Source organism: Acinonyx jubatus, chromosome C1, assembly GCF_027475565.1.
Source record: "Acinonyx jubatus isolate Ajub_Pintada_27869175 chromosome C1, VMU_Ajub_asm_v1.0, whole genome shotgun sequence".
Lineage (NCBI taxonomy): Eukaryota > Metazoa > Chordata > Mammalia > Carnivora > Felidae > Acinonyx > Acinonyx jubatus.
The window spans coordinates 20517688-20589776 of record NC_069381.1 but is presented as its reverse complement, the minus strand read 5'-3'; the positions used below and the strand labels follow the sequence as shown (position 1 = coordinate 20589776).

The window sequence follows — 72089 nt, the reverse complement described above, 5'->3', positions numbered from 1 at the left end:
TTGTGCTACAACTTATTGTCTGAATGTCCCCTCTCCCCTGCTGTCCTCCACCACCTGCTCAGCTCAGTGCTAATGCAATCTTTTTGTGGGAAAGAAGGGCTTACTTTTGGCATACCCATCCCTAAAAGCATATAGCCTTTTAGGGTCCAGTTTAATTGGAGTAGTACCTTCTTTTAGATTCCCCACCTTGTGTGTACTCTGGGTTTTGACTTTTGTTCCCCCTCATGCCATAAAAACATCAAAATTGAAGTTCAAGTTTGTTGTCCATAAATGTACTCCATGCAAAAGCAGTTTCAGTGCTCAGCTTACCTCTCTCTATGGATTCTCACCCTCTCTTAGATTTTGACCTTAATATTTTCGTGACTCTTTTATACTTCTGATAAAATTTAGTATTAGTTCATTTCAAAGAGAGGTCTAGTCCAAAAAACCTTGCCTGCTATATTCTAGAAAATAGATTCATGTTTTTCTTTTTTTAAGTCTTTAAGACAAATATAATAGCAAAGAAATTACATGCAATTCTACCTGTCACTTTTTCAAAACTTTGGGCATATTCCTTTCTGGTCTTTGACCATATGCATACATATTTTATTTTAGTTTTTATTTTAAGTAGGCTCTTCACCCAACGTGGGGCTTGAACTTATGACCCTGAGATTGAGAGTCACATGCTCTACTGACTGAGCCAGCCAGGCACCCTGCATACATATTTTTTATATAGGTTGTACCAATCTGGCATTTTCATAGCAGCTAATGTCTCTGTTTATTATCATTGAGGTGTGTGTGGGGGGGGATGGGGATAATAAACAAAAGCTAATGGTCAAAATGGTCAGAGTCAGGAGGAAAAAAAACACCCAACAACATGGAAAAGAACATCACGAAATTGCAGAGGTCTTCTTTTGGGAATAAACTTACCGAGAGACGAGATCCAGCTCTTGCTCTGGCAATACTCTCCTTTTCTTTTTCAGATACCCTTCTCTGCACAGCCTGGAAATTATTTAAGGCTGCAGAGAAGTCATTCATGAGGCGTTCTTTCTGAAGTTTCTGCTGGCGCTAAGGAAATAAATAAGGACTTGAAATTTCACATTAACCCTGAATAATTTGGTTTTAATTCCCATTAAAAGCAAAACTAGTCCCCCTCAAGATTTCTAACCAAAAAAATTACTATAAAATAAGGTCTTCCTTAAATGAATACATTTGTTCTTTGCTAATTTAAATCCCTCATTAATACCATAGGCCAAGTTTGAATTTTCCTTCTTTCCTCTGACAAACCTGGAAACTGTGTGTCATTTACCTTGTAAGGTAATTTCAGAGAGAATTGCAATTGAGAATTTTGGTTCCCTGGAGAATCTAAAAGCGGAATAAATAACTTTAGGCCCAGAATGAACCCCAAAGAGATTGTTTTATGTTAAAACTATTCATCTATATGGAGTACATAGCTTCCCCCCCAACTATGATAATCATTTTCCCTTATACTGTAATGAGGCTTAAAATCTTTGAGAACCTGAAAACTACTTTATTACAGGCTCTCTTTGCTAAGCTTACTGATTCTATGTCTCAAAAAACACATACTGAAAGGACTTGCTATGTGCTGAGAACACAGAAGTAAAAACTCATCCCTGACCTCAAACGGTTACCATCTACTTACAGAAAAGGATACAGACATACAAGTCACAACTCATTATAAATAACTGCTATAATCAATTAATACTATAGGAGTTCAGAGGCAGGTATAATCAGTAAGAACTCAAGTGGTCAAAGATAAATGCCAAGCTAATGAGTTTGGGATTCAACTTCTGAAGAACACAGAGCAACAAAAATGTCTGAGCAAGAAACGTGATGGGTACAAAATGATAATTTAGAAGAAAAAGTAGTCTGCCACAGTGTACAAGATGGGATGGAAAAAAGAAACAAGTCAAAAAGAGTATTGCAATATTCTAGGTTAAAGGTTAGGAGGACATTGTATCAGTAATGGGAACGCAAAGACATGAGTTTAATAAATTTTATGAGTTAGTGAATGGCTGTGCAGCAAGCGGTTAAAGTCAAGAATGACTCAAATATCACACCTGGGAGACTTATGGTAATACTGAAAGCAAATTTAGATGAAGAAAGTTTCTCCTTTTCTGGGATTTTTTATTTTCACATAAACATTATAACAATAAGTGGGAAAAGCCATAATTCCCTAATCTCACTATCCAAAACAAATTTTTTTTCTTTTTTGAGTAGGCTCCATGCCCAACGTGGCACCTGAATTCACAACCCTGAGATCACGAGGTACATGCTCCACCGACTGAGCCAGCCAAGGTGCCCCATAAAAATACTATCTTTAAGTATATCATAAACATTTTCCATGTTATCATACTCTTCATAATTATGGTCTTCATTATATAATATTCTACCAGGTTGATCTAGTAAATTTTATGTAAACATTCCTTCTAGATTGTTCCCAGTTTTTAACTATTATAAATAAAGTTAATGTGAGCCCCGCTGTAAGTGCTAATATTAATACAGTGTTTACAATATATCAGTATGGTTATAAGTACTTTACATAATAACTCACTTAACTCATACAACAACCTATAAATTAGGTACTATATATATTTTACAGATCAGAAAACCAAGGCACAGAGAAGTTAACAATTTGCCTAGGATCACACAGTCAGTAAGTGGAAGGGGTAGACTGCAAATCCAAAAACTCCGTCTCCAGACTATAGTTTTTTTTTCTTCAAACTTTTTTCCTTAGGATAAATTTGCAAGAATGGGAATATTAGGTGAAAAGGCACAAACTTCTTTATGACAATAAGTATTATCAATCAGCTTAGTTAAGGGGTTTGGGTCAAATGGGAGGAATTCAGTATAAGACAACACATAATTTTTGATGAAAGCAGATTAAAGTGGGATATTAGAACAGGAATTGGCAATATGGAACTAGTCCTTAGAGGTTAGGGGCTAGGGCTGGGAAAAGATCTGGGGGTCAAGTTCATAAAGGTCACAGAGAGCTCATAAAAGTAGATAAGCCTCTTGAAGGAGAAAGCAGAGGCTAAGAAAATTAGAGGGTCAATGGCAGAGCCTTGGGACATGCCCACTTCTAGGAAGACCGAGAGTCAGAGAAGGAGGCTGAGACTCCATCTAGGGAAAGAGAAAAGAAGCCAGCAAGGGATACCAGAGTTGGGGGACAGACTGAAAGGGGATCATGGAAAGAAGAAGAAAGTTTCAGTATAGGGAAGATGGGCTGTTTCAAATGAAACAGAAGAGTGACTAAACACTCCAAAAAAAGCGGGGGGGGGGGGGGGGGGCGGGGGGTGGTGCCTGGGTGGCTCAATCGGTTAAGCGTCCAACTTCGGCTCAGATGATGATCTCTCGGTTTGCAAGTTCAAGCCCCACATTGGGCTCTGTGCCGACAGCTCAGAGCCTGGAGCTTGCTTCACAGTCTGTGTTTCCCCCTCTCTCTGTCCCTCCATGCTCATGCTCTGTCTCTCTCTTTCTCTCAATAATTAATAAACATTAAAACAAAAATAAAAGAAAAAAGGGGGTAGGCACCTGGGTGGCTCAGTTGGTTGAGCGTCCGACTCTTGATTTCAGCTCAGGTCATGATCCCAGGGTCGTGGGATCGAGCTCCGTTATCAGGCTCCATGCTGAGCACAGAGCCTGTTTAAGATATTCTCTCTCTCTCTCTCTCTCTCTCCCCCTGCCCCTCTCCCCTGCTCGTCTCCCTCTTCTCTCTCTAAAATTAAAAAAAAAAAAACCAAAACTCAAAAAAGGCCACTATATTTGGCAAATAGAAGATCACTGCTGATAGCACATGAGGGTGAAAAAAGACCGAAAGCAGGATATATGGTCTGATACACAGAACTGCAGCAAAAAGATGGTGGTAAGGCTAAGATTGATGAGATGAAAAAAGAATCGAAAGGGAAAAGGGTATTCAGCACAACAGGGGAAGGGAATCAAGGAATTACAATTGTAGATCTATTTTGTGTTCCTAATGATCCAAGATAATGGAAGGGAACAACAGCATGCATGATCCAAAAATAACTTCTTTTTGATTTTGAAATACACTTAATTCTTTTTTTTTTTGTAGCGGATTTAACTATTTTTGTTTAGGCTACTATTTAACTCTTCAGTACTTTCAACACTCAGCTTTCATCAAACCCTTAGACTACTTTTTCATTACTACTAAAACCATCCACAAGTGTGTTTTCCATAAGTACCAGCTGGGAAGAGGAAAGGGGTAATTTGGGAACAATATGGGGATATTGGACGGCAAGGGGAACTGGTCCTAAGTGAAATATCAGTATGAGTAACAACTGAGCAGCACACACAAGGATAACCAAAGCTGATTACATTAAGATCACTTTTTATCGTAGCTACTTTGTAGCACGACAAAGCATCTAGTCTTGGCTCCTCTCTTGTGCAAGGGGGCGCCAAAACTCCAAAGACTAAACTTAGGCTTCAGGTATGGGTTAAACTAACATTTTCAAACTTTTTGATGGAGACATGCAGTAAGAATGAGACATCTTGGGGGGGCACCTGGGTGGCTCAGTTAGTTGAACATCTGACTCTTGATTTCCGCTCAGGTTCTGATCTCATGGTTCATGAGTTCAAACCCCCTATCTTGGCTCTGCAAGGACAATGCAGAGCCTGCTTGGGATTCTCGCCTCTGTCCCTCCCCAGCTCATGCATGCACCCCACCCCCCACTACCACCTCTCTCTCTCAAAAATAAATAAACATAAGAAAAAAAAAGAAGAATGTGAATGAAATGGAAGCTTTCTGTAATATATATTTCCCTTTATTACATGGCACACATATGTTTTTTCAAGTTTTAAGTAATTAATTAATTTATTTTTAAATGTTTATTTTTGAGAGAGGGAGCACGGGGGAGGAGCAGATAGAGAGGGAGACACAGAATCTGAAGCAGGCTCTGCGTTGACAGCAGAGAGCCCAACGCAGGGCTTGAACTCACAAACCATGTGATCATGACCTGAGCTGAAGTCAGACACTTAAGCAACCAAGCCACCCAGGTGCTCCTATTTTTGAGAGAGAGAGAGAAAGAGCATGCATACATGTGCTCTAGTTGAGGAGGGGTAGAGAGTGAGGGGGACAGAGGATCTGAAGCAGGCCCTGTGCTGACAGCAGAGAGCCTGATGCAGGGCTTGAACTCACGAACCGTGAAGTCATGACCTAAGCCACAGTCGGATGCTTAACCAATTGAGCCACCCAGGTACCCCTACATGGTATACATTCTGATATTTCTACTCTATTTCATTTTTAAAAACATTTTTAATGTTTATTTGCTTTTGAGAGAGAAAGAGAGAGACAGAGGCGCGAGTCAAGGAGGGGCAGAGAGAGAGGGAGACACAGAATCTGAAGCAGACTCCAGGCTCTGAGCTCTCAGCACAGAGCCTGATGTGGGGCTCAAACTCACAAACTGAGAGATCATGACCTGAGCCAAAGTCAGACGCTCAACTGACTGAGCCACCCAGGTGCCTCTATTTCATTTTTTCAAATGATCACAGCACACTACAATTATTTCATGTTCCACCTAGCTACAACTCACAAGATGAAAAACAATCCAGAATAGGGAAGTTGTAGGCCTTGTCTTTAGAGCCATCAGAGATAAATCATAAAAAAATTCAATAATAAAAAGCCAAATGAAGTCACAGTAAGCTAAGGTAGATGGAGAAGGTTTTTTTCTAGGAGGAGAGGATTTGAGGTAGACCATGAATGATAGGGAATAACAGGTCAAACCACAATAAAGAAGGAGGCACGCTGACTTCAGGAACGTGTGAAGAAAAGGCCTGGCACATCAAGGGAACAATGAACTCCAGTAAAAAGTGTGTGTTTTTAAAGGATTTCAATGACCACTGAATAAAATAACTTGAAAAGAGACATCTTTTCCCCTGAGCATTTCTTCAACCTGAGGCCTATCAGTGACTCATGATGGGACATGAAAGTAACTGCAAAATAGAAAGGAAAAACATCTGATTGAAATTATTTACAGAGACTGCATGCAAAACAAAGCAGGACCAAACATAAAGCTGCTAGCCAAACTCCAGAGATGCAAATGCTGAGATTCCTTTCCAGTTAAGCTCATTTTATTAATATACTCAACGTTATTATTAAAAATAGCCGCAGATATTGAGTAGCTACTAATTGCCAGGCACTCTGCAAGATCTGGTGCAAACATTCTTCCTATCGTCACAACAGTCACATAACCCCATTTTACAGATAAGGAAACTGAGGGTCAGAGAAGGTCTACCTAGCACCAAAGGCCAAGTCACTTTAGTTTCACACACTGCCTTCCCATTAAAACGAAGTCCTTTCCTATTTTTTTAAATTATTTTTAAATTTACATCCAAGTTAGTTAGCATATAGTGCAACAGTGATTTCAGGAGTAGACTCCTTAATGCTCCTTCCCCATTTAGCCCATCCCCCCTGCCACAACTCTTCCAGTAAGCCTCTGTTCGTTCCCCATACTTATGAGTCTCTTCTGTTTTGTCCCCCTCCCTGTTTTTATATTATTTTTGTTTCCCTTCCCTTATGTTCATCTGTTTTGTCTCTTAAAGTCCTCATATGAGTGAAGTCATATGATTTTTGTCTCTCTCTGACTAATTTCACTTAGCATAATAGCCTCCAGTTCCATCCATGTAGTTGCAAATGGCAAGATTTCATTCTTTTTGACTGCCGAGTAATACTCCATTGTATATATATCCCACATCTTCTTTATCCATTCATCCATCGATGGACATTTGGGCTCTTTCCATGCTTTGGCTATTGCTGATAGTGCTGCTATAAACATGGGAGTGCATGTGTCCCTTCGAAACAGCACACCTGTATCCTGTGGATAAATGCCTAGTAGTGCAATTGCTAGGTCATAGGGTAGTTCTATTTTTAGCTTTTTGAGGAACCTCCATACTGTTTTCCAGAGTGGCTGCACCAGCTTGCATTGCCACCAACAATGCAAAAGAGATCCTCTTTCTCTGCATCCTCGCCAACATCTGTTGTTGCCTGAGTTGTTCATGTTAGCCATTCTGACAGGTGTAAGGTGGTATCTCATTGTGGTTTTGATTTGTATTTCCCTGATGATGAGTGACGTTGAGCATTTTTTCATGTGTCGGTTGGCCATCTGGATGTCTTCCTTGGAGAAGTGTCTATTCATGTCTTTTGCCCATTTCTTCACTGGATTATTTGGCTTTTGGGTGTTAAGTTTGATAAGTTCTTTATAGACTTTGGAAACTAACCCTTTATCTGATATGTCATTTGCAAATATCTTCTCCCATTCTGTCGGCTGCCTTTTAGTTTTGCTGATTGTTTCCTTCACTGTGCAGAAGCTTTTTATTTTGATGAGGTCCCAGTAGTTCATTTTTGCTTTTGTTTCCCTTGCCTCCGGAGACGTGTTGAGTAAGAAGTTGCTGTGGGCAAGATCAAAGAAGTTTTTGCCTGCTTTCTCCTTGAGGATTTTGATGGCTTCCTGTCTTAAATTGAGGTCTCTTATCCATTTTGAGTTTATTTTTGTGTATGGTGTAAGAAAGTGGGTCCAGGTTCATTCTTCTGCATGTCGCTGTCCAGTTTTCCCAGCACCACTTGCTGAAGAGACTGTCTTTATTCCACTGGATATTCTTTCCTGCTTTGTCAAAGTTGGCCATACGTTTGTGGGTCCATTTCTGGGTTCTCTATTCTGTTCCATTGATCTGAGTGTGTCTGTTCTTGTGCCAGTACCATACTGTGTTGATGATTACAGCTTTGTAGTATAGCTTGAAGTCTGGGATTGTAATGCCTCCTGCTTTGGTTTTCTTTTTCAAGATTGCTTTGGCTATCCGGGGTCTTTTCTGGTTCCATACAAATTTTAGGATTATTTGTTCTAGCTCTGTGAAGAATGCTGGTGTTACTTTGACAGGGATTGCATTGAATATGTAGACTGCTTTGAGTGGTATCGACATTTTAACAATATTTGTTCTTCCTATCCAGGAGCATGGAATCTTTTTCCATTTTTTTGTGTTTTCTTCAATTTCTTTCAGAAGCTTTCTATAGTTTTCAGTGTATAGATTTTTCACTTCTTTGGTTAGATTTATTCCTAGGTATTGTATGGTTTTTTGTGCAACTGTAAATGGGATCAATTCCTTGATTTCTCTGTCGCTTTATTGTTGGTGTATAGGAATGCAACCAATTTCTGTGCATTGATTTTATATCCTGCAACTTTGCTGAATTCATGAATCAATTCTAGCAGCTTTTTGGTGGAATCTTTTGGATTTTCCATATAGAGTATCATGTCATCTGTGAAGAGTAAAAGTTTGACCTCCTCCTGGCCGATTTGGATGCCTTTTATTTCTTTGTGTTGTCTGATTGCAGAGGCTAAGACTTCCAATACTATGTTGAATAACAGTGGCGAGAGTGGACATCCCTGTCTTGTTCCTAACCTTAGGGGGAAAGCTCTCAGTTTTTCCCCATTGAGGATGATATTAGTGTTGGGTCATTCATATATGGCTTTTATGATCTCGAGGTATGCTCCTTCTATCCCTACTTTCTTGAGGGTTTTTATCAAGAAAGGATGCTGTATTTTCTCAAATGCTTTCTCTGCATCTATTTGAGAGGATCATATGGTTCTTGTCCTTTCTTTTATTGATGTGATGAATCACATTAAGTGTTTTGTGGATACTGAACCAGCCCTGCATCCCAGGTATAAATCTCACTTGGTCACAGTGAATAACTTTTTTAATGTATTGTTGGATCCAGTTGGCTAATATCTTGTTGAGGATTTCTGCATCCATATTCATCAGGGAAATTGGTCTACAGATCTCCTTTTAGTGTGGTCTCTGTCTGGTTTTGGAATCAAGGTAATGCTAGCTTCATAGAAAGAGTTTGGAAGTTTTCCTTCCATTTCTATTTTTTGGAACAGTTTCAAGAGAATAGGTGTTAACTCTTTCTTAAATGTTTGGTAGAATTCCCCTGGAAAGCCATCTGGCCCTGGACTCTTGTTTTTTGGCAGGTTTTTGATTACTAATTTGATTTCCTTACTGGTTACGGGTCTGTTCAAATTTTCTATTTCTTCCTGTTTCAGTTTTGGTAGTGTATATGTTTCTAGGAATTTTTCTATTTCTTCCAGATTACCCATTTTATTGGCATATAATTGCTCACAATATTCTCTTATTATTGTTTTTATTTCTGTTGAGTTGGTTGTGATCTCTCCTCTTTCATTCTTGATTTTATTTATTTGGGTCCTTTCCTTTTTCTTCTTGATCAAACTGGCTAGGGGTTTATCAATTTTGTTAATTCTTTCAAAGAATTAGCTTCTGGTTTCATTGATTTGTTCTACTGTTTTTTTGGTTTCGATAGCATTAATTCCTGCTCTAATCTTTATCATTTCCTGTCTTCTGCTGGTTTTGGGTTTTATTTGCTGTTCTTTTTCCAGCTCCTTAAGGCGTAAGGTTAGGTTGTGTATCTGAGATCTTTCTTCCTTCTTTAGGAAGGCCTGGATTGCCATATACTTTCCTCTTATGACCACCTTTACTGCGTCCCAGAGGTTTTGGGTTGTGGTGTTATCATTTTCATTGACTTCCATATACTTTTTAATTTCCTCTATAACTGCTTGGTTAGCCCATTCATTCTTTAGTAGGAGGTTCTTCAGTCTCCAAGTATTTGTTACCTTTCCAAATTTTTTCTTGTGACTGATCTCAAGTTTCATAGCGTTGTGGTCTGAAAATATGCACAGTATGATCTTGACCTTTTTGTACTTGCTGAGGGCTGATTTGTGTCCCAGTATGTGGTCTATTCTGGAGAATGTTCCATGTGCACTGGAGAAGAATGTATATTCTGCTGCTTTATGATGAAATGTTCTGAATATATCTGTTAAGTCCATCTGATCCAGTGTGTCATTCAAAGCCATTGTTTCCTTGTTGATTTTTTGATTAGATGATCTGTCCATTGCTGTGAGTGGGGTAAAGTCTCCTACTATTATGGTATTACTATCGATGAGTTTCTTTATGTTTGTGATTAACTGATTTATATATTTGGGCGCTTCCACATTTGGCACATAAATGTTTACAATTGTTAGGTCTTCTTGGTCTGTAGACCCCTTGATTACGATATAAAGCCCTTCTGAATCTCTTGATACAGTCTTTATTTTAAAGTCTGGATTGTCTGATATAAGTATGGCTACTCTGGCTTTCTTTTGTTGACCATTAGCATGATAGATGGTTCTCCGTCCCCTTATTTTCAATCTGAAGGTGTCTTTAGGTCTAAAGTGGGTCTCTTGTAAACAGCATATAGACGGATCTTGTTTTCTTAGCCATTCTGTTACCCTATGTCTTTTGATTGGAGCATTGAGTCCATTGACGTTTAGAGTGAGTACTGAAAGATATGAATTTATTGCCATTATGATGCTTGTAGAGTTGGAGTTTCTGGTGGTGTTCTCTGGCCCTTTCTAATCTTTTGTTGCTTTTGGTATTTATATACATGTATATGTATTTTCATCTTTTCTCCCCTCAGAAAGTCTCCCTTAAAATTTCTTGCAGGGCTGGTTTAGTGGTCACAAACTCCTTTAATTTTTGTTTGTCTGGGAAACTTTTTGTCTCACGAAGTCCTTTCCTATTAAACAAACATACACACATATACACCCCAGAAAATACCTACCTGTTCCGAAGCAGATAAGGGAAGAGGCAAGGCCCCTAACTCCTTCAGTAACTCATTTGTTTCCTTGGCAAGCTGATTTGTGGAGTGCTGTAACTGCTGCCTGAGAGAGAAAAGACGTGATTCAGGGTATTCCCACCGCTCAAGAGCTGTCACACTTTGTGCCAGCTTGTGCCCACAGTGCCTTGCGATGCGGGGAATGAAACAGTACTTGAAGGAATGGGTTCCCGGAGGCCCAGGTTCCCCCCCACACAAAATTCCACAAATACGACTCAGTCAAAAACATGTTACTCAGTAGAAAGAACCTGCCTCAGTGAAACCTACGGATCAGGTATTTTAACTCCTCACGGAGACAAGAAAAGCCTATCAGCAGTTCTGATAGAAATTTAAGAGCAGCTGCCCCCACACCTAACTCGAATAGTTGGAACACACTGAGTTCTCACAAAACTCACGTTGAACTGCCCGGCAGTTCGGCACAGCTGCTGCCTGTCACAGGCCACTGACTGGAGACAAAATCCAGACACTGGGGGTTGGAGGAAATATGCACTAAAAGCACAGTTTCCACCCTAGGGAACAACCTCCAAAGATCTACACCCACGTTCTTGCTTAAAGCTGGTGCTTTTTCAGCTTTATACTTGGCTCCCTACTGTCCTTCATGCTTGACTTTCTGGCTCTCCCCTCCAAAACAAAGAAGCCCTGTACTGTGTAAAAACACATACGGAGTATAAGAGAAGGGAAATTAAAGAGGAAAGAATATGCATTATATTAAGTGGGATTGGAAAGTAGTGGAAACCCTAAAAGAGCTCCTTTTAGTCATGGTTTCCTCTACTCTCTCGCCATTTCTACAAAGGTTTTAAGGGAGGACAGAGAAACCACACTACTAATTGTTAGTGTTTTTTCACTGCAAAGGGGCCTCCAAGATTAAAAGACAAGGGAGTCAAAACAAGAGGCAGTCAATTAAGGGCCTGAACCTCCCAGACATGACTAACACATGACCAACACAAAGATTTTTCACATCTCCCTAGAAAAAGCTCAGAGTAGTAAGTCAGTCTCTCAATTCACACCATCAAGGACAGGAAACACAGAATATCCTTCAATATATCTTAAAGATGAAGAATAAAATTTCCAAAAGCAGAAATGGGGTCAAGGAGGATGTAATAAAAAGATTCATGAGTCCCTACTACCAGTCCATTCTCTTCTCCCTCAGACACCCCTCCGGTCATTCGGAATACATTTTTCTAGTGTTTATAGTTGGAAATCCCACTAGACTAGATGACCTCTGCAGATCATCAGGAGTCCTGTGCCAACAAGGAGGCTCATTTAGGCAGAATATAGTTTAACAGTGGTAGGAGTTCCCTTCTCTACTTCCTCAAATTCCTAAACTGCCCAAAGAAGAAAGAATCGGAGTTCAAGGATTTTGAAAGGCAATGGAGATCACAAACCATGAATATATTTTGGTGCCCCTCTTCTAGATCCAACTGTTACTTCATGTCCCACTGCCTGTCATTCTGACTCCATAGGCCTGAAACCTAAGTGAGCTGGCATGCAGCAAGGACAGTAAGTGCATCCTAGAGGGCCCTCACCAAACCCAACCTTGTTAGGAAGCTACTCACAGATTTTCCTGTAGTTTGCTTGAGTCCTGCTTAGTTCCTAGTTGGCTCATCAAATTCTTTATCTGAGCAGCTAGGGAAAGGGGGAAAAAGATTTATTTAAAAGAAAAATACATTCACCATGAGCACCCTACTTCTTAGATCGCTGGTCTCTCTCCACATCCTGAATAAGTTCATGCAACTAACAAAAAGCATGCTGTGATCAAAACTTTGGCATATACATTCCCTTCTAAAACTAACCGAGGTTCACCTTTCTCCTATAGAGTAACTATGTCACCAAGTAGGGGGTGGCAGTTTCGTTCATCATTCTCAAAGAACTTCCAAAATTTTCTAGACTTCCCATGGTGCTGGTTTAATATTTCAATACCTTTGGAAGGGGTCTTAATACCAAATATCAACTCCTAACAATGAAAATTTAAATTCATAATACAATAATTTTTCTATAGCAAACATTTTGGGAAAGACAATGTACATTTGTTATCAATAATAAATTACTATCAACTGAGCACCTCTATGTGCCAGGCACTATATCAGGAGCTTTGTAGGCGTTATTTTATTAATTTTCATAGCAACAATCCGAAGTAGATATATCTTCATTTTGCAGATGAGGAAATACATTTAGAAAAGTTATATCAGTTAAATTTACAGAAGTTAATTATGTCAAGATACACAATAAGTGTTAGGGCAAAAAATTCACTCACAGGTACATCAAACTCTAAGGCCTATGTTCTTTTACCTATGTTGTCTTATAGTCAAATATGTGTTTTTGTTCACATAACGTTCTCTATCTTTTCCTAGATATTTTGCTAACACTAGCTCATGTTTAAATTCTAGATATTTAGGCCTCTAACCCTGGACTAGGAAAGCAGAGGTCCAGAGGAAGTGATCATCTATCAGTAAGAAGAAAGACTCTAACACCAGCCTGCCTGGGAATGTGAATGGCCCCGTATACCTTACTGATTTGTGTAACAGAAGTAGAGCGCTGATTTCTTTTCTTTTTTTCTTATTCTAAGTATTTTTGGGTTTTGTGGGTTTTTTTGAAGTGTAGTTGACCCTTTGATTTCCTTTTTATCCTGCTCTCTGTTCTTTTGCTGGTTGGCAGGGAGGATAAAGAAAATAGATTCATTCATTCATTCACCTGAAGAGATTGGGATTTTGTTTTATTTATTTTCTGTTGTTTGCTTGCTTGTTGTTTTTTTCTTTTAATGTTTATTTTTGAGAGAGAGAGAGAGACACAGAGCACAAGTCGGGGGGAGAGGCAAGGAGAGAGGGAGACAGAATCTGAAGTAGGCTCCAGGCTCTGAGCTGTCAGCACAGAGCCCAACACTGGGCTCGAAACCACAAACTGTGAGATCATGACCTGAGCCGAAGTTGGACGCCTAACCGACTGAGCCACCCAGGCGCCACTTGCTTCCTTGCTTGCTTAAGAGCATTCATTATCTTCTATTCCAAGTTGCTGGGGTATAGAACATAATAACAGTGTATTCTTTTACCAGAGGAATCGTGGTTATATTCAAGTTTCACCAGAACTTTAAGAGATAATATAACACAATAGGTATATGACTCCTCCAACCAAAACACAGTTTCCTTTGTGAGGGGCTTTCCTATTCTCTCAGTATTAATGCCAAAGTTTCACTTGTGAGATATCAGACTGATAAATGACTGCTTAGTGGAAGATGAGGAGGAAGTATATTATATATATATTATGGGGGCAACGTATACAATGCTTCCATATCCAGTAAGAAAGAATCTTCACTTACTAGAACTTTGAATTTTAAAAATTAGTAGTTCCTGGGGCACCTGGTTGACTCAGTTGGTTAAATGTCCAACCTCAGCTCAGGTCATGATCTCATGGTTCGTTAAGTTCAAGCCCCACATTGGGCTCTCTGCTATCAGTGCAGAGCCCGCTTCAGATACTCTGCCTCCCTCTCTCTCTGCTCTTCACCCCCCCCCCCACTCTCTCTCTCAAAAATAAATAAACATACAAAAATAAAAAATAAAAATAAAAATTAGTAGTTCCTGGGATGCCTGCCTGGCTCAGATGGTTAAACATCTGACTCTTGATTCGTGGCATCCAGCCCCATGTTGCGCTCTGTGCTGACAGCACTGAGCCTACTTGGGATTCTCTCCCCTTCTCTCAAAACAAGTAAATAAACATTTAAAAAAGATTAGAAGACAGAAGAATTTAAAAATTAAAAAAAACTACTGTTTTCTTATGATAGGGTGCTCCTTAAAATAACAAAATTTGGGGTTTGGTCTTTTTTTTTTTCATTTTATTTTTTATTTTTTAAAATTTACATCCTTAGTTAGCATATAGTGCAACAACGATTTCAGGAGTAGATTCCTTAGTGCCTCTTACCCATTTAGCCCATCCCCCCTCCCACAACCCCTCCAGTAACCCTCAGTTTGTTCTCCATATTTATGAGTCTCTTCTGTTTTGTCCCCCTCCCTGTTTTTATATTACTTTTGTTTCCCTTCCCTTATGTTCATTTGTTTTGTCTCTTAAAGTCCTCATATAAGTGAAGTCATATGATATTTGTCTTTCTCTGACTGACTAATTTCACTTAGCATAATACCCTCCAGTTCCATCCACATAGTTGCCAATGGCAAGATTTCATTCTTTTTTGATTGCCGAGCAATACTCCATTGTATATATATATACCACATCTTCTTTATCCATTCATCCATCGATGGACATTTGGGCTCTTTCCATACTTTGGCTATTGTTGATAGTGGGGCTAGGTCTTAATCGTGCCCCTAATTTGGTCACCAAGAATAGTAAAAATGCAAGCTGAGGTTTATTAAGTACCAGTTACCTTACAAAAACACTGATAAACTAATAGCTTCCAAGTCTGATTAGAAACAATGATTAAGCCAAATCTGATTGTTGGGTGACTCTACTCCCAAGTAGAAACTGAACAAACTCATCCTTAGTAATATGTACAAGTTACTTCTCTCTAGCCAAAATCGCTGTCATACGTGTTATAAAACAAAAATTCCAAAGTCAAGAATATATAAACTTGTAGCACTTCAAATTATGATTTTATCTTATTTTGGGACTGTTTTTTGGGTTGTTTTTTTGTTTTTTTTTTTTTTAGCAAAAACGTAACTCCAATTTTATAACAGAAATATAGTGTTCAAGTGATTAAAATTGTGCCTTTTGACCAACTTCATAAAATATATTTATTCTATTAAATGAGGGTTCCTTGGGGCGCCTGGGTGGCTCAGTCAGTTAAGCATCCGACTTCGGCTCAGGTCATGATCTCACGGTCCGTGAGTTCGAGCCCCGCGTCGGGCTTTGTGCTGACGGCTCAGAGCCTGGAGCCTGTTTCAGATTCTGTGTCTCCCTCTCTCTCTGACCCTCCCCCGTTCATGCTCTGTCTCTCTCTGTCTCAAAAATAAATAAACATTAAAAAAATAAATGAGGGTTCCTTTTAGCTTAATGGTTCCACAGGAAAATGTAAACACCATAATTTTGCTAAGACAGCATCCTACAAGATAAAATTTTTCATCACTAACATATGGAATTTCCCCTTATCTCAGTCAAATAGGAATTAGGATACCACTAGAGCTATCAACTGGCTATCCATACAAATAATTTATAAGAGGGCATTAGCATTAATTGAGCATTTCTTCTGTGCCAGACAATTGGTTAGGTACTTGATGTGATATAATAGAAAATATATTGGGTCTTTGTCCCCAGATCCTGGCACAAAGCACCTAAAACCCTTGGAATTTTGTGCACAATGGGAGTGTCTTTTGTTATTCATAAAGACCCCCTTCTGAGCACACTGAGTTTATGCTCCTGGGGTGATTTAAAGTTAGATAGCCTTAGGCTAGGTGGGGCTAGTCAGAAGAATGACCAAGTGATTAGAAGGTTAGAACTTTCAGCCCCACCCACAGACTTTAGGGAAATGGGGGGTGGGAGGGTGATAGGCACTACAGATTAAGCTCTATAAAAACTCTTCAAGTACACTTGATGAACTTCTGGGTTGGTCAACAGCTGAAGATACACAGACAGTGTCAGAGGGTGTCCAAGCCCCTTCCTTGAATGGGCATCTCTTCTACCTGGCTGTTCCCGAATTATGCTCTCTTATAATACACTGGTAATCTAGTAAGCAAATGTTTTCCTGAATTATGTGAGGTGCTCTAACAAATTAATCAAACTCAAGGAGGGGCTCATGGGAACCTCTGATTTTACAGCCCACTGGTCAGAAGCACATGTGACAACCGAACTTGTAACTGGTATCTGAAAAGGGACAGTCACATGGGACCCAGTCCTTAACCTGTGGGATCTGATATTAACTCCAGGTAGAAGTGTCAGAATTGAGTTAAATTGTAGGAAATCCAACTGGTGTTTGAAGAATCTCAGAATTGTCTGGTGTATGGAAAACCCACACATCTGATGTCAGAAGTATTTAAAGTGGAGGAAACACAGGAGTATTTTTCCTTTACACTTGATAAGCATTATCTTATTTGATTCCAAAAACCCTTTGCATAAGCATTATGCTCTCAATATTATAGATGGGCTCACTGAGGCTCACAAGCACAACAACACTCATTTATTCATCCATCCATCCGTCTCTCCATTCATTCAGAATACCTACTTTACACTGTCCTATGCTCTAGAAGAATCTGCTCTCAAGAAGATTACATGTTACATTTTAGGAGCACCTGGGGGGCTCAGTCTGTTAAGCCTCCAACTCTTAATTTTGGCTCAGGTCACGATCTCACTGTTTGTGAGATCAAGCCCCACATCAGGCTCTGTGCTGATAGCGTGAGCCTGCTTGGGATTTCTCTCTCTCCCTTTCTGTCTCTCTGTCTCTCTCTCTCTGTCTCTCTCTGCCTTTCCCCCAAGCTCGCTCTCGATCTCTCTCTCTCTCAAAATAAATAAACATTTTTTAGAAAGAGAAGCTAACACTTTAAAGAGACAATAAGTATATATCTGGTGGTGATAAGTACTATAAAGAAAAATAAATTCAGGTAAGGGCTGGAAAGACAGGGCAAGGAGAGGGTGCTCATTTTACATAGGGTGGTTAGAGAAAACCTCTCTGAGAAGGTGACACAGAGAAGAGATCTAAAGGAAGTGAAAGATCAAGTTATGCAAATATATGGGGGAGAAGCTTTCTAACAAAGAGAGTATTAAGGCAAAGTCCCAAGGCAAGAGTGCTTCCTGTGAAGGAGGAACAGTGAGGAGACCATTGTGGCTAAATAGAGCAAGCAAGAGAGAGGAAAAGTGGACAAAGAGGCAGAGGCCAGATTATATAGGGCCTTGTAAACTAGATCAAGGACTTCAACTTGTAATGAAATGGGAAGCCACGGAGTATCATAATAACCAGAATTCAAGCCCAGGGCAAATTCCAAAGGCTATATTCTTCGTGCCACATTATGTTTTCTCAAAAGGCTGACACTAAATGGAAACAGAATGAAGTAACACAGGGCAGGTCTCAATTCCAGTGTTCCACTTAGCCCCACCCTGCTTATCTGATAACTCCCCAACTGAACAGCTCTCTGCTCCAGGTAGACTGATGCCCTTGCTCTAACCTGTTCTCTTCCCAACTCCCTCCCACCTTTGGGAACACTCCTGTGTACTCACCAGAGTCCAGCAGAGTGACAGGCACCCAGTGGGTACATAAGTCATTGTTGACTGAGTTAACCTCCCTTTTATATCATGACACTTTATTTAAGACAAAAGCTATGAATGAACATGAGCGAGGAATAATTGAGACCTGACCTCTAAGCCAGATTTGACAACTAGATGTATGGCACCAACCAAGTTCATTTCATGTAGTGGGTTTCTTTTCACCAAATGTCTGTGGCATTCAGGTTCAACTTGCATATATTGAGTACTAACTATCGTTATAATACTAGTTGTGGGGGTGAGGTGTTTTCTCATTATAAAATCTTGTTTTTTCTTTTTCTTTAAACATTTTGTAGTATTTATTTTTGAGAGAGAGAGAGAGAGAGACAGACAGACAGACAGACAGAGAGGGAGACACAGAATCTGAAGGAGGCTCCAGGCTCTGAGCTGTCAGCACAGAGCCCGACACAGGGCTCAAACTCACGAACCATGACCAGAGCTGAAGTCAGATGCTTAATCAACTGAGCCACCCAGGCACCCCCCCTTTTTTTTTTTAAGTTTATTTATTTTGAGTGAGAGAACGACAGCATTAGTGGAGGAGGCACAGAGAGAGGGAGAGATAGAGAATCCAAGCAGGCTGTGTGCTGTCAGCGTAGTCTGATGTGGGGCTCAAACCCAAGAACTGTGAGATCTTGACCTGAGCCGAAACCAAGAGTCAGTCACTTAACCAACAGAGCTACCCGGGCGCCCCTCCTCATAAAATATTTACACCTATGTGAGGATGAAATGATCTCTGAGTATTCCCATCACTCCTCAGTGCTAAAATTCAACAATATGAATAAGCATAGTCCCAGAACGATGCTATGTAACCAAGGAGTGTTTTTGGCAAGCCAGAGTTTGGCTTAGAGAGGTTCCAAGTGTGTACAGATGAGACTGGACTGAGTTTGTGCCTCTGGAGGGCAGGGACCACATTCTACTCATTTTTGTATTTGTGTAACCGCGCGCGCGCACACACACACACACACCCCACACACTCCCCCCTCCAGAAAGTAGTTGGTTGAATATATGATGACACATTAAGGTAGATCTTTAAGAAGTTCAAGGAAACAGAGCTCCTATCATTGACTGTCTTTATAAAGTAGAGCACTCTCCTTAGAAACGCTAGAGATATGTCAAAGTATCAAGTTATTAATCATCTATCAAAACATTAAATACCCAGGGCACCTGGCTGGCTCAGTCAGACAAGCATGCAACTCTTGATCTCAGGGTCGTGAGTTAGAGCACCACGTTAGGTGTAGTGATCACTAAAAAATAAAATAAACTTTAAAAACTTTATTAAATAGGGGCGCCTGGGTGGCTCAGTCGGTTGACCGCCCGACTTCGGCTCAGGTCATGATCTCCCAGTTCGTGGGTTCGAGCCCTGCATCAGGCTCTGTGCTGACCACTTGCTCAGAGCCTGGAGCCTGCTTCAGATTCTGTGTCTCCTTTGCTCTCTGCCCCTCCCCCGCTCATGCTTTGTCTCACTCTGTTTCTCAAAAATAAGTAAATGTAAAAAAAAAAATGTTTTAAGCTTTATTAAATACCCTAGAGAGCAGTGGGAATTTTCTAGCACATGGGGGGAAAATCAATTAAAATCAGTTGTTTTTTGTGTATTCTCAGCTGAGAACTTTTTCATCTAGATTCTCCTGACTTCTCTTGTTTGTTGAGGTTACCTGACTTTGTTGGGGGAGGGTTATGAAAGTGCAGGAGAGGGGGACTTATAAGGCCATTTGCTAGCTAAGCACCAAAATCAATCTATGCCTCCATCAAGTCTTTCTAAATTCCTGAATATTAAAGCATTTTCCTAAAAGTTTCCAGCAAGACTCAGGTATCAGATACCCCAAAACTCAAATCATAAGGGGAGTAGTGTCTTACTTTACTAGAATCCAAAGAAACAGAATTTTTTGTATACTGCCCTCCATAACCACCAACACCAGGGGGTTACTAAAAACTAATGACTCAATGAGGGGCGCCAGGGTGGCTCAGTCAGTTGAGCATCTGACTCTTGGTTTCGGCTCAGGTCATGATCTCAGTTTGTGAGTTCGAGCCCTGGGTCAGGCTCTCGGCTTTGGGGAGCCTGCTTGGAATTCTGTCTCTCTCTCTCTCTCTCAAAAATAAATAAATAAACATTAAAACACAAATAATGACTCAATGAGCCATCTAGTTTCCATTGAAGAATTTCACCCCTTAATGAGCTTAAGGCACAAAAAGGAATAGAATGTTCACATATATAGTTATTTTCACTGGAGTGTACATAAAATATCAAAAAGTAAAGTGATATTTTTGCGAAGATTTTTATTAAATGGGTTGAATCTAAAAGGGTTTTCTGGTCATCTTGACTAATGAGAAAACCCTTTTTCTAAGCATTCTAGTAAATAAAAGTTTTACCTTAGACTGATTTGCTACAACCTTTTGGATGAAAAGAATCCTCTATGAAATGCTGCATAATCCTGGAAACCAGATGACTAGGCCAAATGGAAAGACAAGTCCTTCAGTTCTGTGTAAGCAATTTTGTTATTTTTAAAACTAGACCTCAAGTTCCATCACCAATATTCTATTTTTAAAAGCATGTCCTGGCTAAAACTTTTATGAAGACTACAAAACAAATCAACTTATTATACATCACAGTTGATATCCACACTGCAAACTACTCTATACTGAACACTCTTTATGTACTTTCAGCTGATATCAGTTTTAAGCAGAATCTGAATCTCCGAATGAACCTAAATCCAAATCAAGGTCTAGTCATATGAAAGCAACTACTGTCATATTATATTAAAAAAACAAATATAAATTCAAAGAAAAAACATTATTTACACCAAATGGGAAAATGAAGGCCTATGTGGTGATTAAGACAATAAAGTCATCTCAGTGTGTTACTCTGAAAATTAGGTTTATATTCTGTTTTCATACAACGAAAATGACCTGACTTTAAAAAAAGTAGCCACTCTATTACAATAGGAAAGCTCTAAACCAAACTGAACATGAGCACTAAATATCAAAGGTCAAAATATGTAATGGTTAATTAAGAGCACAGGCTCTGAATTAAGACCGCCTATGTGTTACTCCTGGCTCCACTACTCCTTAGTGTTATGATCTTTTCTTTTCTTTCTTTGTTTTTTAAGTTAGCTCTATGCCCAACGTGGAGCCTGAACTCACGATGCCAAGATCGAGAGTCACATGCTCCACTGACGGAGCCAGCCAGGCGCCCCGACTCAGCTTTCCTATCTTGAGCAAAACACTCCACTCCTCTGTGCCTCAGTTTCCTCACCTAAAAAATGGGAATAACAAGAGAACTCTCATACGGTTTTTGAGAGAATAAAATAAGATAATACGGGGCTAAATTTAGAACAGTGTCTGGCACAGAAAAGAACTCAATGAAGGATAGCTATTATTATCAGACTCAAGACCAAGAACAACATACTCAGCAATGATAACATCAATTGAGTACATACTGAATGCCAACGACATAACCATTGCTGTGCCAGACACCGGAGCTAAAGAGAACTATACAATGCATGCTGTCTCTATCCCCAGAAAACTAAAAGTAATCTCTCTAATTAGAATGACAAGATAAAAAAAAAAAAAAAAAAACGAATTAAAGAATACTGAATATAAATAAATGCTAAACTGTGAAAGAAAAGTGCCTGTGAATTCAAAGAAAAACAACAACATAAAAGGATAGTTAACATTTCTTAAACATTTACTATGTTGCAGGTGCTGTTTTAAGCAATTTTCATAATTACCTCATTCAAGTCTCAAAGCCCTATGAAGTAGATTATTTTTTACTCTACTTTAAAGATGAGGAAATTGAGAAATAGAGCGGTAAAGCAGTATGTCTACACAGGTAAGTAAGAAGCAGATCTAGGATTCAAACCCGGGCAGTGTGACTCCTGAAACTGCTCACCTAGCTACTAAAGCATAGTGGGGCAGGAGATTCGACCAATAATATCACCATTTACTGAATGTCTACTATGTGCCAAGCACTCTACTTTCAAATGCCCCATTTTAACAATTCCATTCATTTCACACCTGGGGTTGCAACAAAAAAGGGAAATAAGCTGCCCAAGGTTAACAGTGCACAGAGGGGCGAGGACTCAGTCACCGAAGGGCTGACCTGAAAGCTCATGCCCCTTCTGACTTCACTTTCTTTCAAAAGCAAAGGAAGGCTTAGTTGCAAGGGGTAGGATTTAAGCACAACTCAGAGGATTTGTATAATTTAGATAGTGAGGTAGGGAAAGATATTAAAGAAAGGAGGAACAGAAGGTGCAAAAACTTGAAGCAAAAACCAGTGTTTAAGGATGTTAAGAAAAATAACCTGCTTATAGCAAAGAGTGAAGATAAGTAGAAAATACGGCTAATTTGGGTTAAGATGACAGAGACTGAGTCGGTAGAGCAAATGACTCTTTTTTTTCTTTTTAAATTTTTTTAATGTTTATTTCTGAAGGAGAGAGAGAGCGTGAGTGAGGGAGGGGCAGAGACAGACACACACACACACACACACACACACACAGAAGCCCAAGCAGGCTCCAGACTCTGAGCTGTCAGCACAGAGCCTGATGCAGGGCTTGAACTCATGAACTGTGAGATCATGACCTGAGCCAAAGTTGGACGCTTAACCTACTGAGCCAACTGGGCGCCCCTAGAGCAAATGCCTCTTAATCTTGGGGTGGTAGGCTCAAGCTCCACCTTGGGTGTAGAGATGGCTGAAATATAAAATCTTAAAAAAAAATGATGACAAAGAGTGAAAACAAAGAAAGTTAAGATATGATGCAGCAGACAACAGAGAGCCACCACAGGCTCTTGAGGAGGTGAGTGGTATAATCAAAACAGGATTTTAGGGGCGCCTGGCTGGCTTGGTCAGTGATTTCGGCTCAGGTCATGATCCTGCAATTCATGAGTTTGAGAGCTGAATCGGGCTCTGCGCTGACAGTGCAGAGCTTGCTTGGGATCCTCTGTCTCCCTCTCTCTCTGCCCCTCCCTCACTCACGCTGTCTCTCTTTCTCTCAAAATAAGTAAATATACTTAAAAAAACAAGCCAGGATTTTAGACATACTGCTGATACATTATCAGGATGAAGAAGAATGGAAACAGAGACACTGAGAGTTTGCTGCTGCGATACACATGTTGACATCATGAAGATTTACGAGATGGCAATGAAATAAAAAGCAAATGGCAAATGCAAAAATAACTTTGAAAGACCACCCATGGGATTTCACAGTAATCAGTTTTAAAAATTCAACTGCCTTTTATTTATTTATTTTTAGTTAAAAAACTGTTATCAATAAATAAGCAATATTAAAGAACAGCAATGCTGCTCTTGGAAGCAAAGCTAACTTGGAGGCTATTAGGTCTTTTCCTATATCTGACACAGCAATACTTGCCCAGACCCTTCACTCCATAATAGGCAGAGTTAAGTATATTTCTTCTGTACCCCACACATACTGATAACAACCCTTGTTGTACCAGGCAGTCAGCCTTAGCTGTATCTATATCAACTCACATGGTGGCCTGCCATATTTCAGCTGATATGCTCAGTAATTCCAAACCTACATCTGTGGCTGGACAGCTGAGAAAAAAGAATAGCTATTCTCTCAAATTTTCAATGGGTAGAGTGCTTGCAGGGCTCTCTGGACATGGGTATATGTCTGTGAGCTCAATTTGAGAGTGCATACTTAGTATGTCTGCCATGTCTGGGAGAGGTTTGGGGAAAGTCACCAACCTCATAACAAGGTAGAAGCAATGTCACCCTACTAATTTCAAATTCCCCATTCCTCATCTAACAACCCTAAGGGAAGAATTCCAACTCATGCTGCCTAGGGTCATAAGATGTGGTAGGTACCACCCAGTACAAGGAAACTGAGGCAGTAAGAGTTCAAAGATGGTAGAAAAACCTCATTCACTTTAAATATACTATTTATTAAGCATCAAAACCCTAGGGGTGCCTGGGTGGCTCAGTCAGTTGAGCGTCCGATTTCAGCTCAGGTCACGATCTCATGGTCTGTGAGTTCAAGCCTCGCGTCGGACTCTGTGCTGACAGCACAGAGCCTAGAGCCTGCTTCTGATTCTGTGTCTCCCTCTTTCTCTCTGTCCCCTCCCCCGCTCATGCTCTGTCTCTCTCTCTGTGTCAAAGATAAATAAACATTAAAAAAAATTTTTTTTAAAAAAGCATCAAGACCCTAAATGATAAGATGTTTGGCTACGTCCCTGACTTCTTACTATGCTCCCCTTCTTTAACTGCAGTCTGGCCACACTAGCTTCCTTGCTATTCTTTGAACACACTAAGGTCTTTGCTCTTACTATAACCTCTGCCTAGAATGCCTTCCCCCAGCTACTCACATGGCTCTCTCCCTCACTTCATTCAGGTGTCTATTCAAATATCACCTCCTCACAGAGCCCTTCCTTAACCATCTGATCTAAAATACAGAACACCCACCCTCTTTCTCTCTTCATTCTCCATCCCCTTACCCTATTTTCTTCATGGCATTTAATCATTACTGGATATTTATAGATGTATATACACACACATAGGTACACACACATTCTCAGGGCAGCAATTCTGTCTGTCTTGTTCATCACTCCAATCCCAGCGCACAGAGGGTGCTCAAAGAATATTTGTTGAACAGTACATGTATGAATCTATCATATATTTGGGACTGAGATAAGTACTAGAAATATAAAGATGAATAAGTCATGCCCCATGCTTCTTCAAAGGAGCTAACAATCTAGCAAGGGAGGTTAGACACACCACATGAGAAAGTTCTATGGCCTCAGGTATTCCCCACTTTCCTATGGAGAGTTAAAAAAAAAAAAAAAAAGGTCACTCGGAAGTTGAAGGGCTGCTACAAACTGTAATATTAATTAAAAATTATAAAAAAGCTAATTACTGGTCATAAGAGACAGATGTGGTTTCAAATTCAGCTATTGCCATTTATTAGCTCGGTAATTATTTAAACTTTCTCAGTCCGCTTCCTAACCCATACAAAGAAATAATATTGGTAGCTACTTCACAGAGTAGTTAAAAAAAAAAATAAGATAATGCATATAAAGCACTTTTTGCATTGCCTGGCACACAGTATGTACTCAAAAATAACCTATTAATGTTATTAACAGTTGACTCCAATGATCCCTTGAGCCCAACACCCAACCAACAGCTAAATCCTGTCAAGTCTATTACCAAAGAAGGCTATCCTTTCCTTCCTTTTCATTTTCACAGCTCCTAATTGGTGTCTCTAATTCCAGTCTCTCCCTTCCAATTCAATATATATACTCCTGAAGAATTAAATCCAAGCCCCCTTAGTTTAACACTTAAAGCCTTTCAGGTTTGGGCCCCAAATTAACTTTTCCAACCCAATTCTCCGCTACTTTCTGGAGTCCACCCCCGCAGCCAAATTAAATCATTCTACTTTCCTATATATACCCCATACTTTCCCACCAGCATGCCTTGTGCATTTTATTTCCTTCTCTACTGTCTAAAATTCGAATCTTTTCCACCACTTTCTGGACCTAGCTCAAATGCCATAATGCCTTCCCAGGTTCCTCCCAAATGAAAATGGTATCATTCTCCCCTGAACACCTGCACAATGTTATTATATACCTCTTCTGTAGTACTGATCACTTGCAACTTTGTATTTCAGTTGTTACAACTCCACAGGCTCCCTGTTGAAAGAATCTATGCCAGTTCCTACACTTACCACATGCCTAATACTCAAAAAACCCAAAACAAACAAACAAAAAAAACCCCACCTAGGATGAATATTTCAGACATTAAGATTACATTTAGCCTCAACAATAAACTTTCAGCCTTGAAGTAGACTCTTGTGACCTAACTGGTATTACAGCTCCCTCACAAAAGGAGGAATTACAACACAAAATACTATACTTTCTAACCAGTGGTCATATTAATTTTTTTAAATTTCTATAATATACAGGCCACATATTTATTCTTCCTTCCACTTCCATATCACCCAGTCTCACACTCTTCATCAGAAACTTTCCCCCCTCTTTATATAGAACGTAATTATAATTCAGGACCAGCTGAGTTCTACCTATTAAAAGAGTACAGCCAAGCTCACAAAAACACAATAATAAATGAGGATTCTTTCCAAGTCAAGTTGTGCTGCTGACCTGTTTATAAGGCTCTGAGATGATTTTCAAGCACAAGAAACAGGCTGTATTTGACTCAATCAATTCAGTCCTACTCAGAACCTAATGATGGGGAGGTGGTTTTAAGACAAGCAATGACATTCTGAAATCCGCCACTAACTCTGTCATGTCTTACTTGCTGTGTGAATGTGGCCAAGTCCCTGAGCTTCTCTGTGTACGAGATTTGTTCAAAAAAGCGGCTAAATCGGGAAGGAATGCAAAAACTTCATCCGCTTGAAATCCAAAAATACGTGCACATCTTATGCTACAAAAGACAAAATCATGTAAATCCAAATGTTTTCGGTGAATTCTCTTTATTAAAACAGAAGTCACCTCGTCCCTCAAATACAAGTTATTGTATCTGATTTCCAAATTCATCACAGGGAGAGCTGGGTATTAAGTCGCCCAAACACATGCCCTCTCCACTTCCCTTAATTGAAAGCTGCTAATTTCCAAGGAGCAAGAAGCTGAGCGGAATGTAAACCTAAAATCTACATCAGTAAACAACTCCTGATCCAAACTGGCCAAAGAGAGGTGGGTGGGGGGAAGGCGGATGACAGGAAAAACTCGGCTGACCACTGCGCCAAGTCAACTCACTCACTATTCCCGAGGTGACACACACACCCCTCCCACCCTAGGGCTGTCAGGACTGCTGTTTCGGCCCCAAGACCGTGAGAGGAGAACACCAGAGAAGAAACTCAAGCTTCAGCTGGGGCTCGGGACCCTCGGGGAGGCTGGGCCTGATAGACTCGGGGATGGCAACCCGCCGCCCCCACAGGAGAGCGCCCGAGATGGCCTCAGGTGTGGCCTTGGCCGTAGCCTCGGCCGGGCTCCGCGTCCCGGCACCCTCACCCAGGCCTGTCCCCGGGACGGCCCCTGCCCCCCAGCCCTGTACCGCGGCTCACTGGCTTGGCTGATCCGCTGGATGTTGCCGCTGCACGTCTGGATGATGCTGTTGAAGTCCCGGAGCTGGGGCCCAGAGGACCCCGGGGTCCGATACATGTCTAAGGGACCGTAAGACATGATGAGGAACTAAGGCAGACTCGCCCTGCAGCGCTTTCCTACCGGAAGCAGCCACCAGACTGGACCCGCACCCTGACGGGGAAACCGAGAAGAGAAAGGGCGGGGGAGGGGGCTAGGGCTGCGTGCGCACTAGCCCCACCTCCACGCAGCGCGCATGCGTCCGTCCCGCCCCGGGCCACTGCGCAGGCGGCGCTGGATCTGGTGCCCGTGACAGTAGCTTAGAGACAGGACGCATCCGCTTTGGAGAAATGGGGCGGGGCGATGACGTCATACGGTTGGGGCTCGGATTGGAGGAGCTGCTGTGACAGTGTTGTTGCTCGCCTAGAGCACGGTGACAGGAGGCAAGAATTTTCAATTAGCATAAAATTGTACCGATGATCTCAGCCCTAACATCCTAGTCTGAGAATTCAGGCCCAAATATGGGAGAATTCGACAACCTTGACCCTCAGATCCGTAACCAAACTCCTGAAATCCCTCACTCTACTTCCATCCTCTAGGGCTTTCATAGTATTTGCGGAGCACTTTAATGGTTTACAGACAGCTTTTATTTCTTCCTCCACCCCTCTTCTAATCTAAACAATAAAGCGATGATAATATTTCTTATTGACAACATACTATGTATGAATCTTCACTGCAATTCGCTGTTCATAAGCTCTATCATAGCAAGGGACAATGTTCTAACTATATTTTTACCTTCGGGATAAATAATAGACAATCTTTTTTTTTTTTTAATGTTGAAGCAAAGTAATTCGACAAAGTAAGTTCTTTTCTTTTGCAAAACTTAGAAAATTAAGACCACAGCAGTCAATTTGCTTTTCTGAGATTTGACTGCAAAACCCAAACACTAAGATAACTCCATCCTCATGTTGCTTCTTCCCTAAAATGCATTCTCATATTCCTAAACTCATTCTCCATCTAAATCTTTCCCAAATAGCCTCTTAATTTACTATGTATCTCAAACCAGGATTTTGGGGAGAACTAGACTCTCAAATTTTAAAAATCATTCTGTAAGTTATTTGGACTGTATGACCTCAATGTTCCCACAGAAGACTGCATTTTGTGAGCTTATCGTAAATGGGCAGACGTCGGTAGGATTTTGGTTTGGGAAGAGATCAAGATAGAGAGAAGTGAAGGGGGAACTGGCAGTGTTTATTTCCTGAGTTCTCCACCCATCCCCACCCCAGCCTATTTTGAAGTGTCTGGGAAAGGTCAAAGAGAGGAAGCTGTTTGCCTGTTTGGGAGGAGACCCCAAATGAGGGAATAAGCCTGCGTTCAGCCTTAGAGATTTTGTAAGCAAAGCTGTTTCTGTGCAGCATTTATAAGAGCATTTCTTTCTGTACAGAAAGGGACAGATGACATTTGGGGGCTCTGATTCTGGTTAGTAAAACGCTACCATTTCTTAGATCCATATGTCAAATCTTATAGCAAATCATGTCAATTGTACTTTTTTACCTATAAAATAGTCTTGAGTATTTTTCATTTACATTTGACTCTATTTAAGGTGAACTTCAGTAAAGGTATTTTTAATCCTAGGAACTGAAGACATAGGGTTTTGTTATTGTTGTTTTTTTGTTTGTGTTTTTCTAATGTTTTATTTTTGAGAGAGAGAGAGAGTGCTGGGGGGAGGAGCAGGGGGCGGGGGCAGAGGATCAGAAGCGGGCTCTGTACTGACAGCAGCCAGTCCAGTGCAGGGCTCAAGCTCACAAACTGTGACATCATGACCTGAGCCGAAGTTGGACACTCAACTGATTGAGCCACCCAGGTGCCTGTATTTTCTCCATCTCAATAAAAAGTGGTTTTCTATCTGTGTCTTGTGCTATTGTGTGCTATCTGCCAAAGCAATACATTTATGTCTTGCAAATACTAGATGTCAAATGCACATTTATTATATTTATACATAAATAATAAAAAATAACTACCATTTTTAAAATACCTATCCAGGCAATGTGAACACCTTTTACAATTCTTATCGGTAACCCCCAAGATAAAGCCTATCTGATAAAGACCACCTGTGGTCTGACAAACTTAGGCTTATCAACTTAATGCTGCAAGGGAGACTGCACACCAGAGAAATCACGGGGCATCTCACCTAGCACAGGAGGAGATAGAGTTATTCTAGGATTTGGGGGAAAGATGGAGTGTAGGTAAAATTTAAAAGAAGCAGTGTTTTGATAGCCTCAAAGCACAGCAGGCTACATGTAAGGGGATTATCATCAGGCCTGAGCTAACAAGAGGACTCGGGATCTTGTTTCCTTGGAAACTACAACGTGAGGATAAATGTGGAATGTTGTATCTGGAAACCCCTTATCTGAAGCTCTGCACCTGGGTTGGAAATCGAGGCTGCTCCTCTGTGTCAAAGTAACTCAAATCCTCCAGGCAGGAGTGGAATATTCCATTCTTACTGATCTTTTAAATGGCAAATATTCTGAAAATCTGTGATTTTTCTGCATTATGTCCTTTTGTTAATTGACAAAAACAATTCTCATGGTTTGCACCCATCAATGTGAGATTAACTCCTTGGTAACAGATAAGGAATCTGGTGTTCTGTAGAGGTTCTGGGTACTATGTATCTATGTACATACCAATGCTATACAGCTATTAAGTTCAGAGCTGTGATTCATACATATTCTATGATACAACAATTCTACCCCTAACTAAATACTCAACAGATATGAATACCTATGTGTTCCAAAAACCAAGTATAGGAATGTTCATAATAGCATTTTTTAGGACTAAGCATTTTTATGAATTTATTTTTATTGAGTTATAATTGACATACAATGCAATGTCATGTACAGATATTAAGTGTTCAAATCAGTGAATTTTGACATTTGTATGCATCCATGGAACTAGCACCCATATCAAGATATAGAATATTTCCTCATAATCCAGGGAAGTTTCCTTGAGCTGTGCTCCTTTCTATCACATATTTTAGGGGGGGGGGGGGAGGAATGTAGCAAATGGGTCAGAGTTGTACAAAAACAAAAACATCAAAAACTTCAGGTTTGTGCATGTTGCTCTATCAAGTTGTGCTCCTTTCTAATCAATTTCCCTCATCCCCAGAAATCACTTTCTAATTTTTATCACTACAGATTTGTTTTCCCTATTCTTGGACTTTGTAGAGATGGAGTCATATTTTATGTATTGTTTAGTGTTAGGCTTATTTCAATTAACATAAGATTTTTGAGACTTATCCACGATATTGCATATATCAGTGGTTTGGTCTTTTTTATTGCTGGGTACTATTTTATCATACAAATATACTACAATTTGATCATCCATTCTCTTATTCATGGACATATGGACTGTTTCCAGTTTGAGGCTATTATGAAGAAGGCCAGAGAAGCATTTATTTTTACTAATTCCCACCTGGAAATAACCTGAGTGTCCATCAACAGTAGGATAGATAAATTGTAGTAGTATTAGAGAACACAAAAATAAATGTCCTACTGCTATGTGAGCAACGTGGGTGAACTCATGCAAACATAATACATAGTGGGACGCCTGGCTGACTCAGTCAGTGGAGCACGCAACGCTTGGTCTCTGGGTTGTGAGTTCAATCCCCACGTTGGGTGTGGAGCCTACTTTAAAAAAAATTAAAAAATAACATAATGCTTAGCCAGAGAAGCCAGACAAAAATGAGTACATTCTGTATCAATCCATTTTTCTTAGATTCAAAATGAGCAAAATCATTTTATTAAAAGTCAGGATAGTATGTAGTTAGTTTTAAGACAGAGAGGGAGTACTAGGAATGGGCACATGAGGTGAGCTTCTAAGATGCTGGTAGCAGTCTTTCTTGATTTGGGTAGTGATTATATGTATGTGTTTACTTTGTGAAAATTCATCAAGTCATATACATGTGATGTGTCCTCTTCTGAAGTATGCTATGCTTCAGTAAATAAGTTTCATATTTTAAAAATAGAGTGTCATTATGACCAATATGGTAATCTTTCTAGGGAATGGGAAGGGTCAATGGAGATACAGTATTCCCTTAGGTTGCAGTGAAGGCTGCATTCAAATTAGGATTCATCATACATTGCTAGTGGAAATGCAAAATCTTACAGCCACTTTGGGAAACAGTTTGGTAGTTTTTTAGATGAAACAAATTTACCATATGATCCAGCAATCCCATTCCTAGGTATTTTACCCAAGAGAAATGAAAACACATTTTTATATAAAGATCTGTACATAAATGTGTAAAACAGCTTTATTCATAATAAACCAAAGCTGGAAATAACTCAAATTTCCATCAGCTACTGAATAGGTAAACAAATTGTGGTACATTCATACAATGGAACACTATTCAGCTATAAAAAGGATCAGACTACTGAAACATGGAATGGATTAGTGAGACATGCCCAACACGGACGAATCTCAAAAGCATATGCTAAATGAAAGAAGTCAGGCACACAATCATATTGTGTGACTCCATTTATGAGACATTCCGGAAAAGGCAAAACTGTAGGGATAGAAATCAAATTAACAGTTACGGGGGGGGGGGGGAGGGATGAAGTTGGGGGCAGGGGATTAACTGCCAAGGGGCATAAGGGCAGTTTTGAGGTTGATAGAAATGTTTTATGTCTTGATTGTGGTGATTACACAACTGTATACATCCATCAAAACTCCTTAATCTATATACTAAGATGGGTAAATTTTATTGTATGCAAATTATATCTTATTAAACTTAAAAAAAAAAAAAAGGGCAGTGCGATGAGAAGAGCCAGCGCAATGAAGTGGCATTCATGAGATGGGTAGTGTGGAGTTGCAAAAAGGATATACAAGTTGTGGGTGGCATGAATGTTCTGAGGGCCTAAAAGTGATCTTGGGATAAGGTAACAATGGAAGCAAAAAACAAGTGAACATCCATGTTTATTCCAATGTGTGACTCTATTACTTTCCCTCTCAGGAGACAGAAAACGTAGATTCCATAGAAGCCATCCAAAATAATCGCTTGCAAAATCTAGCGCATGCTATGTGCCAAGTACTGTCCTAAAGACTTCTTATATTATTTAATCCTCACAACCCTAAGTAGAGACAGAACTCAAACCCAGGCAGCCTGACTTCAGAGCTAACCATAGCCTGACACGATGTCACTTTTCAAGTAGAATTGATAACCCTGTTGCAGAGACAACCTGGCAAACGGGAGTAGGCAAAGTAGTCATTGATTCCAGTAAGAGCTAAGGAATACGCATTGCTTTCCCCAAATTGATAACTTTCATTTTTGGCTTCAAAATCTAGAGGTTTTACTCAATCGTATAGGCCAAAGGGCAATGTGGTAGCCAGCCTACAAGATGGACCCCAATGATTCTTACCTCCTGGTATGTACCCACATGGGTGACACCGTCCCACATTGAATAGTGTCAATAATTTGACCTCTGTAACCAGTAAGCTATTGTAGAAATGATGGAGAGTGACATCTGAAGGTAGATCATAAAAGACATTGCAGCTTCTACCTTGCTCTCTTGGTTTTAGTCTGGTTCCAAAATCTACTCCCTTTCTTGGCTGATTATATTTTTTAAGATAGCCACCACAGTAGCTGTTCAACGTGCTCTTCTACTTTGTCATCTTCTCATTAAGAGAAGGGATTTATGTCCACTCCCCTCAAGTCCGGATGGACTTCTGTTCGACCAATAGAGTACTGCAGAAGTAAGGTAATGTGACTTCTGAGGACAGGTCAGAAAATGTATGCATCTGCAGCTTTGTTTACTGAATCCCTTCACTTGTGTTTGGGAGTCTGGAGCCACCACGGAAGAAGTCTGATTACCTTGACCCACCATGCTGGGGAAGGCCAAGCTATATATGGAGGGGTCCCAGGTCAGTGCTCCAGTCAGCATTACTGGACTTCCAGAATCCCAGCCCGAGCACTAAATATACAAATAAACAACCTTTAGAGATGATTCCAGCCCCAGGAAGTATCCCTCAGCTTTTGAATCTTCCCAACTGAGGACCCAGACATTGTAGAATAAAGACCAGTCAGCCCCACAGTGCCCTGTCCAAATTCTTGATCAACAGAGTCTGTGGGCATATTTAAATGCTTGCTTTAAGCCACTAAATTTTGGGGTAGTTTGTTATATAGAAACAATAAGCAGGATATCCTGCAACTCCTGACAGTTTGGGCCTTCCCAAAAACGGCCCCTCCCCCAAGACCTTTGAGCTGGCCGTTAGTCGAAGACAGCTACACTGCAGGTAACTTATGATCTTAAACCGAAAGAATGGAACTAAAGCCCTAAACTTTGAGGGTTGAGTGGCTGAAGACCTTCCTGAAGAACTAAATATCCTTCTCTGTTTATACTCTATACTTCCCCTACAGTGATTTTTAAGGCTGAGAAAATGGATAAATGGATTTACACAATGAAGACGGTCATAAACATAGCCTACCACCGCCTTTTCTTTTTTAATTTTTTTTTCAACGTTTATTTATTTTTGGGACAGAGAGAGACAGAGCATGAACGGGGGAGGGACAGAGAGAGGGAGACACAGAATCGGAAACAGGCTCCAGGCTCTGAGCCATCAGCCCAGAGCCTGACGCGGGGCTCGAACTCACAGACCGCGAGATCGTGACCTGGCTGAAGTTGGACGCTTAACCAACTGTGCCACCCAGGCGCCCCTCCACCGCCTTTTCTTTTTCGGGCTGCTGTAACAAAGTTTCACAGACTGCATGGCTTGTAAACAACAGAAATTCACTTCTCAAGAGTTCTGGAGGCTGAGAAGTTCAAGATCAAGGGGCCAGCCAGGTTACGCTCTAGTGATGGCCCTCTTTCTGGTCCACAGTCAGTGCCTTCTAGCTGGGTCCTCACATGGTGGTAGAGATAACGTATCTAATTCCATTTGTGAAGGCAGGGCCCAAGCACCTTCCAAAGACAGGCTCCACCTCTTAATACTATCGTCTTTGGGGGTTAGGATTTCAACACATCAATTTGGGGGGAGAACCCCCCCAAATTCAGGCCATAGTACCTACAAAATAAAACTTTCTTCAATTTATTGAGAGAAAATAAGTTGTCGCTGAGTCTACAGAATGACCAGGATGTGGCAGTGACAACGTCTGAGAGTCACCTGTTATTAATTTTAAAAATTACCGGCACCAAAGATTCAAACTAATACATTCCTCTCCTTGAGATGGTATCTCAAAATCTTCTCACTCATACCTTATGAAGATTCATCCTGTGTTGTATTTTGACTCACAATGGTGAATATAAAATCAAGGAACAGTGGTGGTGTCCAATATTTCACCAAATAGAAGCCCCATGAGGAAATAAATTTTCTTCACTGCTGTATTCTCATTGCCTAGCATAGCGTTTATAACAAAGCAAGCACTTAAACTGGAAAATAAAATCACAGAAGAAAAAAAGAGAATCGGTTTATTCTCTGATGGATATGAAGCTCCCTATTACCACAGTTAGGCTTTTAATTGTTTAAGTCAACAAGCAAGACAAACTGTTTTCTCGGCTGAAGGGCATAATGGGATATGCCTACTGGTAAACCGGCAATCAATCAATCAATCAATCACCCAACAATACTTGACTCAATTTGAATTTTTATTAACACACATTTTTCAAAGTTTGTACAAACCAAAACATTCCTGTGTTTCAAAGTGTCCATTATACAAACATACAAATAAACAAAAGGTGTTACCAAAAGTTAGCTACTCAATTTCATGGTAAAACAGTGTCATGATTTTTAAAAACCAAAACTTCAAGACTGAGGTTTCTTCCTTCACTTTTTGGAACTTGTGGAAAGTTAGAAAATGTGTGAATCTGCTTTGTATTAAATGCCAACACCTTAAAAAAAGATTTAGTATAAAACTAAGTATGTGTTTTTATATTGTCACTTCATGAAACAGAATTTCTCAAGTCTTCCAAATTAAAAAAAAAAAAACAAACCCAAAACCATGACTGTAACTTTTTTTCATAATCTTTTCCCCAGAGTCAAACGTAAATGCATCTGAAAAATATTATCTGACAGTTTATCTTTACCTAAAAGTTTCTCATTCAAAAAGTTACAAAAGTGTTGAGCACTGTCGTCTCCCTTGCTTGGAAGGGAAAATGACCTCCCCTACTAGAGTGATAGATGAGCAACGTGGTCCATTGTTTCTTTTGTCAGAAAGAAGCCACCCATTTCCACGTTTCTGTCCAATTCTGTGCATGGCTCCACTTGTGAGAATGTTATCACAGATTACAAGCACTGGCTTTCAGGAAATGCCTAGCAAGTTAAACTGACTGCTTACAATTTTGGTGCACTGAGGTACAAAGTTCATCTGTCCTCATGGTTACCTCGAGCCTCAGGACCCCTCTGCATTAATGATTCCAAGGTGGTTGATTTTACTGTGTTTCACGGCACATCACACACCTCTCATTTCTTTCACAAACATCCCATGGAGGACCTGAGAGAATGGCGAGAAGTGCAAATCTATCTCCTCTCCCGGAAAAGTAAACCCATGTGCCTGCTCAGTCAGGAAGGGAAAGGTGGACACAAACAATTCTGGCTGAGGCCAAGCTGCTTCTGACAAGCACCTGTCTTCAAGAAACGCCCTTTTCCCACTAAAAGCAGGGAGTGTGCAGGCTGGGATGGAGGAGGAGGAAGGGGGAGAAGGTACAGTGACAGCATTTCTCCCGCTCAGACTCAGAGTCCACACTTGAGCAGCTCGTACTAACCCCCGAAATGCTCTGTAGTTCAAATACTATCCATTTTGAATCTGCTCATTAAAAAAAAAAGCTCTCTGACAATGGCCCAATGTAACAACCGATATAAGTAAAGGGTATTTTTTTTTTCTTTAAAAAGAAGTGGCAGTGTGAGAATTTAAAATCAGTCACATAAAACAATCTAGAAAGGGGTAGGGGAGGGAAACGTCCAGTAAAACCTGGACAACCTTTCTTTCTGCCCTTACTTAAAAAGACAGACTGTTCAAATCTTTGCTACCTCCCCTAAGCATCTCCTTAAATGCTCTTCCAAGAAGTCCTCCAAAAGGCACTTAACTCCACACTGATGCACTGAATTGTTGCACCGTAGCAATCAGTTTTTAAGACTCCAAGGTAACAAGAAAGGTCTTATTCCTTTACTAAAAGGTAGAGAGAAGGGCTTTTTTTTTTCTTTTTAAGAGGCATCACTTTTACAAGAACAAGCTAGGCTACCATTATTCCTTTATCAAGAAAAAGTTTCTTTTTTTTAAAAAATAAATAAAACTCTGGCTATACATAGTACAAAGTCATACATAATATACCTGGAAAAAAACCCAAGAGTATACCCTGAAGCAAAAGGTTTATTGGAGAGAGAAAGCCTCTTCCGTTGTACCAAGTCTTAAGGTGGCAGTTGTCAAAGTTCAGAGGGTGGCAGTGATATGTATGTAATTAATGCCAAACTATTTGCTCATGGGTATGGCAGGATGTGATGGACCAAAAAAAAAAAAAAAAAAAAAAAAAAAAAATTCTGCACATAACACTGAACAGTTGCTGCCACACACACACACACACACACACACACACACACACACACACACAGTAGTGCCAAAAGAGAGAGAGAGACAGAGAGTAGTACTTGGGGTGGGGTTGGGGGGAGTGAGAGTATGAGACAGAGAGCTTGGAACCCCAAACATCCAAGCATGCAGTCATGACACAGCATAAACCAGGTGTTTCCATTCAGCCCACCACAATCCCACAAAGAAGGATAACTGTAATAAAATAGAGATTTCTTAAGAAAGCTTGCAATTCACAGAGAACAGCCAGGTCACCAACCGTAACCCAGGAACCCCTTCGCTGTTGGCTGGGAGCCTCCTTATGGTCTCTCACGGAGAGGTGATAGCTCCTGACTTCTCAGACTTCTTGCTCTTGGACAAGGCAGCTGCCTGCTTCAGGAGCTCTCGGTTTTTGGCCTAAACAAAAAAATCAGTGCAAGGATATTTTAACAGGACAGGACATGTTTTTCATGCAGATGCTAAGGCAGACAATGTAAAGGGTCAGCAAGAGAACAAATTCTAGAGGCAGAAATCAACAGAAAGCTCTAGGGCTTGGTTCAGGGGAAGGAAGTATTTGCTAGAGGTTAATCAGCACACTTCAATCTCCTGGGATCCACTGTTACAAAAGGGTGCTTTGTGCAACACAAACAAACCGTGGAGTGCCTTAACGTGTTGGATAAACAGAATTTATAATCCAGACATCTGGAATCACATCTGGCTTATCCAAAACTCAAAACGCACATTTATTAATTCCAGTTTTTGAGGGAAAGAGATCAGAACACACCCAACAACGAAATAGTAAAAGACAGCTAATAAGGTAGATTAAATATGATTTTGTCAATATTTTGAAAACAAAAAAAAAATCTAAGAGATAAATCACTTAAAATACAATCAGCTAAATACACCAGGGTTATCACATAAAACAAGCAGACTTGGGGCACCCGGGTGGCTCAGTTGGTTAAGTGTCCGACTTTGGCTCAAGTCATGATCTCGTAGTTCATGAGTTCGAGCCCCATGTCAGGCTCTGTGCTGACAGCTTGGAGCCTGGAGCCTGCTTCAGATTCTGTGTCTCTCTCTCCCTCTCTGCCCCTCCCCTGCTCATGTTCTATTTCTCTCTCTCTCTCTCTCAAAAATAAATAAACATTAAAACACACAAACAGGCAGACTCACCTGTAACTGCTCTGTGACTTCTTTGTGGGTCTTCTCCATCTGGTTCATTTTGGCTCTCATCTGAGATTCTTGGTATTGAAAATCAGCCTTCAACTCTGTGATCTGAGAGGGGGGAAAAGGCAGACTGACTGAAGAAATCTCTGTGCAGTACAATGATGAATGTTCTGGCAGCAGAGAGCTAAATGGTTCCTCAAATTAATGAAATCCAGGGCTCTTCGGAAGATCCCTAACTAAGCCAAAGCCAGGGAATTCTGTATCCTATTTATCCTAAAGATTTCTTAAGAATTACACAAAATCCTGACATAGCCATTTCTGATACCTCATCACTGACAGGTTTTAAAGATTTTATGTATTTAATACCTGCCAATAATCCTCCAAATAAATCAGTGATTACAATACAACACGATATGACTGACTGTGAGAAGCCAGGAGAATAACAGCTATCGCCATTTACTAATTTTTTAACCCTGTTCTAGGTAAACTGTTTGATATTTATACACACACACACACAATTTTTTTTTTTTGAGTAATCTCTACACCTAAGATGGGGCTTGAACTCACGACCCCAAGATCAAGAGTTGCATGCTCTTCTGAGCTAGCCAGGTACCCCAAACTGTTTGATTATATTATTTCATTCAATCCTATGATAAACCTGTCTGTGGCGGGCAATATTATTTTTCCCATTTTACAGATGGGAAAACAATGGCTTAGAATGGCTTTAAGTTGGGGTGCCTGGGTGGCTCAGTCGGTTAAGCGTCTGACTTCGGCTCAGGTCATGATCTCACAGTTCGTGAGTTTGAGCCCCGTGTTGGGCTCTGTGCTGACAGCTCGGAGCCTGGAGACTTCTTCAGATTCTGTGTCTCCCTCTCTCTGCTCCTCCCCCCGCTCACACACTATCGCTGTCTCTCAAAAATAAATAAAAAACATTAAAAAAAAAAAAAAAAAGAATGGCTTAAGTAACATGGCCATGCTCATACATGTTAGCAAGAGACGAGCTAGAATTCAAACCCCAGGCCGCCTTCTATTGACTATGCTATTCAAGGAGCAGGGAGGAGATATCTAAGTCAGGGAAGTGATGTGTGAGCTGAGTTTCGAGGTACATGAGGTACAGCTGGCACACAAGGTAAGGAGAACGACATCCAAGCAGAGGAAACTGTACAGGCACAGCCAGAGAGTGTGAGGTAACTGACAGCTTGTTCAAATGACTGATGCGCATGGAGAGTGACATTGATGCTGTAGATAGGCAGGTATGTTGTAGAAGGGCCTGTGTTCCAAGCCAAGGAGTGTGACCTTGATCCTGAAAGTGCTGAGAAACAATCTATTTGTTTTTGCTCCTTTTAAAACCCTCACTTTGCAAATCGGTAGAAACAAGTTGTTCATTTTGTCTCTTTTGCAAAAACCCTTTTATTATGTGCTATTCTGATCTTGTCTATGACGAAAACATACTTGGGTCTGCCTTCATCTGACAGTCATGTTGTAAAGTGGAAAGTATACTGGTCTCGAACTTCCCATGAAACTCTATCTTACTGGCAGAAGAAAGCATAGCCTAGTAGAAAGCATGGTAGAGTCAGGAAGACTTGCCATTTACTAATTGTGTGATGTGATAGGTCATTTAATATCTTTGGGTCCGTTTCCTCATCTATAAAATGAGGTCGAAATTAGATGGACAGAATGCATGTAAATATTTTAACAATACAAATGCCTTTGTTAGCCACTCAGAATGAATCCTAGCACTCCAAACTTGGCACAAGAAAACATACAACCTCAGAGAAAAAAAGAAAACCAAGAGAAGGATTGGAACTCTAAGAGAAAAAATATTGGAGGATACTTTTCATCTACAAAATGATGACAATAGTAATTCTTATCTCAAAGGTCTGTTATGAGGATAAATGGATTAATACATAGAAGGCACTTAGAACAGAGTCAGGCACATACTTAAGTATCCAATAAAAGTTTAGCTATTATTGTTACTAATATATTAAGACGAAAAGAAGATACTCTTTGGGAACCTAAAAGTAAGAGGGGCACCTGGGTGGCTCAGCTGGGCGTCCAACTCTTAATTTGGGCTCAGGCAATGATCCCAGGGTCTTGGGATCGAGCCCCATGTTGGGCTCCACATTGAGCATGGAGCCTGCTTGGGATTCTCTCTCCCTCTGCCTCTCCCTCTCTCTCTCTCCCCCTCTGCCACTCTCCCCCACTCTCTGTCTCTCTAAAATAAAAAAGAAAAGGAAAATAACCTAAAAATAAGAGAAATAGACCTGAATCTCAAGAAGGATGTAAAAAGTTCCCTTAAAGAAGGAGGATGACTGTTAGACCAGGGTAAGACTTAACTGAAGATGTTAATGTGTTTAAAGAATGGGTCACTCAGGGAGTTGTCAGTAATGGAAGCAAAGTGATGTAAGAGTCATGGAGGAAGGCCTACCTGACCATTGTCCAGGAAGGAGGGAGACCTGGCCCACATATTTTAAGTATTACTGTCTCACGGGCATGGCCATCCCAATACCAGAGACGGAGGTATCAGGTTCTCAGCCTGAGAGCATTAAAAATTCCAATTACATAACCACCTCCTCTTGTCCCAACTCCATGTTCATTCAGCACCTTCTGATTACAACTTTCCAAGGCAGTTCATGCTGAGAAATGTAGGAGTCAGTTATGCCCCCCTGTGAAATAAGGGGGGCACTGTAGTTTTACACATCACCTCTGTAAGCCTGGTAACATAAGTGAAACTCCCTCCAAATGTTGAGAAAAGTCAACTTTCTAAATGCACCTGACCAAGGCAGAGTGAGGGTTCTCTCTCACGGTAACAGCAGATCACGAGTCACCTTGGCAGACAGTAAGCCTCTCCCACGATACCCCAACCTTGACACTGGATCCCTCAAAGCTTCAGTGGTCAGTACCAAATAAGTATCAGTTAAACAGAGTTAGCACCATGCCCTATGGTACCACATGCTTACCCTTGCACCATTCTGGCCTGAGAGGCATTAACAAAACTGTACCTTCTTCTCTTTCTCTAAAATCATTTGATCCTTTTGATGCAGCATCTTCTTCAGAGTGGCCACTTCTTCCTTCAGTTGGGCGATGATGACAAAGTGGTCAGTGCCTGGTGAGTCCAGGGCCAGGTCTGGGGAAAAGCTGAGTAGAAAAATGGAGAAGGAAAAATCATAACTTGGAGGGGTAAACCTTTTTTCACTTGAGGACACACCATGGACCACTTGACTACAAGCTCCAGAGTAGGAGCAACTATTTGAATTCCCAGCAGAAGTACAATGCTCCACACACGCCACACTCAATAGCATTTGCTAAACTGCACAGGCGAGGCGATCATCAGATCTTGGTTCTTTATGTTCTGCTCCAAAGCACCATGTATGGCGCAGCTGTTAAGAAGCTGCTGCATCCCATTCCAGGAGCAGTCAGTCCCTTTTAAAAATTAGAAAAAGATGAAATTAATAGGAAGGAAGCCAACTTCCCCTACACTGCAACTGGCCTGTTGACTACCACTTCCAATATCAAGAATCCAGTGATAATCAGGAAAGAAACAGGTGATAAAATCCAGAGTCACACCATAACCTGGGGTTTCAACAGATTCTTCTCAGTAACAGTACCTGAGCACTTCATTTTGTTAAAGTGCCAGGTGAACTCTGTCTTTTTCGGAGAGTTTTGTAACCAGGCCTAGTTCCAGGGAATCTGTGAACGCCTGAAGTTGCATATAGAATTCGGTGTATACATACAATGGATGGTTTCTAGGGTGAGGATCCACAGCGTTCCCTGGTTGGTCAGAGATGTCTTAGGCCCAAAACAAGTTAAGGAATCACTGCCATAAGAGTCAAGTCCTGCCCTTCTCTAGAGACTGCCCAAAGAAACCTCCTTACCCTTCCCAGGGCAACCTTTAAAGTAAAACACAAACCTGTTTTTCCTAAGCAGTCAGTGGAATATTGATTAGCGACTCCCTAGATCAATACAGCAATGACTCTAGTTCATCTTGAACTACAGCTAATAACCAGCATTTCTCTACATGGGTAGAAACTCCAAATAGCAAGTGGAATCACTGAACATCCTCAGTTACCAAGTCAAACATTTCTATGGCTAGAAGACATGGTTGACTGCTAAGAATATTCTCTCTTGGTCTACATGAGGCATGTAAGAACATCAGAAGAAGAATGAACCGGTGCTTTCGTAACTGATGAATATGCAGAATTACTGGGTGACGAAAAGTAAAAGCAATATAATAAAACAAGGTAAGCAGAAGAAAATGCTGAAAGGACCCATCAAAGTCTCCTCTACCAGTTTCAATACCTGCCAAGGGACTGTCTTCCCTCAATCCAAAAGATTTTCTTTAAACCCATAACTAGAGTGACAAATGAAACAGTGTAATGGGCTAGTATAAATCTTGTGCTCCCGAAAGCTTCTAATGCTCTGCCCACCTGCTTCTCAAGAGAGGATTTTTCCCATACCACTATTGTTGACAAAACCAGTCATGTCTGTCCTGTTAGGGCCTGACCTTTCTAACTCTCTAACTTCTGACTAATAAGAACTGTTGGAAATCAAATGAAAACAGATGGCTAGGTTAGCAAGGCAGAAAATCAGATCCAGTCTCTTTCCAAGCATCTCCAACAAAAGGGTGAGGCCACACAAAGTAAGTCTAATTTTTCAGGCATATTTCAAATGGAGAATAAAATAAAACTAGGGTTTTATGAGGAGGGGCACTTGGCTGGCTCAGTTCACGGAGCATGTGACCCTTGTTCTCGGGGTGGTAGGCTTGAGCCCCACATTGGGTGTAGAGATTAAAGACTCTTAAAAAAAAAAAACTACAAAGAAAGGAAAGGAATATCCTTTAGAAACAATCAACAGGTATGCCTTATCGCCAATGGAACAACAAACAAATAGATCAAAAAGTAGCTGGTACGTTTTCTCAGGGAAGGAAAGCTAGAAATGAACTCAGATCTTTCTCAAAGTGAAAAGTTCTTGCTATGGAGCACCCGGGTGACTCAGCCAGTTAAGCATCCAACTCTCGAACCCAGCTCAGGTCAAGATCTTACAGTTCGAGGGGCACCTGGGTGTCTCGGTCGGTTAAGCATATGACTTCGACTCAGGTCACGATCTCATGGTTCTTGGGTTCGAGCCCCACGTCGGGCTCTGTGTCTACAACTCAGAGCCTGGAGTCCGCTTCATCTGTGTCTCCCTCTCTCTCTGCCCTTCCCCTGCTCGTTCTCTGCCTCTGTCTCTCAAAAATAAACATTAAAAAAAAAAATCTTACACTTCGTGAGAGAGAGCCCTATGTCAGGCTCTGCACTGACAGCATGGAGCCTGCTTGGGATTGTCTCTCTCTCTCTCTCTCTCTCTCTCTCTCTCTCTCTCTGCCTGTCTTGCACATGTGCACTCTTTCTCTCTCTCAAAATACATAAACTTAAAATAAAAGTTTTTGCTACGATTTCAGCAAACTAGAAAATATGAGAGGGAGGCTATGAATTTTGCGGGATACTAAAAAAAAAAAATGACCAAGGCATTTAAAATTTTTTTTTCAGTTTATGTATTTATTTTGAGAGAGAGAGAGAGAGAAAGCATGCAACCGCACGTGCATGTGTGCACACAAGCTGGGGAGGGGCAGACCGGCAGGCAGAGAGAGAGAATCCCAAGCAGACTCCATACTGTCAGCACAGAGCCTGATGTGGGCCTCAAACCCATGAACTGTGAGACCATGATCTGAGCCAAAGTCGGCCGCTTAACCAACTGAGCCACCCAGGCGCCCCCAGAGGCATTGTAGAAGTATAAAACCATTCGAGAAAAGGTTTTATAAAAAAACCTAAAGTGATGCATTCTCGCAGTACAATATGGAAGACGAATGGAGAAAGAAAGAGGGGAAAAAAATCAAGTATGTCTCAATATTTAAAAAATAGGAGTGGAGGGGCGCCTGGGTGGCTCAGTTGGTTAAGCGTCCGACTTCGGCTCAGGTCATGATCTTGCAGTTTTGTAGGTTTGAACCCCACGTTGGGCTCTGTGCTGACAGCTCAGAGTCTGGAGTCTGCTTCCGATTCTGTGTCTCCCTCTCTCTCTGCCCGTTCCCTGCTCATGCTCTGTCTCTCTCTCTCTCAAATAAATAAACGTTAAAAAATAATAAGAGTGGAGAATGGTAGAATAGAAAGGAGAATGGAAAGCTGTTAGAGAGCAGCTTGCAGAAAAGGGGATAACAGTGAAAGGACAAGAGCCTATACGGGTATTTTCAAAGTGGGGCCAGGAAAGTGGACTACGATCAACTGAAAGCTAAGAGGCGGCTACAATAGAGAGTTCAGAAACAAGACCGGTAACCTTTGGTACAGAACTGAATTCAAGATAGATATTCGGTAAAAAAAAAAAAAAAAAACAAAAAAAAAACGGGGGTTTGCGTAACATTACAAAAGGACCATCAAAAAACAGCTTGTCAGAATGTTTTCAAAGTGAGGGAAAAGAAAGAAAAAACTACACAAAAGTAAAAATAAAGGAAAAATGTCACTTAACTTTTGCTATGAACTTTTAAAAGAAATGCAAACAAGTGGAATTGGTAAGTTAAGACTGCTAATGCAGGAACATTCAAATGGAACTTGTATGTATACGAAAAAAACTTTTGTAGAAGCAGAAAAGTTTTCCAAATTTTCAAGTTATCAGGGCAAGTTATTTTAACAAACTAGCGTCTACATTTCAAGAAAAAAATGATCTTTTAGATCTTTTCCAGATGAGATTGTTAAAGACCATGGTAAGGATCAGTATTTCCTACTTGAGGAAAACATCATTGCTGGTGATTAGAAGTGATAAAACACTCTCAACAGGGGCACCTGGGTGGTTCAATTGGGTAAGCATTTGGCTCTTGATTCTGGCCCAGGTCATGATCTCCCAGTCATGGGACTGAGCCTTACATCAGGCTCTGCACGGACAGTGAGGAGCCTGCTTGGGATTCTCTCTCTCCCTCTCTCTCTGCTCCTCCCCCACTCATCCTCTCTCTCTCTCCCAAAATAAACATTTTTAAAATATCACTCTGAACAGAAAACTTAAGTTTTTAGCTTTGTATATCCATAGCAATGGACAGCAAGAATAATGGCAGTATCTTAACAAATAATCTAAAAGAAGGTAAGCTTTAAGGACTGGCTGGTTAAACTAAAGTTAAGAATGCACTTTTTCCAGGTCATTCAAATACAGCCTGGCTCATAAGTGAGCACAACACAGAAATGATGAATCTAAAGGCTGTGGGTCTTGGCTTAGACCTCTATTTTATTTATTTATTTACTTAAAGTTTATTTAGTTTTGACAGAGAGAGACAGAACATGAGTGGGGGAGGGGCAGAGAGAGGGAGACACAGAATCGGAAGCAGGCTCCAGGTTCCGAGCTGTCAGCACAGAGGCCAATGCGGGGCTCGAACTCACGGACCGTGAGATCATGACCTGAGCTGAAGTCGGAAGCCCAACTGACTGAGCCACCCAGGCACCTCTTGGCTTAGACCTTTATAAAGGCAGGAAATTCAGAAAGGTTCACTCCTTGACATGGTTTTTGTAGGATCAGGCATGCTGGCAGGGGTGATGGGACAATCTTCCTGATGGTCAGGATATCTGCTCAAGTAACAGTGAAGCTGATGGTCTTTATGGTTCCTTTCTCCATATACTTTGAACATCCAAGTTAAACATTTCCAGAAGGTTCCATTTAACAAGTATAAAATCAATGATACTAGTGGATAAAAAGGTACCTTGTGGAATCTGAAATCAACTTAATAAAAAAGGTAACAGGAAAGAATAAACTTCATAGATGCTTTGTGTACCCCTAGATGAAATTTGGTCCTGGCAAGCCTGTGTGCTAAGTCTACTCCCATTCCCACCACCTGCTGGGAGGGAGTACTGACACTGGGAGTTTGCAGAATGGAGAGGATTTCAAGGCTTTGGAGGAAGAGTGTGCCAGTGTCTCACTGCAGGATGCCTGGGCCTGGAGAAACAGGAAAATGGTTGGCCCCAAGACTCAGCTGGGAAGCAGCCCACTGTACCAACACAGACGGGACACTCTGGATATTAGGACAGAGCAGCTTGCAAGAGGAAGCATCATTCAGATGGAGAGAGGAAGGCAAGGAGTAAATATATGCTTTTAAGACAGGCTTAAAATGCAGTAAAAATATTCAAATGCATCTCATTCTCTGCTGATTCAGTAGCTGCCCTGGGCTTTCTGCATGCTAAGGAAGCATGAATTAGACTAAGAACACTGCCTTAACTCCCAACTTGTCTCTGCTCCACCTCTCAATACCAACTCTGGCCCTGCATGGAGGAGGCCACAGGCACAGAACATAATGAAAAGCATATAGCTCCTGACTTCTTAGAATTAGTGTGGGAGAGTTATATGTTGATCGCAGAATTCAGTTGCTATTAAATCGTTATATGTGCTTGTCTTTTAATGACAAGATATATAAACAAATAGCAGCACTGCTTGCTTATTCATAAGATATCAAGTGGCTAATGGAGTGACCCTCGGAGGCTCAATAACAACCCTAGACTAGGTCCAAGGCACACCCTGGAATGTATTCCTGTTTCAGGAACTGTATATGCAGTAACTCAAATGGAAGCATGCACACATACCAATTGGCTTACCTGTCTCCGTTGGTTGTGATTGATTCAAACTTGGATTTTTTCTTTGGGATTTCATTTTGAATTGAAGATGTAGAAAGTGTTTTCTGGCTTTTAATGGCAAAAACAGAGAAACACAAATTAGAAATCAAAGATTTATAAAACATCACAACAAAAGTTTGTTCAAACAGGACCAATGTAATATCACAGCTCCTCCATGAAAGAGCTAATTATTCTTGACTATTAAAATCCACTGAGGTGTTGATTTCATAGGTCCTGGATGCATGGGTAGCTCACTTCCAGAGACCTCCAAAATTCTTACCTTTAATTAAATATTATCTGCTTTATTAACAACTATGGGAACAGAGTCAATAAAATTTTAATGAGACGTGGGGTGCCTGGGTGGCTCAGTCGGTTAAGTGTCAGACTTCAGCTCGGGTCATGATCTCATGGTTTGTGAGTTCGAGCCCCGCATCGGGCTCTGTGCTGACAGCTCGGAGCCTGGAGCCTGCTTCAGATTCTGTGTCTCCCTCTCTCTCTCCCCCTCCTCTGCTCATGCTCTGTCTCTTGAAAATAAATAAACATTAAAAAAATGTTTTTTAAATTTTTAATAAGAAGTAAAACCTACCCTACAGTTTAAGAAAGTACTTTCACATTTAATGTTTCATGCACATCTTCCAAGTCTGTGAGGTATATACAAGGCACTATTTCTACTCTGCAGAAACTGAGGCTCATCAAGTTTAAGTGACCTTCCCAAGGATATATAGCTAGTCAATAGTGAAGCGAGGACTAGATACCAGGTTGAACCCCTAATCCAGTTCTTCTTCAGGATAGTTCTGTGAATCTACTGGTATCTGAGTCCCACAAACCACTAAAAATCAGTTATAGACTCAATGAGTTCACCCTCGAGTAAGACCCTTTCTTTCTTGATCTCTTTTCAATATTTGATACCACTGACCATGCCATCCTAACCCCCCTTCCAACTTTACTGAGAAATAACTGACAAATTGTATACATGTAAAGTGTACAACATAACATTTTGATAAACGTGTATGTTATGGAATAATCACCAAGATTAAGATAATTACCACATCCATCACCTCACATAACTTTTTTTTTTATGGCAAGAATGCTTACAATCTACTCTCAGCAATTTTTTTTTAATGTTTTTATTTATTTTTGAGACAGAGACAGAGCATGAGCGGGGGGGGGGGGACAGAGAGAGAGGGAGACACAGAATCCGAAGCAGGCTCCAGGCTCCGAGCTGTCAGCACAGAGCCCGACACGGGGCTCGAACTCACGAACCGGGAGATCATGACCTGAGCTGAAGTCGGATGCTTAACCGACTGAGTCACCCAGGCGCCCCAGCAATTTTCAAGTATATAGTATCATATTAAGAATAGCCACTCTGCTGTATATCAGATCCTTAGAACTTACTCTTCTTATAACTTAAAGTTTATACCCCTTGACCTAAATCTCCCCATTTCCTCCTTCCCCAGCCCCTGGCGACCATCATTCTAGTCTCTGTTTCTATGAAATTGGCTTTTTAAAAAGATTCCTTGTAAAAGTGATACCACAAACTGTATGTGTATATATGTGTGTGTGTGTGTGTGTGTGTGTGTGTGTGTGTGTATCACATTTTCTTTATCTGTTCATTCATTATAGGGCATTTATATTGTTTCCATATCTTGGCTATTATGAATAAAGCTGCAATGAACCTGGGGGTGCAGATAGCTCTTCAAGATACTGATTTCATTTTCTTGAGATATATATACTCATAAATGATTGCTAGATCAAATATATAGTAGCTGTTTTTAATTTTTTGAGGAACCACCATCCAGTTTTCCATAATGGTTGCACCAATTTACCTTCCCACTAATAGTGTATAGGGTTCCCTTTTCTCCACAACCTTGCCAACATTTGTTATCTTTTGTCTGTCTGTCTGTCTGCCTGCCTTCCTTTCACAATCTCTGCACCCAAAGTGGGGCTCCAATTCACAACCCTGAGATCAAGAATCTCATGCTCCACCAACTGAGCCAGCTGGGCACCTCTCTTAACTTTTTGATAACAGCCATCCTAACAGATGTGGGGTAATATTTCATTGTGGTTTTGGTTTGCATCTCCCTGATGATTAGCAATGTTTAGCACCTCTGTATGTATCTATTGTATATATTCTTTGGAAAAATGTCTATTCGGGGCCTTTGCCCATTTTTTGCGCTTTTTTTGTTATTCAGTTGTATGAATTCTTCATATATTTTTGATATTAACCGCTTATTAGGTATATGGTTTGCAAACATTCACTCCATCCTTCTTGAGTGCTTCTAGAATTCTGTTCTCAGCCTCCCACTTGAATTCTATCATCAAAGAGCATGGTTTAAACAACTACTTATCATATGGGCTGGAGATGGTGTTCCCCAGATCACCTGTACCATAATCATCCAGGATGTTTGTAAAACAATGCAGATTCATGGACTCTATCCTAGGTCCTACTGAATTAAACTCTGGGATGAAGTTGCAGGAATCTGTACTTTATAATAACTTCTATTCCTACTGACTCTTATGTGTTCCAAACCTTTCTTCTGAGTTTTAGGCTAAAGCTCCCACAAAATTGTTCTTGATGCTCCAACCTCAACTTTAAAAAAAAAAACAAACTGAACTTCTCTTTTCTTCCTGTATTCTCTTTCAGTTAAAGAATATACCTATTCACCCAAGTAAGAAACCTGAGAATGATTCTTTACTTACCCAACTCCTGCCCATCTATCTGTTCATTAAATTATCTAAGTTTCTCATAATTCTCCCTCTAAAGTATCTTCCTGAATCTGCCTCTTTTTTTATTTTTATTTTTGAGAGAGAGAGTACGAGCAAGGAAGGGGGCAGGGAGAGAGGAAGACACAGAATCTGAAGCAGGCTCCAGGCTTCTGAGCTGTCAGCACAGAGCCCGACGTGGGGCTCAAACTCATGGACCAGGAGATCATGACCTGAGCCGAAATCGGATGCTTAACCAACTAAGCCACCCAGGCACCCCATGAATCTGCCTCTTTGATCTCTGGTGCCATGGCCTCAGTTGAGATTCTAATATTAATACCTCTTACTGTGGACTCTTACAAAACAGGTTCTTAACTAGCCTCCGGTCTCTTTTTTTTCCAATGTTTTCTCCACAATAATCAGGGTCAGGTTCATGCTCCTTAACGTTTTCAGAATCCCTTTCTCTCCCATTCCCTGGCTCCCAAACATAAGCTCCAGAAACATAAAAGGACCTGCAACTCCTCAGGGCCGTGTGCTCTTACGCCCTCCATTTCTCTGCACACACTATTCCCTCAGCCTAGGATGCTTCTGCCCATCCGTGATCTGATGATTCCAACTCATCCTAAAATCCAGCCCCAACCCAGCTCTTCTCTGAGCCTCTCTTGCCTGACTCCCCAAGGCAGTTAATTACTACTGCCTCTCATGCCTGCATCTTGATGTTTCCACTGTGGTGCTCATCGAATTATAATGCAATGATTTGATTACAGGTCTGTCTTCCCTACCAGACTGCATACTCTTGGTGAGCAGCATGATTCTTTTATTCATCTCTGCCTTCCTAGCAGAGTCACTGGCCCATGAGAGCACTTAATAATAATGAACAAACAAAATCATAATGGTAACAATAACAAACAGTAATTAAAATATATTGAATGCTTCCTATATGCCAGTTATAAAGCAAACCACTATTCATGCACTATATAATTTATCTCCACAATTCCATGAGGTAATATTATTATTTCCCTATTTTAAAGATGAACAAGCTTGCCCAAGATCCCACACAGAGAACCTGGCAGAGTCAGGATTCAATCGAAAGCCAGAACTCTTAACAACATTACAGATACTCTGAAAGGAAGCTTAAGACAACAATGAAAGGACATCTTTTTGACTGGATTCCCACCAGGACAAACCTAGAACAGCTACCAACCTCCTGGCCAACTATGCATTAAAAAAAGCTGCATCCCTCAGAAAGTGACATGCCCAGTCTTCTAAGGAGATAATCCACTCCAAGGGTGAGGGGAGCATTATAGTCAAAGCAGACCAATTTCACAAACTTTCCAGACACAAGACAAACCAAGTCAGTAAATCCTAATACCTTATGGAAATCTCTCTGGCACTCGGAAGATACATGAACTGTCCAATGTGACAAAGGAGATTCCTCCTAAGGCTAGTAACTAGAGAGAAAAGAAGAGGAAAACTGATACCAAATGGTTTCTTCCATGGCTAATTGTGTATTCCGTCTGACCAATAGGTACCTCTAGTCCTATCTCATGCACCTTGGGGATACCTGTTATAATGGCTGCCACCACTCAGTCGACTATACTGCTCCTTCTCTTGGTGGCTGGCACGGGAAGAGCTGCTCAGGTGTTTCCTCTGCTCTTTGGTCTTCTGAAGGACCCGTTTGTAGGACAGTGTGCACAGCCAGCACAGCAATTTCCCATCTACCTGAAAGACAAGGAGACAAACATGAAGAAGAGAGAATGTAGTACAGAACGGAGCTATACTGGGAGCTCCGGACCTCTGGGTTAAGTCCCAATTCTGCCACTTAGGAGGTGTGTGAACTTAGGCAAGTCCTCAACCTCAATTAAATCCCCCTATGTCCTTGTGAAGCAGCTACTGTGATTCCCACTGGAAAGGTGATGACATTGATGCCTAATAAGAGTAAGTAACTCGTCCAGGACCATTCAGCTAGCCCAGGTCAGTAGGACTGCAGAGCTTATACTCCGACTATCATCATACGCTACCTCGTGATTCCTGATTCAGCTTCTCCAGTATCTTAATTCAGGGAAAAGGTGCTCTGGTTGGCAGACAGGAGTATTCTCGTCACTGGAGAGTTAATATCCTCCCATGATAAATTAATGAATTTGGTTCACAGGAGTCAGTTCTCATGAGCGTAAGCATCTCCGAAAAGTACCTCTGGACACTGAAAAAGTTTCTGTACTGCATTCCTTCATTAAAAAAAATATTTACTGAAGAGATTGCTAGTTGCCAGAGGTGGGGAGGGGTGGGTAGGTGAAATGGGTGAAAGTAGTCAAAAGGTATAAACTTCTAGTTAAAGGATAAATAAATCATGGGGATGTAATGTACAGTATGGTGACTATAGTTAGTAATACTATATTGCATATTTGAAAGTTGCTAAGAGAGTAGATCTTAAAAGTTCTCATCACAAGAAAAAAAATCCCATAACTGTGTATGGTAACAAATATTTACTGGACTTATTGTGGTGATCACTTTCCAATATATACAAATATCAAATCATGATGCTGTACATTTGAAACTGATATATGTTGATTATACCTCAATTTAAAAAATAAATAATCACTTCACTTTTTTAGATTAATTAATTATTTATTTTAGAAAGAGAGAGAGTATGAGCGAGACGCAGAGAGAGAGGAAGAAAGAGTATCCCACAAGGGGCAGAGAGAGAGAGCAAGAGAGAGAGAATTCCACGCAGGCTCCACACTGTCAGTGCAGAGCCCAAAGCGGGGCTCGAGCCCACCCGACATAGGACTTGAACTCATGAACAATGAGATCATGAGATCATGACCTGAGCCGAAGTCAGATGTTTAACCGACTGAGTAACCTAGGTGCCCCACTTCACTTACTTTTTAAAAAGTAGAAAATGAGAAGCACAATTTTTCTCAGTAAAAAACAGTAAGCTGGAGATATATTTCAGATTAATATTTTGACAGTGTCAGGTAAGATGACTAAAAGAGGGGGAAGAAATAGTTCTCGATAAAATATGACTCTTATCAAAACAAGTAAATATATATATATATACATATATATGTATGTGTGTGTGTGTTGTGTGTATCTGTGTGTGTGTGTATGTGTATGTATATATGTATGTTTGTTTGTTTTGGGCACTTACTATGTGCCAGGCCACTGGAAATGTGGCAGAGAACAAGATGGACAAGGAGCTCACGTCCTAGTGAAGGTAGACAAACATAAGCAAATAAACAAGATAATTTCTCACAATGTTATGCTGTGAAGACAACAAAACAGGGTAATATGATAGGGGGTGAGTGAGTTATTAAAGGGGCTCTGTGAGGAAGTAGCATCTGAGCATGAGGAACCAATTAAGACTGATGGGTGTTATCAGGCAAAATGATAGCCAGTGCAAAGGTAGGAATGAAACTGGCACATTTGAAGGGCTAAAAGGTGGTCAGTGTGGCTGAAACAAGGTGACAGGCGGGAGGCGTTAACGTCAGGAGAGACTGAGAGGCAGGTATGGGCAATGTACATCAGGGAAGGGGGTTGGGATTTGTTCTAAGTGCAGCTGGAAGCCACTGGAGGGTTTTAAACAGAACAAATCTAAACCATTTTTAGTTTACTAAGGTACCATCACTCCACCCAGAGCTCTCCTCTATGTCATCTTGGAATTTTTAACTTCAACAGATAGAAACACTGGAAACAGTCAGATAGTGAAACTGGTAATACAAGTGTATCCTAAGTCACAATCTCTCCTTTACAGAGTTCTAAGAATTTTGCCAATCATCGCTTTACTTATACAGGGTACAGATCACTGTTAATTAAGATTCTCATGAAATACCAGCTCATGTAATATTAGAATATAATGGTCCAGGGACGCCTGGCTGGCTCAGAACATGTGACTCTTGAGCTCAGGGTCAGAAGTTTAAGCCCCACGTTGGGTGTAGACATTACTTAAAAAAATATATATATATATATATATTTTTTTATTTATATATATATTTTTATTTATATTTTATTATATTATATTTTATTTATATATATTTATTATATATATATACACATACATGTATATATATTTTTATGTATATATATATATATATATTTTTTTTTTTTTTTAAAGAATATAATGGTCCACATTTGCTAAATGAAAACAAAGGCTGAAAATCTTCAAGTTCAAGAACAACTAGGACAGGAACGGAGATTTCTTTGTTATATGTCCTTTTTTTTTTTTTTTTAAAGATTTTAAGTGATTTCTACACCCAACATGGGGCCGAAACCCACAACCATGAGATCCAGAGTCGCATGCTCTACTGACTGAGCCAGCCAGCGGCCCTGTTGTGATTTCATTTTGACACAATTGACCAAACTTAATTTCTCAGAAAGGAAAAAAAAAAAAAAATCAACAAAACAAAACACAGAGATTTACCTTCTTTCGATCATCCTTCCTGTCAAATGCACATTGCTGCTTACACTGTTCACATGAATAGGGTGGTCCATACTTCTTCTCTGAATTTGTGCAGCGCTGGCATTTGTTGCCGATAAATGCTGCAATTATGTTGCAATACTGACAAGGTTTGGGCTGAAAGAGAGGGGAAAAAAAAGGGTCAACTAAGTATATTATAAAATACCACTGCATTTTTTTAAAGCAATAATTCCTATTATACAGTTCATCAGTCATTGTAAAAATGTATTCCCAACTTCATAAATTTCCTTCTACACTGATCAAATGAAGCCCAATTCCTAATACTATGTAAAGTGATTTTCTGCACAGGACTATTGATTTTAAAACAAGTAAATTAACAAATAACAAAACCCCACTAGAGTATATGCTGGGACTTCTGTAAGAAATTCAACAGAACCAGTTCTTTGGAGAAACCAGTAAGTGCTTCCAAATTTCTAGAAAGGCCTCTTTGCCATTATCACCGTATAAACAGGCTGGGAGAATGCCTGCAAGGACATAATATAGAACCCTAACACAGAGAGACCCCCTCCCCCCTAAAAAAGTCATCAAAACGAACAGTCAACTGCTACCAAACAAAGACGTCACATTGTAGGGTCCATCTTTCCCATCCTCTTTCCATACTGGTTTCCGAAGCTCTCAAGGAAAATTATAACGACAATCCCGCCATCATGAACATAAACACAGAACTTCTCAGTAAGTATTAGCTAGGTTCAAAAGCTCAAGGGCTAGATAAACTTTTCTGAGAAAGTATTTACACATAAGATATTCTAATAAAAATATGGTAGTTATATAAATAATCCACAGAATGTTAAGGTTCCAAGAGACCCAAGTACTCACTGTTAGGTACAGAGAAACTCTACTTACTGTTCCATATAACTGCACATTCTGTGCACACTTCTTGCATATTGTATTGGTTTTACTGTTAAGGAAAAAAGAGACACAATGCTTTTATGAGAAATAAGTTGCTTCACTTACAATATCTGAAAACTGATTCCTCCTTAAGCCCACAGAATTTGCTCATTGCTAAGTGCCAAGGTGATATTTGGCCTGGACACCTGGTTAACTGAAAGTTAAGTATTTGGCCACTAACTCTTTTATTTATTAATTATTTTATGGTTATTAATTTTATTAGCTCAGATAAAATGAGGTTTTGGTTAAAGTGGACAGTGAGTTATTTCTGAGTATCACATCTCTAAGTATCACTAAACAAAACTAGCAAATATGGACAGGACCCTCAAAAGAATATTATGTTAGACTGAAATGGACTAGCAGTTAATTCTCAGTTTAGATGAACAGCTGAGAAACTTGAGGTGAGGAATGAAGTATATGCGTTTGGAATACTAACTCAGAGATTCATGTTGACTTTACTCTGTCTACACCCTCCTCTGTAAGTAAAAGCATATGAAAATCCCAGATGTGGGGAAATGGATGCTATGACTAAATATTTTGTCAATATTTCCAATTTCTCTAAGAACTAAGCACTGATAAAAATAAAAACGTCTTCAGTCTTGTGAAGGTCCAGAGACCTGTATTGTCTAAATATCTGAGCTGATAAACTACCTTAGGGGAAAAAAATCATCTTCAAATAAAGTCTAATTCTTCACAAAGAGAGGTACAATAAATGCTTGATGTGCAAGAATAGTTAAAACAATATTCTGGGGCTGAAAATAAAATCACATAAAAATGCAGTCTTATTAGCTATTTTGTGATTATTTTCCCATAAAGTCCTATAAAAGTGACCATAAAGTTAAAACAAAGAAAGACCTCAAAGTACAAAACATTTAAATTAAAGTGAGATATTCAAGTAAAATATTTTCCATTTTCTGCCATTTAAAAAAATTTTTTTTCAACGTTTATTTATTTTTGGGACAGAGAGAGACAGAGCATGAACGGGGGAGGGGCAGAGAGAGAGGGAGACACAGAATCGGAAACAGGCTCCAGGCTCTGAGCCATCAGCCCAGAGCCTGACGGGGGGCTCGAACTCACGGACCGCGAGATTGTGACCTGGCTGAAGTCGGACGCTTAACCGACTGCGCCACCCAGGCGTATTTTCTGCCATTTTAAAGAGACAGGACAAGATGTGAGGCATATCGAAAGAAACCTCTAGAAAAAGGATTCACATCGGTGATTCTGGAATGTTGAACTTTTAGTTTATACTTATATTTATTACTGAAGAAGTGGGATTTATATGTATCAATATATACAAATGCTCCTGACATCTTGGAAAACAAAGAAAAGTCATTTCGGAGCATGCAGGTGGCTCAGTCACGTGTCTGGCTCTTGATTTCAGCTCACGTCATAATCTCACGGTTTCTTGGATTCAAGCCCCACGTCGGACTCTGCATACCGACTGCGCCACAGCCTGCTTCGGATTCTCTCTCTCCCTCTCTCTGCCCCTCTTCGACTTGTGCTCTCTCTCTCAAGATAAATAAACTTTAGAAAAAAAGGAAAACCACTCCTATGATCCATCTTGAATCATTTTTTTTTAAGATTTTATTTTTTTAAGTCATGTCTACACCCAACCTGCAGCTTGAACTTACAACCCCGAGATCAAGAGTTGCGTGCTCCAACAACCGAACCAGCCAGGTGCCTCCATCTTGAATCAATTTTTATGTATGGTGTAAATTCATATCTCACCCTACACCCAAAAATTAATTCAAGGTGGATCATGGACCCAAATATAAAAGCTGAAACATAAAGCTTCTAGATTATGTTTTGTATGTTTCCATATCTATGAAGGGCTAAAACAGGTAAAACTGATCTACGGTGGGAAGGAAAATCAGAACAGTAGTTGCACGGGGGAAGCAAGAAGAGTGGAGATTGAGTGGGATGAAGCATGAGAGGACTCTGGGCTGACGGTAATGTTCTATATTTTAAAGGGTTGAGGGTTACAGATCCATATACTGTTTGTGAAACTCATCGAATGATGTACTTAAGATTTGAGCATTTCGCTGTGCACAAATTTTACCTCTAAAAAAATAAAGGACCGTAAACAAATATCAAACTTTGTTAACGAAATGCATGCTTAAGTATTTAGGATCAAGTATACTGATGTCCACAACTTTAAAATGAATCGTAAATAAGATGGATTAATACACTGAAGGGGCGCCTGGGTAGTTCAATTGGTTGAGCACCCAAATCTTGATTTCAGTTCAGATCACAGTCCCAGGGTCTTGAGATCAAGCCCTGCATAGGGATCCGCACTGCACATAGAGCCTGCTTGGCATTCTCTCTCTCCCTCTGCCCCTCTCCCCTGCTCTCTCTCTCTCTAATTAAAAAAAATACATTGATGATAGATGATGCACATAAAGTAAATGTAAACTGTAGAATCGAAGTGGTAGGTATATGAGTGTTTACTGTTTAATTCTTTCAACTTTTTCTGGTTTGAAAATATCCATAATAAAATGTTGGGGAAAATGTTCCCAGAATTGAAATAAGGCTGATTAAAATTAGGTTTCTAGGTCTATGTGTGAGGTAACAAATAGACCCCACCCTGCTTTAAGGAACTATGACCTACAGTTGCAGGCCCACAGAACTTAACTATACCCATAAACAACTTTGCTGCTATTGAAAACCAATAAACCACTCTGCTGCTGTTTAAAAAGTCTCCCAAAGATATGTGTTCACTTACAACTAAATGTTTTTCACATTTTTAAAAATGAGATTTACATAAGGCGAGTAAATTTCAAATGTGGCTAAGGCTAACAAACCCTTTATCAGAATAGGCACATTTCCAAAAGTGTCTTCTTTTGGCTTATAAATTCTTCAAGCTTTGAGTATAAGCATACTGAAACCTAAGGCTCATGTTTTACAATTGTGGTTTCTTAGTGTCATAAAGATCATAACCACAATATAAAATGATCAAGGATCGGAAAAGTAATTTTCAAAACTTAAGCAAGGGGCACCTGGCTGGCTCAGTCAGTGGAGCGTTCGACTCAGTCTTGGGGTTGTGAGTTCGAGCCCCTGTTGGGTGCAGAGATTACTTTAAAAAGTCATGAAAAAATTTTAAGCAATCCATGGATAACGAGGGAACAATATGTGCGTTTTATATTCATCAATGTGTTATAATAAAAAAAAAAAAAACCCCTGCAGAATCCGGGTATAATGCAATCAATTACAGATCTGTACATTGAACAGCAACTAATTAAGAGGAAAAAGCCTGCAAACATCTTTCGTGGTCAATAAAAACTGTACCTCTCCTGCTGGTACTCAGTCCTACAGTAGGTGCACTTCACAACAGGGTGTGCAATCCGACATTCCTGAAATGAAATGAGGATATAATTTAAAAGGCAGTCAGAAATGGAAACAGCCTTCAGTAGGAGGCAGAAGACCTGGGTACTATTCCCAGCATAGCCACTGTGCTTGAGTGAGTCACTTGAACTTTCTGTGCCTTATTTTTCTCTTCTGTAATACTGGCATCACTGCCCTGCACTGCTGTGGAAGTTAAGAAAGAATTTATATGGAACTAGTCATAAATTGTAAAACCAAAGTATGTATGAATAAGTCTCAGACTGGGAATCAGAAGCCCTGGATTCTAGTTCTGGTTCTGCCACTTCCAGTTTGATTTTTGACCAGGGTCACTTGTGAAATGAAATGCTAAGTTAAAATCATTGCTGACCTATATGAAACTTCCTTAAAGTCAGTATATATATATATCTCAAATGTATATATATTTTTATTTATATAAAGACCAAAAAAATAAAGGCACCCAAACACTTGCGTTCTCTCCTACCCAGTAAACAGAGTGACAAAGTCATAGCCATTTGAGGCAACGGTGACATACAATTACGAGTTACCCATACCAGAGACAAACTCTGGATTATCTGAGAATATCTCAAATCACTCGCAGGACGGCTTCGTGACTTTTAACTGTCACCTCACAGCACTTCTATTAATTTAAAAAGGCAAAGCAGGATGCAAACAACTCAAACGAAAAAAAAAAAAAGAACTTGGGCCTTCAAGGGTAAAAACTGAATAGTAGCTGATTAGGGCCAGGATCGAAGGTCACCAACTGGATGCTGAAAAATCCTTTTGCTTCGTGCGCTTCATTTGGGGGCTTTTCTATAAAGCCTCGCTACCTCCGTCTCTCAGACTGGCCGGAAAGTGCCCGTGAGGCGCCCGACTTGGAGACTCTCGTCCTAGGCAGCACCCAACTCTGGAGTTCAGTCCCCAGGCAAGGCAGGCGGTCCCTCAGTGTGCAACCAGCGGCGGGGAAGCCAGCCCAAGAGGGAGCTCGGTACGGCTGGTCCGGGTCAGGCCGGGGACCCGCTGTCCCCTCCCCAGACCTTACGGGGTCCGAGAACAATCCCTCGCGGTTGCTAAGCACCCGGACACGCCTGCCGCGGGGGCCTGGACGGCGCCCGGGACTCCCCCACGTGCCCCGCTGGCCCCCAGCGGAGCGGGTGCGGCGCCTCAGCTAGGCGGGCCTGCCACGCCCTGCCCGGGGGACCCCGCCGGGCGGCCCCGCAGAACAGGGGGCTCCGGGCCGAGCCTCTAGCGTCCCAGCTCCCGGCCGCCGCCCCAGCCCGCGCACCTTGCACAGCTGCTGCCCCTGAGACAGCGCCTCGAAGGGGAAGCGCTGGTGGCACTTGGTGCAGGCGTAGAGCGCCGCCATGTCCGGCCCGGGCCGCGCTCACCGCCCAGCCGACCGGCCCACCGCTTTATCTGACAGTCTAAGGGACAAGCTGGCGGCGGCGGCGGCGGCGGCAGCGGCGGCGGCGGCAGCAGGCTGCGGGCTGCGGCAGGCGGGCGGGCCGGCGAGTGCGGGCGGATCTGGGCGGGCGCGGCGGCACTGGTCGCCCCTTCACTGGTTCATTTCGACGTCCATCAAGCACAAAGGGGCAGAACACGGAGCTTGGGACAATTCTGATTCGGCCTGAACTGGAGTACGCCACTTATGACGCGCGCGGCCTCGATTATGTAAAGCGCAGTCACGCGGGGGCGCCACTAGGAGGTACCTTCCCCGCCGGGGACCTCGGAAGCTCCCAGGCTCCTCCCACTTCGCTCTTTGTTCCCGCCCTCGCTCCGCCTCTCCCCTGATGCGAGCGCAACTGCACCTCTCGCGATACCTTAGCGGAGTTGTGATGTTTTGGTTTCCATGGAGCTGCCGTCTGGGAGTAGGAGGGGTGCGGTTGCGCCAAGAGCTGCGCATTGTTGAACTAGAACTCGAGCAAGATCCCGAGCCCGAGAAAGATGGGGGGCTTGTGAGAGAACTCCACCATCATCTGGACAGGAGGGGCCCGCACTAGGGAGGGAGAAGAGGAAACCATGAGAAACAACGTAAAAGGGGTGCCCTCTGTCTGAGATCCCTAAATAGAGGGGGGGACTGTAGGATCGTTGACCTCCAGAGAGAAAGGGGGAAGCCCCAGAAACAGGATCCCTGTGTTGAGAAAGAGGGATGCTAGAGTGATGACAGCCGCTCCGGGACGAAGTAGAAGAATACTAAGGCGAGGCTCTCCACCCCTTACAGTCTTTCCGCTCTGGTGGCCTCCCTCAGAGTGCAATGCAATTGGCCCAAGGCCTGCTTCCTACTTTGTGTTCCCAGTTGCAACCCCAGCTTCTCTTGCAGACAACCAGCTGGGCTTTCCCGGCTGCCCCTGCCCCCTCCCCACCCCCCACCCCCCCAAGGCAAGCCACACCCTCCTGGCTACTCTGCCTCTCTTCAGCTTTCAGCTTGGCACACATAGGGGCTGCCCAAGGAATTATGAACTTCTTGTTCTTGAGACTTTGGCAAAACTTCCTGCAATACTGACCTTTCCAAGTGCCTGCCCCGTAGATGCTCCTGGGCTTAGATTATTTTTGGTTCTGCCAACCACCTATACAGTACTAATTGCAGTTTCCCTTCAACGTGCATTTTTTAACAATTGAGGACGCACTTATAGTTTCTAAATCCCTGGCCCAACAAAATTTACTGTCTCTGAAACCCCAATGCAGCCCCTTTCTTGGGGGGGGCTGCCCAAAGATGCGTGTTAATCAAAGGTTTAGGCTCTGGGGTCAGAAAACTAAGTATGGTTCAAAATCCCTGTCCCACATTTACTAGTTATATAACGTTGGACTTACCACTGAACTTCTCAGGGCCTCACTTTCCTCAATTGTACAACCAGATCATTGTGAGGATCAAAAACAGTACCTGGAAGGTAACGGGAAGCTACTTAATAAGTTTGGTGTTTTAGTTTGGAGTGATGGAAATGTTTTGGAACTAGATAGAGGGAGTGATTGTATAACATTGTGAATGTACTAATTGCCACTGAATTGTTCACTTTAAAATGTTTAATTTTATATTATGTGAATTTCACCTTAAATCATTTTAAAAAAATGTAGGCTTTGTAGGCTCAGGAGCTAGACTGCATGGTTTTGAATCCCAGCTCTATCGCTTAGAAGCTGTACTACTTTGGTCACATTAACAACAAAATAAACAAACCAGAAACAGTACATGGAGGTACTGTTCATTATTAGAAAGAAAAACTGTGTTTCTTATTAAGGAAATGCTGGTGGATTTGTAAACACAGCATCATGTAAACACAGAATCCCTTCTACTCACATACATAACCCCACCCTGGGCTTTGGGCCTCTCTGTGTTCCGGTTCTGATCTCCAATGTATTACTTACCAGTTTTGTAATTGCCTATTTACACATTTTTCATCCATCAGACTATATAGCATTATGGAATAGAAGGACCATATCTTGGTTGTCTCTGTATCCTCATTACCCAGTTCAGGGTGAATTGATCCATTCTTTCAACAGATCCTTACTGAGTATTCACTATGTACCAGGTTCTGGCTTAGGCACTAGGTGCGTAAAACTGATGTTAATCCTGAGCTCGTGAAGCCAAAAGTCTAGTAACAAAGATAGTCAAATAGCAAGGACTATGAATGATGAGACGTACTGCAGGGATAGAGAACAATGTTGGGGTACAGGAGAAGGTAAGGGGAGTCACCTGGGTAGAGAAGGCCAAGGAACAGTTTTCTGAGGAGGTGCCAAGATGTCAAGGTCAAGAAGAACTTAGCCATATGACTTAGCCAAGAATGTTTTGGGCAGAGGGAAAGCTGAACAGCCTGAAGTAGAATAGAGCTTGGCATGTTTAAGAATGAAGAAGAAGCTACTATAGTCGGAGCTTAGCAAGATGGAGGCAAGGAGAGAGGTCAGCCGGAGGTGGCTGGGGCCAGATGTATAGACCCTGGTATGGACATGGGTTTCTTTTTCCAAAGGACAATGTATGTAGTATAATGGGGAAGAGGCCATTGACAGTTTTTAAGCAGACGAGTGTCAGGTTTGTATTTTTAAGATTTGTCTGGGTGCTATGAGGACAATAGACCGTAGGGGGGCAGCATAAATGCATAGAGCCGTGAGAAGGCTATTTCAGTCCTCCAGGTAAGAGGTGACCATTAAAATGTTATGGTGAGGGAGGGGTGCCTGGGTGGCTCAGTTGGTTAAGCGCCTGGTTTTGGCTCAGGTCATGGTCTCACGGTTTGTGGGTTCGAGTCCCTACGTTGGGCTCTGCACTGACAGCGTGGAAACTGTTTGTGATTCTCTCCCTCTCCCTGCCCCTCCCCGGCCCCCTCCCCTGCTCACACACATACTCTCTCTCTCTCCAAATAAATAAGCTTTAAAAAATAAATCAAAATGTTGCAGTGAGAGAAGTGGACAGATAGATTCAGGACATGTTTTAGAGAGAGAGTCAACAGGATTTAGGGATGGATTGGATTTAGAAGGTGGAAAAGGAAAGGAAGAAATATACCCAGCTATGTGGATAGTGGTATCATTTCCAGCAAAAAGGAAGATTAGAAAGACAGATTTCAGAAAACCAAGAGTTTTATTTTTGACACACAGGCACACATCATTTTATTGAACTTGGCTCTATTGCACTTTGCAGAGATTGAGTTTTTACAGGTTGAAAGGTTGGGGCAGCACCGCGTCAAGCAAGCCTGTCCGCACCATTTTTCCAACATTTGTTTACTTCTGGTCTCTGTGTCCCATTTTGGTAATTCTTGCAATAGCTCGAGTCTTTTCACTATTATTATATTTGTTATGGTGATGTGTGATCGATGATCTTTGATGTTGTTATTGTAATTGTTTTGAGGTGTCACGAACCACGCTCATATAAGACAGCAAACTTGATCGAAAAATGTGTGTGTTCTGACTGCTCTATGAACCAGCTGCTTCCTCTCTTTCTCCTCAGGCTCTGCTATTCCCTGAGACACAGGAAACAATATTGGAACGAGGCCAATTTATAACCCTACAATGGCCTCTAAGTGTCCAAGTGAAAGGAAGAGCCAAATGTCTCTCGCTTTAAATCAAAAGCTAGAAATGATTGAGCTCAGTGAGGAAGGCTTGCCAACAGCTGAGATGGGCCGAAAGCTAGGCCTGTTGTGCCAGTTAGCCAAGTCGTGAATGCAAAGGAAAAGTTGTTGAAGGAAATTGAAAAGTGCTACTCCAGTGAGCACATGAATAATAAGAAGGCAAAATAGCCTTATTGCGGATATGGAGAAAGTTTGAGTGGTCTGGAGAGGAGATCAAACCCGCCGCGACATTCCCTTAAGCCAGAGCCTAATCCAGATCAAGGCCCTGGCTCTCTTCATTTCTATGAAGGCTGAGAGAGGGGAGGAAGCTGCAGAAGGAAAGTCTGAAGCTGGTAAAGGTTGGTTTATGAGGTTTAGGGAAAGACGCCATCTCCATAGCATTGAAGTGCAAGGTGAGGCAGCAAGTGCTGATGTAGAAGCTGCAGCAAGCCTTCCAGAAGATCTAGCTATGGTAACTGATGAAGGTGGCTCCGCTGAACGACAGATTTTCAACGTAGATGAAACAGCCTCCTATTGGAAGAAGATGGCATCTAGGACTTTCATAGCTAGAGAGGAAAAGTCAATGATCAGCTTTGAAGCTTCAAAGGACAGGCGGACTCTCTTGTTAGGGGCTAATGCAGCTGGTGACTTGAAGTTGAAGCCAATGCTCATTTTTGTTCCAAAAATCCTTAAAAACTATGCCAAATCTACTCTGCCTGTGCTCTATAAATGGAAAAACAAAGCCTGGATGAAAGCACGTAAGTTTACAATGTGGTTTACTGAATATAGATTTTTTAATGTTTATTTTTTAGAGAGAGAGAAAGCGAGCGAGTGACCACAAGTGGGGGAGGGGCAGAAAGAGAGGGAGACAGGGGATCCGAAGTGGGCTCTGTGCTGACAGCAGTGAGCCCGATGTAGGGCTCGAGCCCATAAGAACCCACAAACTAGGAGATCAGGACCTAAGCCAAATTTGGACACTCAACTGACTGAGCCACCCAGCCACCCCTGTTTACTGAATATGTTAAGCCCACTGTTGAGACCTACTACTCAGAAAAAAGATTCCTTTCAAAATATTACTGCTCATTGACAATGTACCTGGTCACCCAAGAGCTCTGATGCAGATATACAATGAGATTCACGTTGTTTTGCTAATACATCATCCGTGCTGAAGCCCATGGATCAAGGAGTAATTTCAACTCTGAAGTGTTATTATTTAAGAAATACATTTCTCGAGGGGCGCCTGGGTGGCTCAGTTGGTTAGGCATCCGACTTCAGCTCAGGTGATGATCTCACAGTTTGTGAGTTTGAGCCCTGTGTCGGGCTCTGTGCTGACAGCTCAGAGCCTGGAGCCTGCTTCGGATTCTGTGTCTTCCTCTCTCTCTTTGCCCCTCCCCCACTCGTGCTCTGTTTCTCTCTCAAAAATAAATAAACTTAAAAACATTTTTTTATTAAATTAAAATTAAATGAATAAATACATTTTATTTAATTTATAAATACATAAATAAGTAAAAATAAATAAACAAATAAACAAATAAATAAAAATTAAAAAGACGTACATTTCTTGGGGAACTTGGATAGCTCAGTCGGTTAAGCCTCTGACCCTTGGTTTTGGCTCATGTCACAATCTCACAGTTGGTGGGTTTGAGCCCTGCTTTGGGCTCTGTGCTGTAGAGCCTTGCTTGGGATCCTCTCTCTCCCTCTCTCTCAGCCTCTCTGTCTTGACCTCTCTCTCTCTCTCTCAAAAATAAATAAATAGACAAATAAATAAAAACTTTTTTTAAGTTTATTTATTTTGAAAGAGAGCATGAGTGCAGAATGGGGGGAGAGAGGGAGGACAGAGGATCTAAAGCAGGCACTGTACTGACAGCAGAGAGCCCAATGCTGGGCTTGAACATACAGACCATGAGATCATGACATGAGCTGAAGTCGGATGCTCAACTGACTGTGTCACCCAGGCGCTTCAAGAAATACATTTCTTAAGGCTATAGCTCCCCTAGAGAGTGATTCCTCTGGTGGATCTGGGAAAAGTACATTGAAAATCTTCGGGAAAGTATCCATTCAGCGTTCTACATGCCATTCACAACATTAATGATTCACGGGAAGAAGTCAAAATACCAACGTTGATAGTTTAGAAAAAGTTGGTTCCCACCCTCATGGATGACTGTGAGGGGGTCAAGACTTCAATGGAAGAAGTACCTGCAGATGGGGTGGAAACAGCAAGAGAACCAGAATGAGAAGTGGAGCCTGAAGATGGGACCGAATGGCTGTGATCCCATTGATACAACTTGAACAGATGAGGAATTGCTTCTTATGGATGAGCAAGGAGAGTGGTTTCTTGAGATGGAATCTTCTCCTCACGTGAAGACTGTCGAAATGACACAAAGGCTTTAGAACATTATATAAACTGAGCTGATAAAGCAGCAGCAAGGTTTGAGAGGATCGACTCCAATTTGAAAGAAGTTCTACTGGGGGTAACATGCTATCAAATATCATTGCAGGTTCCAGAGAAATCATTTGTGAAAGGAAGAGGCAACCAATGCAGCAGACTTCATTGCCTTAGAAATTGCCACAGCCACCCTGACCTTCAGTACCCGCCATCCTGATCGGTCAGCAACTGTTAACATCAAGGTGAGACCATTTGCGACTACATGGATGGACCAGGGGGTATTGAGCTAAGAAAAATAAGTTAAGAGAAAGACAAATGTCATGTGATTTCACCTATATGTGGAATCTAAAAAGAAAACAAAACAAATGAACAAACAAAAAAGCAACAACAAAATCATAAACGCAGAGAACAAATTCGTGGTTGCCAGAGGGGAGGGGTTTGAGGGGATGGGCAAAATAGGTGAAGGGCATTAAGAGGTACAAACTTCCAGTTATAAATAAGTCAAGGGGTGAAAGATACAGCATAGGGAGTATAGTCAATAATATTGTAATAACATTATATGTTGACAGAAGGTAACTACATTTATTGTAGTGAGCAGAGCATAATGTATAGAATTGTCAAATCATGTTGTACACCTGAAACTAATATAACATTGTCACCTATACTTCAAGTAAAAAAAAGAAGTGAGAAGGGGTAAGTAACTATCGAAACAGGAGAAATTTAATAAATTGTAAGAAACTAAAACAAAAGTCAAGACCTTCCACCAGCAAAAAGATTACAACTCACTGCAACCTCAGACAATGGTTAGCACTTTTTATCAATAAAATATTTTTTAATGTTTATTTATTTCTGAGAGAGAGAGAGACAGAGTGCGAGCAGGGGAGCGGCAGAGAGAGAGAGGGAGACACAGAATCTGAAGCAGGCTCCAGGCTCCAAGCTGTCAGCACAGAGCCCATTGCGGGGCTCAAACTCATGAACAGCAAGATCGTGACCTGAGTCGAAGTCTGACACTTTACCTGACTAAACCACCCAGGCGCCCCTCAATAAAATATTTGTATTAAGATATGTACATTGTATTTTTAGATACAGTGCTATTGCACACTTAATAGACTACAGCATAGTGCAAATATAACTTTTACATGAACTAGGAAACCAAAAAATTCATTTGACTCAGTTTATTGTGATATTCACTTTACTGTGGAGGTCTGGAATCAAACTGGCAATATCTCCAAGGTATGCCTGTATTAAGTTCTAGATGCCTATGGGACATCCAGGAGGAGATATTATGCAGGCAGTGGGCTCTAGTCTGTATATCTCTTATAGTAGAGGTCTGGGACAAAGATAGAGTTTGGGGGACATTATCAGTATATATGTTGTATTTAATACCCTAAGACTGGGTGATATTACCTTGGAAGCCCATAGAGAGAGGAGAGCAGTGTCTCCCTCCTAAGTCAAGGGGAAGTCCATCCAACAGAGGTCTGGTCAGAAGGAGATGCCTGCAGAGGAGTCAGGAGCAAGAGAGTGCAGAGAGGAGAGAGTGGTTTTACAGAAGCCAAGAGAAGAGCGAGACACATTAGTCAATAGTGTCATCAGCTGCTGGGAGACTGAAGTGAGGACAATGATGGATGTTTCCTGAACTGACTTGGACACACCTGTGTTTGCTGATGTCTGCCCTGTCAAAACTTGTCCTCTTCCCTTATTGAGTCTTCCTCCATGTGTCTTTGTCTTCCTCCATGTGTCAGCAGCAGGGTGTACCCTAAGGGAGCAATAGGAAAAGAGAATTTTCTAGCAGTATTGTTCATAGTATCAAAAAGAAAGGGGATGGGGTGCCTGGATGGCTCAGTTGGTTGAACATCCAACTCTTGATTTCAGCTCAGGTCATGATCTTACAGTTCTTGAGTGCGAGCCCTGCATCCCACTCTGCACTGATAGCATGGAGACTGCTTCAGATTCCCTCTCTCCCTCTCTTTCTGCCCCTCCCCAACTTGTGAGTGCTCTCTCAAAAATAAATAAACATTAAAAAAAAGGTGGGGAGGAAAAGGAAATAACTATTGGCAGGATAACAGATAAATAAATTGTGCTGTGCTTAGGGTACCATGAAAGTCCAGAGAGGGGACACTTAGCGTTAACTGGGTCAGCTCTCCTAGAGGAGGTCACCGCCTACCTCCTATTCACAATCTCCAGAAAATCTTCATGTGAAGGATGATGGTATAGGTGTGGGGTGGAGAAGGGGGAGTTGACAAAAATTAGAACTGGTTTCTATTGCAGGTGTGAATTCTTGGTCCACAAATTCAAATATAAAACTTAAAAAAACCACAAATGTAATTTACTTTTCTGCCTTAAATATTATTTTTCCGGATTTATTGAGGTATAATTGACATATAACTGGATTTAATTTCCGTTATTTATTCAGTAGATTGCATTGACAATCTAGTAAGTATCAGGCACAGTGCTAGGCCTTAAGAGTACAGCAACAAGGGGCACCTGGCTGGCTAATTCAGTAGAGCATGTGACTCTTGATCTTGGAGTCATGAGTTTGAGTGCCACATTGGGAGTGGGGATTGCTTTAAAAAAGTACAGCAACAGATATGACTAAGTCCTTGTTGTCACAAAGCTTCCATTCTAGGGGTGAGGGAGACAGGTGATACAGGAGTACACAAATGGATAATATAATTGCAGGTGATGCTAAGGGCTCAGATAAAAAAAATAAAGCAGGGAAAAGGGAGAGAGAATAATGGGAGAAGCTCTGTTTTAGGTGGAATGGTCAGCGATGGCTTCTCTGAGAAGGTAGCACATGAGCAAGCACCTAAATGAGGGATGGGATGGAGGAGGGAGGGAGTGGTAATCCAGCAAATGAGAGTCAGAAGATGCAATGAGGTTAGAAAGAAAACCAGAAGTGAAGAAAGGGCTTCAAGAAAGACATGATCACTGGGGCACCTGGCTGGCTCAGTTGGAAGAGAGAGCAACTCTTCATCTCGGGGTCGTGAGTTCGAGCCCCACGGTGGGTGTAAAGATTGCTTGAGTAAAATAAGTAAATTTCAAGAAAAGAAGAAGAAGAAGTGATCATTTGTGGTAAAACCTGCTAAGAGCTTTGGTGGGATGCATGTTTGGTAACCCAGACAAGAGTGGTTGCACTGGGTTGGCATGAGGAAAAACCTGACTGAGGTTGGTTAAAGACAGGGGGGGCAGGAGAAAAAAGGAGATAGAGGGGCCCCTGGGTGGCTCAGTCAGTTAAGCGTCCAACTCTTGATTTCAGCTCAGGTCATGATCTCACAGTTCGTGGGATCAAACCCCGAGTCAGGCTCTGCACTGACAGCTGAGAGCCTGCTTAGGATTCTCTCTCTCTCTCTCTCTCTCTCTCTCTCTCTCTCTGCTTCTCCCCCTGCTTGTGTGCTCTCTCTCTCTCTCAAAATAAAAAATAACCTTAAAAACGAAAAGCACAAACTATAAAAACAAAAAAAAGGAAGAAAGAATGGGAGATGAGGAAGTGGGAGTCAGTCAGTATAGGGAAGCATTTAGAGGATTTGGAACACAACAACAAAAGGATAATTAAAAAGGTTGTGGGGGTCAAGAGAAGATTTACCTTTTTTTTTTTTCCTCACTGGGGGCTATTACAGTAAAGGGGAAGATTGATGATGCAGGAGAAACTTGCAGGAACAAAGCCTTTGAGTAGGTGAGTGGGGATGGGATCCAGCATACAAGCTGAAAGTTGACCGTGAACAGTAGCAGCACAAATGATTTAGAGTCTGCCCCACACATTCCCCAGGGGCTGCATCTAAGTTCTAGGAGGTTTTTTGTGTTTTTGTTTTTTTAAGTTTAATTATTTTTGAGAGAGACAGTGCAAGTAGGGGAGAAGCAGAAGAGGGGGAGAAAGAGAGAATCCTAAGTGGGCCCCGCACTATCAGCACAGAGCCCGATGTGGGGTTTGAACTCACAAAACTATGACATCAGGGCCTGAGCTGGAACCAAGAATCAGACGCTTAACCGACTGAACCACCCAGGAGCCCCTTGGGAGGTTTTTAAGCCACAAACACAGGTGGAAGGATCATCTAGTCTTTGTCATCTGTCCATACTGACATCCTCTTTCCCATCTGGTGTCAAGTCATTTGTCCATGTGGCTCGCTGCCATGTCCTCCTCATCTAGACCACAAGGCCTCTTCATGTCTGCCAGCGATATGTGCCATACCCGCTCTGCTCAAGGTGAATGGGGAAAATGTCCCACTGCTCCCTGTGCCTCCCTCCAGCATGAAGAGCCACACCCATCAACCATTCCTCTCTATAGCTCCTGGGCTATGTTGGGTATAGGGACCTCCTTGTGAGGTTTGCCACTTAGGGTGAGACTAGGCTTCTGCAACAATAAGAATGAAATTATTCAGTGGCTTGAACAAGGTAGAAGTTTGTTTTTCTCTAATATAATTGCGATGGACAATGTTTATGTCCTCCCCAAATTCACATGTTGAAACCTAATGTATTTGGAAGTGGAGGCTTTGAGATGTGATTAGCTCATGAGGGCTCAGCCCCACGAAGGCTTAGAGCCCTTATAAAAGAGGCCCTAGAGAGCTCCCTTCCCCCTCCACCAAGTGAGGACACAGTGGGAAGACAGGAACCAGGAAGCTGCTTCTAACTAGACACCAACGCTGCTGGTACCTTGATCTTGGACTTCCTAGTTTCCAGAACTGTGAGAAATACATCTCTGTTGATTATAAGCCACCTAGTCTAGGGTATTCTGTTGCAGCAGCTGAAACTGACAATAATGGTCTAAGGACGAATGGTCCAGGCCAGCTGGTGGCTATGCTCCATGTTGACATCCAAGCACCCGGATTTCTTCTACTGAGTTGCTACAGTGTCTGCATGGTGAGGCCAGTTCGTGTGGGGCACAACTGGTGGGGAATGTAAAAAGCCCTTGGACGACTTCTTTTTCTCCACTTATCCTATGAGATCTCAGGTAGCTCTTGGCTTCTCTACCACTGATGACTTTGAAGTTTGTCTCTAGTCTGGCTTCTCCCCTGAACTTGACATCTCTGTTTGGATGTCTAATAAGCATCTCAGACTTAGGATCTCCAAAAAAAATGTCCACATCCTTCTGCAGGACTTTCGCTTTCAGTTAACGACAGTTCCATTTTTCCAGTTGTTTGGGTCAAAGATCTTGGTGTCGTTCTTGACTCCTCCCTTTCTTACCTCACATCGGATCTGTCAGTAAATGCTATTGATCAGTTCTATTATTGAAATACCACATATCCCTCGCTAGTTGAACTCCTGTGATCTAAACTCAGAAACCAAAGAGACACAAATAAAATTTGTGAAATATCCTTCAACATCTGAGACCTTACTACTCCTACCGTCCTTAGATCTAAGCCCTGTGTTTTAGAGAACGCTGCGTATCACAAACACACGTCAGGTAAAGAACATATGAGTGCTTCTGCTGCTGAGGATCTGAATCTCAGTACTGGCACAGCACAACCCAAATCATAAACATCTAGTATTAGCACAAGTCAGGCCCCAGAGAATGCCTCTAAAATCTTGTGTCCTGTGTTTCCAAAACAAAAGCGAGTTGCGTCGATTGCTGTAAAGGTTTACAGGTTGTGTCACTGCCAACATCAGAGACAAACACGGCTTCAGCGTCTGCAGGAGACTGAAGGATAGAGCTTAGGTAAGAGAACGACAAATTAATTGCTGTGCCAAAAGTTTTCTCTCTGATAGCATGAATGTAATAAATTATGGCACAACAAAATATCATTTTCCAGGAGTGCCTAGTGTCCATTTTCTTGTTTCTCTTCCAGTTTCACTTCAAAACTGGAGATGCTCGTAAATTACCTTGGCAGTCACAACAGTTACACATGGCAGCTGAGGGATGTTTTCCAACTGAACAAATCTTATTACTCACCTGGGTATGCGTAGATCTAGATGTAGCATGTGTGAAGCACAGTACCAATTTTTTTCTATTGGCGTTTAGATGGCTATTGAACACTAATTTAAAAAATTAGTAAGATCCGATAAAAATTTCAAAAACAATATATCAGCTTTAAATTTTCATTTTAAATGTTATACTAATGTGTATAGCTTGCTTTTTAAATTTTTATTCTTTGTATTATTGTTTTTATTTTAGAGCGTGAGCAAGGAGAGCGGGGGTGGGGGGAGAGAGAGGGAGAGAATCTTAAGCAGGCTCACGCTCAGCACTGAGTCTGACAGGGGGCTCAATCCCATGACCCTGGGATCATGACCTAGTCAGATGCTCAACTGACTGCGCCACCCAGACATCCGGCTTTTTGTTTTGTTTTGGGTTTTTATTTATTTTTTCATTTATTTATTTTTGAGAGACAGAGAGAGCACAGTGGGGAGGGTCAGAGACAGAAGGAGACAGAATCCAAAGCAGGCTCCAGGCTCTGAGTTGTCAGCGCAGAGTCCGACGTGGGTCTCGAACTCACAAACTGTGAGAACATCACCTGAACCGAAGTCAGACGCTTAACCGACTGAGCCACCCAGGCGCCCCCCGCCCCCGGCTTTTTTATTTTTTAATGGATGATTGAAATATTTTGGAGTGGCCGCCTGGGTGACGCAGCCAATTAAGCGATCGACTCTTGATCTCGGCTCAGGTCGTGATCTCATGGCTCATGGGTTCAAGCCCCATACTGGGATGTGTGCTGATGGCTTGGAGCCTGCTTGGGATTCTGTCTCTCCTCTTCTCTGCCCCTCCCCCACTTGTGCTTGCTCTCTCTCTCTCTCAAAATAAATAAGTAAATTTTTAAAAATAAGTAAACATTTTGGAGTAATTTTTGAATTTTGAAATATATATGAGATTTTATTTTTAATTTTTGTATTTATTTTTACTTATTTTTTTGACAAAAATATATTCAAATTTTGTGTCTTGAAAATAATTATATTTGGAAATTAATTAATTAATTTATTTTAAAGGTTATCTTTTTAAGTGATCTCTACATCCAATGTGGGGCTCAAACTCACAACCCTAAGATCAAGAGCCCCAGGCTCCAATGACTGGGAAAATAATTACATTTTAATTTTGAT

At 41.3% G+C, this 72089-nt stretch overlaps 2 protein-coding genes and 1 long non-coding RNA gene across 3 annotated transcripts in view; 1 reads left to right on the top strand and 2 right to left on the bottom strand.

The window, feature by feature from the left end:
* The window catches only part of STX12 (syntaxin 12), a 41977-nt gene extending 14834 nt beyond the window's left edge, over nt 1-27143 (bottom strand). Inside the window, exons 1-4 of the mRNA XM_015075061.3 lie at nt 26899-27143; nt 12232-12301; nt 10622-10721; nt 910-1047 (exon numbers count right to left, since the gene is read on the bottom strand). Of these exons, the coding sequence (XP_014930547.1) occupies nt 910-1047; nt 10622-10721; nt 12232-12301; nt 26899-27016 (426 nt within the window). The 5' untranslated portion in view covers nt 27017-27143. The remainder of the gene's footprint in view (nt 1-909; nt 1048-10621; nt 10722-12231; nt 12302-26898) is intronic.
* A 7390-nt stretch (nt 27144-34533) lies between these two features.
* On the bottom strand, nt 34534-59173 carry FAM76A (family with sequence similarity 76 member A). Its single transcript, XM_027059927.2, has 9 exons — nt 58936-59173; nt 57597-57661; nt 54267-54321; nt 53367-53519; nt 50514-50671; nt 46229-46315; nt 40631-40766; nt 37635-37736; nt 34534-36881 (listed from the first exon to the last, which is right to left on the bottom strand). Exons 1-9 carry the CDS (start codon nt 59014-59016, stop codon nt 36795-36797), a joined length of 924 nt encoding a protein of 307 aa, XP_026915728.1. The 5' UTR covers nt 59017-59173; the 3' UTR covers nt 34534-36794.
* LOC128313134 (uncharacterized) lies at nt 59164-64416 on the top strand. The gene is made up of 2 exons (XR_008293397.1): nt 59164-59355; nt 62581-64416. It is a non-coding gene; the product is annotated as an uncharacterized LOC128313134 (long non-coding RNA).
* The last annotated feature ends 7673 nt before the right edge of the window (nt 64417-72089 follow it).

What these genes read in the sequence shown, in the direction of transcription:
- FAM76A (XM_027059927.2), bottom strand. Translation starts at nt 59,016, where the DNA reads ATGGCGGCGCTCTACGCCTGCACCAAGTGCCACCAGCGCTTCCCCTTC. An exon ending in AGGGGCAGCAGCTGTGCAAG is followed by an intron (nt 57,662 to 58,935) that starts GTGCGCGGGCTG and finishes ATTTCATTTCAG; the next exon opens with GAATGTCGGATTGCACACCC. An exon ending in TTTTAGAGAAAGAGAAGAAG is followed by an intron (nt 37,737 to 40,630) that starts GTACAGTTTTGT and finishes CCCCCCTCTCAG; the next exon opens with ATCACAGAGTTGAAGGCTGA.